This window comes from Sapajus apella, unplaced genomic scaffold, assembly GCF_009761245.1.
Source record: "Sapajus apella isolate SASKATOON/1434 unplaced genomic scaffold, GSC_monkey_1.0 scaffold49, whole genome shotgun sequence".
NCBI lineage: Eukaryota > Metazoa > Chordata > Mammalia > Primates > Cebidae > Sapajus > Sapajus apella.
In genome coordinates, this window is record NW_022436989.1 from 6,822,897 (window position 1) to 6,894,985 (window position 72,089).

The 72,089-nt window shown below is 38.1% G+C and overlaps 1 protein-coding gene and 1 long non-coding RNA gene across 3 annotated transcripts; both read left to right on the forward strand.

Moving 5' to 3' along the window:
• Positions 1-4,794: 4,794 nt before the first annotated feature.
• FH (fumarate hydratase) lies at positions 4,795-27,773 on the forward strand. The gene is made up of 10 exons (XM_032242235.1): positions 4,795-4,983; positions 7,729-7,863; positions 11,347-11,457; positions 12,969-13,145; positions 16,500-16,682; positions 19,377-19,542; positions 21,295-21,498; positions 22,973-23,100; positions 24,946-25,099; positions 27,583-27,773. Exons 1-10 carry the CDS (start codon positions 4,852-4,854, stop codon positions 27,723-27,725), a joined length of 1,533 nt encoding a protein of 510 aa, XP_032098126.1. The 5' UTR covers positions 4,795-4,851; the 3' UTR covers positions 27,726-27,773.
• Positions 27,774-30,605: 2,832 nt separating this feature from the next.
• On the forward strand, positions 30,606-37,310 carry LOC116526004. Of its 2 annotated transcripts, none has more exons than XR_004257914.1 (2): positions 30,606-30,853; positions 33,886-37,310. It is a non-coding gene; the product is annotated as an uncharacterized LOC116526004 (long non-coding RNA). The 2 variants fall into 2 exon arrangements; XR_004257915.1 differs by lacking the exon at positions 30,606-30,853 and adding an exon at positions 33,182-33,539.
• Positions 37,311-72,089: the final 34,779 nt, after the last annotated feature.

Consider the following 72,089-nt stretch of genomic DNA (forward strand, 5'->3'; position numbering starts at 1 on the left):
TACTGAAAATCACGGAAACGAAAATCTCACCTAGGGAAAGACGACTGATTGAGAAGATGGTTAAGAAAGGGAATGGCGTAAATTATTGCCATTTACATGAAAATTTAAACTGCACAAAACACTGTACAAATTTTACAGGAATACATCTAAACAAAAAGATACAAAATAAACACATTATAATAGTTTTCTAGGGGTCTGAAAGGAGAAAGGGTATAGGAGAATAAGAAGCTAAGCAAAGCTAAGCTATGAGGACACAAAGTCATAAAAATCATATAATGGACTTTGGGGACTCAGAGGTAAGGATAGGAGTGGTGAGGGATGAAAAACTACACATTGGGTACAGTGTACACTGCTTAGGTGATGGGTGCACCAAAATCTCAGAAATCACCACTAAAGAACTTATCCATGTAACCAAAAACCACCTGTTCCCCCAAAACTATTGAAATTTTAAAAAAGAGAGTATGAATACAAAATAGGAATAGAAAAGAAATATTTAAATAAAACAAGAATGAACCTTACACTCCATAACATGTCATAAGATTAGTGTATTTATGCAATCCTCTGTACCTGAGGTCCCATTACATTTTTAAAAAGGAATTAAAAAGGAAAGACTATTTAGGAGTGAGCCCTGAGGCCCTTCCCTATTTTTAAGTGAAAATCTGTCAAAGAACAATGTGAAGGAGTAGCTAGTGAAACAAAGTGAGAGTTTGGGAGAGGGAGATAAGGAGGGTTCAGTATTTCAAAGAGCAAGAAAGAGGTATTTCCAAAGGGTGTCAACTGTGTCAAGGCCACTGAAAACATAGGAAATTAGCTGTTCATTGTATTTGCACCTTGTAGGTCACTGGTGACCCTGGCAAGAGTAGTGTCAATGGAGTGACATGTACTGAAGACAGATTGCAATAGGATGAGGAAAGAAGTGAAGATGGTGATCAAATATGTCCTGGAAATGAGGAGGTAATTGAAGTGGGATGCAAAGTCAGGGCAGCTTTCCTTTGTTTTGAATATGAGAGCGGAGACAGCAAAGTTACTGTATTAACTTATGGTGTGGGTCAATTAAGAGAAATAACTGAATGAAGTAAGAAAAAGAGTGGGTGGTGTCTTTGAGGAGGAAGGGAGTCCAGCACATTGAGGAATTGATCTTTTTTTGGAGAATGGAGAGAGAGGTTGGTTAACTTTTTTAGTTGGTAATTTGAGTGTTTTGCAAAGTTTCTGTACATGCACATAGTCTTAGGAATACAAAAGTTCTGCAAGATATCCAACCTGAACAGTCATCATCCTTGCTACCTCTCTGCCATTTATCCTTGCACAGAGGGATCGCTTTCAGCTCCTGAGTATATAATTCCACATTTCTAAATATTACTTCTTGGTTTTTGTTTCTGTCTTTTCAGTTTATGGTTTTAGGTATTAGATCATGACTTCTCATTACTGAAGATGAAGATTAATGTTTTTTCATCATCATGTCCGAATCTCTCCAAACTCCACACTCTTCCCATCTCCCCATCCTTTCAGTATAGTTACATCATCATTTCCGGTAGATCGGCATTCAACGTTTGATTTATTATAACTGTAGCCATTCAAATTTGATGATTATTTTTCCTTTCCTGCAAAATACAACTGTTTAACTGTCATGCTTTCTCCTTTTGGTTACTTTTCTAAGACTTACCATAAATGTAACTCTCAAACTCTCCCCCAATCATCTAAATTCCTTCTCAATATATTCAACGCATTAGGAATTTTATCTCTTTGAGTAAATCTGTTCTGGAGACTGTGTCCTACTTCCATCTGAGATGGTTGCTGTCTATGCTAAGTGCACAGCTGTCATAGCCTGATCCAGGCAATTTGCCACATCTGTCTCTGTGTTGAAGACCCTATTTTCTAAGTCCATAATTTCCTCTTCCTCTGTTTCTTTGTTTACCCCTAGTTATAGTGGAGCACTTATTTGAGGCATGTTCTTAAAACGTATAGAGGAGAAGTAAATTTTTTGAGATCTTGATCATGTGAAAACATTTTAATTCTATCCAAAGACTAGATTTCTCTGGATATAGAGTAAAAAGTTGGAAATTATTTTCCTTCAACAATTTAAAGGTATCATTCAGCTGTTGTCTGGCTTCCAATATTATTGTTGTGAAGTCTAAGGATTTCTAATCCTTTGTATGTGACTGATTTATTTTTCTCTCTGAAAGATTCCAGTCTCTTCTCTTTGCCTTTGGTATTCTAACATTTCTTGTTGACATAACTCATTCTGGCTAGTTCATATCTGCTAGTTCTACAATAGTTTTTGGAATTTATTTTTTTAAGGTTTCTTCCATTTTTCCTAATGTTTCCCTTACATTACTCACATGTTAGACATACTGAACTCTTTCTCTAATTTTATTAACTTCTTTTATTTTCGTTCTCTTTGAATATTTGCTCAACTTTCTGGGAGACTTTAATGGCTGTATGTCCCAAGCTTTCTGTTAAGCTTCCTCTAAGAAACCCTCTGGTAACCTCCCAGGCTGGGAGGTATCCTAAATTAGAATTTGCAAAAGTCTTTATTTTGAATAATGAGAACATTTTGACTGATACAATTTGAACCTTGCTATCAGTTTTGTCAGTCAGGTGTTGAGATTTAGAACAGAGTCAAGAGATAACCTTTGCACTGTTCCCTTGTCCCTCACAGCAGGACACCAATCACATCTCCTACCTTGAACAGAAAGCAAAGTAAAACAAACGAGAACAAACCAGGCAAGTATCAACAAGAAGAAAGCAGGTCAATTATTATCAGACAAGTCCAAAGTTAAAAATACCCCAAACTCTAAGCAATGTAAAAACATTATTTCATAGATAAAATAGTCACTCTAACATGAAGATATCTAGCCTTTATTAATTTAAAGGCTTTAAGTACATTTTATTATTAATTAATAAAAATAAATTAGCTAAGTTAACATTTCCCAAATTTTAGTCATTTATATAGCACCTTCATAATATACTTAATATTTTACTTCAAATAAAATGAATATTTAAATAAAAATGTAAGTTCATATTGCTGCTACAGATAGAAAATCAGTTTCACTAGTAAATCGAAGTAAAACACACAAATAAATACTTGGATGTTCCTGGGCATCAATTTTTCTTTTCCATGTACAGGAATAATAACAGGACCTATCTCATAGGGTTGTTTTTGAGTGTTCAAAGAATTAATACATATAAAGTGCTTTGAAAAATTCTAGAACATAATGTCTCATAAATGATTGTTAAAAGGGATTAAAATAATCTATTAATAAAAAGGCTATTAATTTGGATTTTGAAAAGTTAAACTGTTTGGTAGAAATAGAAGACGTGCTTGAAACAAAAATGAAACAAAAAATGAAATAAAATGAGAAATATACATCAGGCAAATAGCCAATACAAAATTGGTATTGAAATATCAATATTAAAAAAAGTTTAAAATAACAAGCAAAAATAGCAATAAATAGGGGCATTACCCAATGAAGAAAGAGATGATCTATGAAAAAATCATAAACATATGTTCATTAAAGTGTCTAATAGTAAGGACAAATATCCTTAAGAAACTGGATAAATAAAATATTTAATATTCATGTGATGCAATATGATTAATTTTTAAAAGATCATGGCTATATTTTAAAAGCATAGAGTTCAATTATACAACAGTAAAACTTTAAAGTAAAATATTAAAACCATTGTTTGCATATTAGTGTGCGAAGCAAAAACACAGAACTGAAAGGATACATCAAAATAGTGATATACAAAATAATGATACCTGCTGGGAAGATGGAGAACAAAAACAAAATGTCACTCCATTATTAGCAATGTTTTAAAGAATTTGCATTCAGTTTTCTAGTGTGTTTTGATTTTAGTTCAACGTTACAATCTCATTTGAATTATATTTTAAATGTATGTCAAATTTATAAGTCACAAAATAACATAATGTTACCAAACGGTTGGACAAGTTTACAAGTTTGACTCATAAATTTGGCTTTGCACGTTCTGGACTTTTGACTTCAAGGCATCATCCAACCGCTCTCTCTTTACTGTCATCTGGTTGCAAGCAATAAAAAAGAGAAAATATAAAACTGTGGTTCAAATGCAATTTTATATTAGTTCCTGCTTTTCTGTAATCAACTATCCTATTAAAACAAATGGCTTCCTTAATTTGAAAATGTATAAATTAGCTATGCAAAAAACTGGGAATAAAAATTCGGTGGTTACCTATAATTGTGTTCCTCTTCCACACTACATTTAAAAAAAAGAGTTCTGAGGGTTAAGGTTGAGAAGAGAAAGAAAACTGTAGCAAGATCTCAAAATGATAAGTTAAAAGAAATAACTATCTTATTTTTCAATTGTGACATTATGAATAATTACTATTTCATTTTCTACACTTTGCTGCACTTTCCAAAATTTCTACACAGAAGATAGAATCTGGAAGAAATGGAAAAGGATTTCAGCAGCAAGAACATGTAATGAGTGATTACATGACGAATAAAAGAATAAACATTTCTTTCTAGGCTATTTCACCAACCAAACACGACCTGATTCACCGGCTAATACTCCCGCCTTCCAAAGCCTCACGTGAAAATCAAACTGGCTCCAAGAATAACGAGAACCTCCTTTCCCATAATTCCCCTTTCCAGTTTCCCATGAATCCGAGGGCCTTAAACCCGACACTGCTGCTAGAAAGTTAACCCGCCCCCTCATTCTTTACTGGCCATTCACGATTGGTCCCGCCCCACCTGTTGGTGTGAGGCTGTTGATTGGATAAGAACGGGCGCCGGTAGGCGTGACGGTTTCTGACAGCCGCGCGGAGGCGTGGTCATAGCCGCCCAGAAAATCTACCCAAGCTGCCTTAGCACCATGTACCGAGCCCTCCGGCTCCTCGCGCGCTCGCGTCGCCTCGCGCGGGCTCCTGCCTCAGCCTCAGCTTCGGCTTCCGGCTTGGGTGGCGTGGCCCTGCCCTCGTTTTGGCCCCCGAACGCAGCTCGAATGGTGAGCGCAGGCCGCAGTCCCCCGGACTCCCCGCGGTGACCTTCAGCCCTCCTGCCTGCTGGCCCGGACGCCCGCGGCTTGGCGGGAGGGATTCCCCGGGAGTCCGGGTTGCGCGGGACTCTGGGCTCAGCGCCCGTGCCGGCCTCGGAACGCCTCCTCCGGCGCAGGGATGGAGCCGCAGCCCGGGAGGGCGCTTGGGGAGGGATGGCGGCTGGCGGAGACGGTCCTGCCGGGCTGCTCCCGGTGCCTCCTCGGAGCCCTCCCAGGCAAGCCTAGGCCGGGGCGTTTTGGGGTAACTGCACTCCTGCCGGCGCAGAGGCCCCCAGCCCTGGGATGCTGCCCTCAAGGACAGTGCCGGGGCGGGCGGAGGGTGCTGGGAGAGGGGCGGCTCCCGCAGCGTCCGGCCCCTCAGCTGGGCCTTCCCGGCCGACGCCGGCCGCCTGCGCATCCAGTGGTTTCTGAAGTGCGGTTTGTTTCGCTAAGGGCCACTGCACGGCTTTTAGGCCCTCCAGGGGGCCTGGAAGATTCTTCGAACGTTTTACTTCTCTTGAAATTGCCTGTTCAGTTTGTTAGGCTGATTATGGTTTTCCCATAACTTTTAAAAACACTTAAATTCCAAAGACTTTGGGCAGAGTGTGCTGAAGCATGTTGGAGCAGATTGGCCGGGACCTGGCCATCGCTGAGTCAGTACTTTGTATTCAGAAAGACAGCTAAGAAACTTAAAGATCCAGGATCAAGTTATGACATGCTAACCTAAGCCCTTTTGCTCTGTAGAGTGTCACCTTTAGTAACGCAGGCTTTTTAAAAGCTTTAAATTCATGTGTGTTTTGAGAGGAAACGTTTGAGAAATGATAGTTGAGGAAGAGTTCATAGTTCTGCACTCTGGTGTAGCATGAGGTTTGCAATCTGGGTTGTGATTTCAGTCGGCCGGGCGCCGGTGGCTCACCCTTGTCATTCCAGCACTTTGGGAGGCTGAGGCGGGTGGATCACTTGAGGTCAGGAGTTCGAGACCAGCCTGGCCAACATGGTGAAACCCTGCTTCTACTAAAAATACAAAAATTAGCTGGGCGTGGTGGCGCGCCCCCGGAATCCCAGCTACTTAGGAGACTTAGGCAGGAGAATCGCTTGAACTCGGGAGGTAGAGGTTACAGTGAGCCGAGATCGCACCACTGGACTCCAACCTCGGCGACAGAGAGACACTACCTCTCAAAAAAAAAAAAAATATAAAAATAAATATACAAAATGGAAATGTATTTTGTTAGGAAACGTTTGAGGAAGGGTTATACTTCTGCAGTCTGGTGTAGCATGAGGTTTGCAATCTAAGAGATGTGATTTCAAATCTTGCTCTGCTTCTCGTTTGAGACTGGACAAGTTGTCCTTGTGCCTCGGTTTCTGTGTGCAAAATTGAAATACTTACAGCTACTCAGCAAAACTGCAACTGTGAAAATACCACGTAGTGAGTGCTCTTTAAATAAATGCTCCATCTAGGGTATTTCAAAGGGCCAGTATCGTTTCTGGACTATAAACTTGAAGATAATTTGATTCGGTCACTATTCCTACTGTATACCATCATACTACAGAATCAGAGATGCTTTGTATTCCTCGAACTCCCTGGTCTAATAATTTTAGGACATTTTAAAACCTTTACACATTTATAAATTTATTTTTTAAATTATTTGGTATTTTGTAAAGGGAAGAAGACTGGAGAACTTTTGAATCTATCCTGTTGATGCAAATGTCAAAAAATAGCAATGCCTTGCTTTTACGGTTGTGATGTTAGCTAAAATCAGGTGAAGGTAGTTTTTGTTTTTTGTAGTTCTGACATTTTTTGTTCTCTAACCATTCTCAGGTCCAAAATCTTCACTGGTTTTGTTAAAAGTTCTTCCAGTTGCTAATGTTGAGAATTTCACATAACCTTTGATGCCCTGTGGTACTTTTTATTTAAAAGAACACATAAAAATTAATTCACTAGAAACATACTGTTTATTGAGTGCCTTCCATTTATCAGGGCCTCTAAATAAGACAGTCCCTATGGGGATAGAGTTTTACAGACAATGTTTTATTCCTGTCTTTAGGGGAAATTAAGTAAGCAAAGCAGTTAAATAAGCAAGGAAATCACATATGAATAATTAGTGTGATCAGTACTATAGAGGAGAAAAAGTGCATCGAGAATGAGAATATTTAACAGGCAGACCAGCATGATACTGACTTAGTAGCATGGTAGCATATGTATAAAGAGTGTTTATGTGTATACACACACACACACACACACACATACATATAATGTTTATAAATTTCTTATATATGTGAATATACATATGTAATTCATTTATATGAATAACGTTTATATATAAATGTTTATAAATTTCAAATCATCATTCTTAGACCATTTTCAAAAGTTCTAAGTAAAATAAGCATTAAAGTATGTACATTGAATTGGCCAAATCTTGACCAATAATGAGCTTACTCTTGAAATGGAAAAGATTTCAAAGTCTTTATATTTATCACCAGCATAGTATCTGAGCTCAATAATCTGTCTTTAACACCTGCGTTAATCAGTTTGTGTGACAAAGGGTTCTCAAGGAAAGACCTGAAAGTGAGGAAGAGAATGAGAATTCAAATAGTACTTTTTTGTCTTTCTGATACTTAGTAAGATTTCTTTCTCCTTAACAGCTGGTAAGATGCAATTACTTTTAATACTCGGTTCTTTTCAAGTTGTAACAAGTGTTTCATTCTCATCTTTAGGCAAGCCAGAATTCCTTCCGGATAGAATATGATACGTTTGGTGAACTAAAAGTGCCAAATGATAAGTATTATGGTGCCCAGACTGTGAGATCTACCATGAACTTTAAGATTGGAGGTGTGACAGAACGTATGCCAGTAAGTGGCATTTGTGGAAATGTTGGCTTATTTTGGACATAGTAGGCTATCATTCACCAGTCACTTTATAAATAATTATTTTTCAGAGTTAAAATGTAAACTTATTAGAAAAGTGGCTTTATGAGTAATAAGATGTTCTCTTTCACTAAAGTGTTAAAGAACTTTTTGAAGTATTAGCATGCCATTATTTTGAGCCATCACTTTGAATCTTTTGGATTTAAAGAAAAAATTATTTTAAGTTCCGGGATACATGTACAGGATATGCAGGCTTGTTGCATAGGTAAATATGTGCCATTGTGGTTTGCTGCACCTATCAATCCGTCACCTAGGTATTAAGCCCCACATTAGCTATTTATCCTGATGCTACCCCTCCCACCACAGGCCCCACTGTGCATTGTTTCCCTCCTTGTGTCCATGTGTTCTCATTGTTCAGCTCCCACTTATAAGTGAGAACATGCGGTGTTTGATTTTCTGTTCCTCTGTTAGTTTGCTGAGGATAACAGCTTCCATCTCCATCCGTATCCCTGCAAAGGACATGAGCTCATTCTTTTTTATGACTGTATAGTATTCCATGGTATACTATACCATTTTTTCTTTATCCTTTATTGATGGATGTTTGGGTTGATTCCATGTCTTTGTTATTGTCAATAGTTATTTTGGGTTTTTATTTGATAGAACTAAATGATTGTCTTTTCATTCTTGCTAGGTGTTTACAAATTTTTACTAGGATTTTACAGTTTGTAAACATTTTTATTTCAATACTCACTCTTTTTTTCCCCCACTAATTTAAAACTGAAATTTTTTTAAAATTACACTTTGTATTTTGGTTTCAGTTTCAAAAAAAGTGTATAGTACACAACACCAAGTATTACTCTTTACCATGTCTAACATATAATAGATAATATTTATTCAATGCCATATGAATGATTAAATGATGAGAAAACTTTCTACCACATTTCATTAAATTTAAGATGCCATCAATTAGAAGATGCACCAATATATACCACTAAGAAAGAAGAATGCTACCAATTAAGGTTGTGACTTACTATTGATTATAAGATACATCTTGATTTCAGAGATGTTAAAGTGTGAAAAGAATTGAGAAATACATAACATATTCTACTGGAGCCCAACCGGAGTGTGAAAAATAGTCAATGCAGGATAGGCTAGTATGCCTAGAAGTAGCCAGCCTTCATCTGGTGAGATATCGTTTAACAGTTATCTTATAAATATGCTTATATTTTAAATAATTTTAAGTCACTCCTAAGCCTTCAAGGCTGACCCTTGACAGGTTTATAGAACTTAACAACAGGCAGCTGAACCTTTGAAGAAAAATATCTGTGTCATTGCTATCTACAGCCTGCTTGGTGGTAAGGTAAACATAGTTTGACTGCGTGGCTGGGTGACAAAGGATCATGACCAATACTAAAATAATCTCATATTATTCAACTTCAGAGACGAAGGAGGAGGTCAGCCCCAGCCAGTGCTGGTGGGAGTGAGCTTGGCTGCTATTTTAATTGACCTGTTTCATCCGGCATGTTCTGGTGGGGCATGGTTGCTGCTGCTGTTGCTGCTCCAGAGACAGCACAGCCACTGGGGTTGCACATCTGTGACAGGCAGACACCTGGGGTCTCAATTTTGTCACATTTGACTTCAAGTGGATTCGTTTCCTGGACTTATTACATGTAAAACAGATGGTGTGTACTCTAAACGGAGTAGTATGATTAAACTCAACCCTTTTTACCTGAGGTCCAAATGAAAACAAAGCTAAAAATATTATGTCTAATGTGAGTAAATGAAGAATAAGTTGACCTGTCTTTTCTCCCCAGTGATATATTTTGTCTTTTTTTTTTTTTTTTTCTTTTTTTTTGGTGTTCATTGAACCTCCTTGTGCTATGAATGGTCTGTGAATGACCTTTTTTTATTTTGACGGTCCGTAAACACTGGGGGTCATTCGCTCCATTCAGATGGCCAGTGTTGATTGGCACCTACCTTTGCCCTTGGTAGTGATTCAACCCACCACCACAGTGTTTGTTCTTGTGGAAATTTAAATCCCCATTTGTTTTCATGTTTAAAGCTTTTAAGTTTCTAATCCCATATACCGTCTGTCCCCATTTTATTTGAGTAAGACATGTCTAATGTTTTAATTTTAGTTGCTTAAAATTGAATTTAAAATTTTCTGGTTTTCCTTTTCTGTTTGCCCTTCAGCTTATACTTACTCTGGTCCAGGTTTATGTGTTTAATGTGTCTTATTTATTACTTGTCTTTCTTTTTTTTCTACTTTGATTCCTCTCTGAGGGTGATAAGTTCTCTCTTATACATTCATCATTCTCTTCCTTTCCTCCCTTCTGCTCTTTACCTGTTAAAATCTGGTATGGGATCTGTACAACAATCTGTATTATTAATTTTGACAAGAACTCACAATTCACTTGTCTTACAAAAACTAGGTTTTCATTTCAGTTTATCCTTTTCAAGCTTGGTGAGGTGATTTGGGATAGACAATGAAAAGATCAGTACTAACAGGGTTTTAAAATATGTTTATATGTATTGGAAGCTGTCACCTTTAGGTCTGGAAAAGCTTGGTTTTAAAAAAATAATTCTTCTGAGCGAAATGTCCAGGAAGCTATTAGTATTAAGGCTTTACTAGCTAAGTAGAATATATTGCTTTTTGGCCTTGGGTGAAATGATAACCCAGTCGGTAACTGGTAGTCTCATACTGATTGGCAGTTAAATGTGTCATTTTTTTTTTTTAGAGTCTTATCTCATCTTTATATATCCAGGTCTCACCATGATGTTTGGCATATAGTGCATACTCCATCCTTATTTACTGAATTTCACTGAATTCTTTTTCCCAGGTACAAGGTATAGGAGATATTTGACAATTTAAAACAAACCACAACATTATGTTAGCAATTCATGAATTAGTACTAAATTTTTTATGATGTTTGTTTTTGTTTGTTCATAAAAATGCACTGCTCTTACCAAAAAAGACAAACAAACAAACAAAATACAAAAAAAATTCCTTGATCTCCTTAACCAGAAGAGAGGAAGGAAACATTTATAATGTAACATGGGGAAAATAATGGCTCTTGCTGGTGAAAAGATTGAGTACTATTTGTTTTTGTATATAGTGTATGAAATAAACACATATACTTTTGTGTATGTGTGTATAGGATAAGTAGTACATTGTACACATGTGAGTATGTATGTGCATGTATATGTATGTGGGAGGTATACACACACACACATATATGAAGAGTCAATGAATTTGCTTTTATTGGGTTCCTTAAGCAATAGATCTATGATAATGTTGATTCTTGGTTCATGAATTTCTATCTACAGTCTTTCTCTATATCCTAAACATTTTAGAGCTATAGTGTTACTTGTTATTGTTTTATGTATAGCTTTTGCATGTGCCAGAATAGTAAACTTTTATGCTTAAGTAAAATCGCAAATTTGAAATATTTTTCTGATTAATTTTAGACCCCAGTTATTAAAGCTTTTGGCATCTTGAAGCGAGCGGCTGCTGAAGTAAACCAGGATTATGGTCTTGATCCAAAGATTGCCAATGCAATAATGAAGGCAGCAGATGAGGTAGGAGGCGATAAGTGTGTTTACTTAATAGCATCAGACCATGTCATACTCTGTGTGATGATATGCTCTGGCAGAAGGAAAGGGGAACTGTGAATTATTGAATTAATGAATTTTAGGGTAGGGTGGTAGCATTATTTTTAGTGATGTTATTAATATGGTGCTTAAAATATGGCATTGTGACAAAGTTTCTGGATGATTTTATACCTTTTGTTTTTAAGCCTCTTGATAGTCCTTGTTAATTTATATAGTTGTAAGAAAATTTTTTGAAAAGATATTGTTTGAACTTTGATTTCTTATTTTATATATAAATCTTTTTAAAACTAGTGATATTTGATAGTGCATGAGAATGTAATTTTACCCATGTGCTAATAACATTGTCTTAAAGAAGCAATCAGAGGTAACAGAACTATATATATAATGTTGTTAATTACAGCACTATTTATAATAATGAAACAATACCCAAGTGTAACAGCTACTTATATAAATTATATTGTAAATTATAGAAAATTACCTTTTTGAAGATTGGCATGAACAAAGCCTAACCTATGAGAAATAGGGAAGAAAGTTTGCAAAAATATATGTACTTTATGATCCTAATTTTGTTTAGGAAAAAATGAACAGACAATGTGTGTTTTCTCATACACACACACACACACACACACACACACACACACACACACCCTCATTTCATTAGAGACTGGAAATGTCAACATGCTAATAGTCATAATTACTAAGCAGTGGAACTATAGTGACTCTCAGTTCTCAAAATTTTCTTCACTAATCACATATTTTTATGTAACTAGAAAAAGGTTTTATTTTACTGTGGACCACTTGTTCAAGGTAATAGATTTCTCAAGTACAATCTGATTTTTTAAGCTAAAATCATTCCAGAAGGTTAAGAACCCACACTTTACAAAGCACACCATCCAAAAACTAACACAAAAGCTGAAAGTATAAAAATACAACAAAAATAGGGGCAAAGTTGGGTAGTGTTTATTTCTACATTTGGTGATTACTGCTCATTGGACATCTGTGAATGAAGTAACTAGCTATTAGTGAACTCACATTTTCAAGTCACTAGCTCATTATCATGCTGACTCTGGCAGTAACATCTGTTGGATATTCCTGCTGAGCATCAGCAACAAATATATCTAAAGACTAAACGTATTTGCCAGCCTTAACAGGTAGCTCTCTATTAGAGGAGGCACTTGGAGAAAAATAAGAAAGATGGCTTTGGTTTCCTTTTCATTTGAAACCAGTGAATTGTCATACCATTCAGTGCAGATAATATTTAGAGTATCTGTGGTTGGAGCAAGTGATGCTTCAGAAGCTTAGATCTGTGGGTCAACTGTATTCAAACTCTGTGGCATAATCAGCAGGTCATTTAGCATATGAAAACAATGAACATATTTAAAATAGTTCCATAAATGGAACATACTTAATTATGGTTGATTAAAATCATGAAATAAATATTTCCTTTTTTAAAATACTCATTTTTAACTTTTCTGCAGGTAGCTGAAGGTAAATTAAATGATCATTTTCCTCTCGTGGTATGGCAGACTGGATCGGGTACTCAGACAAATATGAATGTAAATGAAGTCATTAGCAATAGAGCAATTGAAATGTTAGGAGGTGAACTTGGCAGCAAGAAACCTGTGCATCCCAATGATCATGTTAATAAAAGCCAGGTCAGTGTGTAAAAAACTTTTCTTTTTTGTTGTTATAAATTGAAAAGCATACCTGAGATTTTTCTTGTAAAACAAGCGTTCATTTTATGACAAAGAGAGTTCATTATTTGAAGGATAAGGCTTCTTATGTTCCTTATTTCTTTTAGGAATCTTGGCTTTATGTCTCAGTCCTTATAAAAATTACTTTTAAGACACCTGAAATTAGTGTATATTTTATTTTATAATTTGGCTTATTTTTAAAAACTCTATTTTGAAATAATTTTAGATTTATAAGGGAATTACAAAGATAGTTCAAATAGTTTCCATATTCCCTTCACTCAGCTTCCCTTGATGTTAACATATAACCATGGGACATTTATCAAAACTAAGAAATTCATTGATACAGTGCTTTTGTTTTTTTTTTTGAGACTGAGTTTCACTCTTGTTACCCAGGCTGGAGTGCAATGACGCGATCTTGGCTCACCGCAACCTCCGCCTCCTGGGTTCAGGCAATTCTCCTGCCTCAGCCTCCTGAGTAGCTGGGATTACAGGCACGCGCCACCATGCCCAGCTAATTTTTGTATTTTTAGTAGAGATGGGGTTTCACCATGTTGACCAGGATGGTCTCGAGCTCTTGACCTCGTGATCCACCCACCTCAGCCTCCCAAAGTGTTGGGATTACAGGCGTGAGCCACCGCGTCCGGCCTGATACAGTGCTTTTAACTAAACAACAGACTTTTTTAAAAAACCTCAGACTTTTTTAAAAAAAAACTTAGTTTTTCCTCTTAGTGGAAAGTTTTTTAAAAACTGAGGATTTCCCCAGTTTTTCCACTCAAGTCCTTTTTCAGGATCCACTCAAGGCTATACATTACATTTAGTTACATGCCCCCTTAGTTTCTTCCAATCTGTGACAGTTTCTTGGTCTTTTGCAATTGTCTCATTCCTTTGGGGCTGCAATAACAAAATACAATAGAATGAGTGGCTTATAAACAATAGAAGTTAATTTGTCACAATTCTGACAGCTAGAAGTCCAAGATCAGGCCACTGGCCAATTCATTGGCCGATGGGGGCCCACTTTCTGGATTGTAGATAGCTGTCTTTTCTGTGTCCTCATGTGGTGGAAGGGACAAGGGGGCTCTCTGGGGTCCCTTTTTTATAAGAGCACTAATTCTGTTCATGACCTAATCACCTTGCAAAGTCCCCATCTCCTAATACCATTACCGTAGGGGTTAGGATTTCATATAGTAGTGACCTTAACACTTTTCAAAGTAGTGGTCAGGTATTTTGTAGAATGTCCCTCAATTTTGGTGTGTCTGATGTTTTCTCATTTGACTGAGACTTTTGAATTTTTGAGAAAACTATCACAGAAATAAAGGGCTCTTCTCATTGCATTATATCAGGGGTTCATGATAGCAACATGACTTGTTACTAGTGATGTTAACATTAATCATTTGGTTAAGCAGGAGCTTGCCAGATTTCTCTAGGGTAGAATTATTATTTTTCCTCTTGTATATCCTATTGTTTAGAGATAGGTCACTAAACCCTGCTTGTGTTCGGACACTATATTTGAGCTTCAGTTTCTGGAGGGAAGAGTATCAAAAAGTTTTCGGACTTTAAAATCACTGTAGTAGTTGATAGTGCTACTTTGAGGCTATGCAATTATCTTCTTTTTTCTTAAACTTTTTCCCACTATTTTTAGCATTCACCAGGGGATCTTGTCTACAGCAATTACTTCAATGGTGTTTTAATAGTGATTTTTTAGTTTCTTTATTCATTCTATATTTGTTAATTGAATTTTTCTGCAAGGAAGATTTGTTCTCCCTGTCCAATTATTTATTTCTTCAGTTATTTGTGTATATCAATATGGATTTATGGTTATTTATTTTATTTGTTAGGCTATAATCCCAAACTTTTGTTTATATTGTTGCTTAAATTTGTTCAGCCTTGGGAACCCAATTCCATTGGCTCTTGTGTCCTTTAGGCATGCCATCATCCTTTTATTTTTTGTAAGCGTGTTCTAACTTTTTGATACCTTAGGATGCTCCAAGCTCACCATCTTGTGTTGTTTCTGCGCCAGCCCTAGAAACAGCCATTTTTCAAGGAACTGTTGGAAAATTTTTATAGGAAAATGATATTTAGAAACTGAGATCTGGATGCTAGGTATAATATATTTTTAAGTAGTGAGGAAGAAGGTTTTTCATATAAATTCATTGTATAAAGGATTTTTCCAGTCTAATACTTTCCTTTAAATATGAATTTATCTTCTATATATACAGAAGTCTGAAATCTGCTTCAGAAAGGTACAGTTATAGATGAAACATAAGTGACTACATGTTGATAATTATTTAAACTATTTGAATTTAGGTGACAGGTACATAAGTGTTTATTATACCATTCATCCTAATTTTGTAAGTACTTTATATTTTGCATAATAAACAGTTAAAATATATAAATAATGTATCTTGTTAAATAACAGTATACTTGTGTGTGTGTGTGTGTGTGTGTGTGTGTGTGTGTGTGTATGTTTAGAGATGGTGTTTCACTCTGTCACCCAGGCTGGAGTGCAGTAGAGTAAGCATAGTTCATTATAGCCTCAAAATGCTGAGTTTAAGCGATCCTCATGCCTTGGCTTCCCAAGCACCTGGAACCACAGGCACAAACCGCCATGCCTGGCTAACTTTTTAAATTTTTTTAGAGATAGGGTATTGCTCTGTTGCCCAGGCTGGTCTTAAACTCCTGGCCTCAATTGATCCCCCTGCCTCAGCCTCCCAGAGTGCTGAGATTATAGGCATGAGCCACTGCACCCAGCTTGATATGTTTTAAAAGTACAGGGTCAACAGTTGAGGGAAGAGCACTGAGTGTGTACTACCTAGTTAGGTCTCAGGTTTGCCAGTTGCTAAGTATTTTGGCTTTTGTACAATCTCTTTGAGGGCTTGGCTTCCCTATTTTTAAAGTGGCGACCTACTTCACAGAATTTTTCTAAACTTAATACATAAAGAGCTGTATGCACTGTATAATTGTAAGATATTGAATATATAATTCAATAATTGATATAATTTGATATAAGATATTCAACTACAAGTATAGTTGTTGACTATACTTCTCTATATTTTGCTGTCATTTATTAGCAGGCAGATTTATAATAAGTATTATATATATTATGCAATACGTTCAGTATACTTAATATATATAATACAATTCTGAGTATATATTAAAAATGAAGATGCTGCTTATTCGATTGTATAACTTACCTTTGACATGCCACATGTAAATGTAAATGAGCTGAGTTTTGAGTAGAGAGTTTTTTAATTGAGAAGTTTATTTTCGTTGCCTCTGATTTAACATTTTATATTTCTTTTAAAAAATTTCCAACAGAGCTCAAATGATACTTTTCCCACAGCAATGCACATTGCTGCTGCAATAGAAGTTCACGAAGTACTGTTACCAGGGCTACAGAAGCTACACGATGCTCTTGAGGCCAAATCCAAAGAGTTTGTGCAGATCATCAAAATTGGACGCACTCATACTCAGGATGCTGTTCCGCTTACTCTTGGGCAGGTATAAGAGTTTGACTAATTTTATTCAATTTAGAGCTTGATACAAATGGCCAATGTGTCATCCTTGAAATCTGACTGGTTTGAAAGGCCAAATTTGTAACCGTTAACTTCAGTGACGGAGATTGTTCTGTACAACCAATCAGTAATTTTTGTTGACATCCAGAACAAAAGCAGAGTGTACTGGCTATAAGCCAGACTTAGCCAGACTGCTGTGTTCAAATCTTAGCTTTGCTGTGTCTAACTATGGGACCACAGGAAAACCATTTAGCCTTTCTCTGCCTCACTTTTCTGAGTTATAAAATGAGGAAAGTAATTTTCATTCATAGGATAGTCGTGAAGTTCTAATAAGTTGATTCATGTAGAGTGCTCAGAAGCATGCCTAGCACATAGTAAGTACCCATTAATGTTAGCTACCATCATCGCCACCATCGTCACTGTCATCTCCAGCAGTATCATCATGGTTTTTAAATTGTCTTTCTTACCTAAATTAGTTAAGTTATTTAAAATTAAATTTTAATGTGATTAAACAAGGTAGATCTCTTTTGTTTTGTTTTGAGATGGAGTCTCGCTCTGTCGCTCAGGCTGGAGTGCAGTGGCGCAATCTTGGCTCACTACAACCTCCACCTCCCCGGTTCCAGTGACTCTCCTGCCTCAGCCTCCTGAGTAGCTGGGTACAGGCATGCACCACCATGCCCAGCTAATTTTTTATTTTTTTATTTTTTTAGTAGAAATGGGGTTTCACCATCTTGGCCAGGCTGGTCTCCAATTTCTGACCTCGTGATCCGCCTGCCTCGGCCTCCCAAAGTGCTGGGATTATAGGTGTGAGCCACCATACCTGGCCAGTAGATCTTTTTAAGATGTTTTTGACGACATGTGAAAGGGATACTACTCTCTTGTCCAAGATACTAGAAAGCATTTTCATGTTTTTTTATCAATGCCTTAAGGAATATCTAGTTGTGTGCATTGTAGCAGAAATGTAAGGAAATACAGAGAACGATTTTTGTGTTAGTAAACTCACACTCCAATTGGAGTAGCTTAATTTCATTATGGAAGGAATGAGGAAAACTTGAAATGAGTAATTGAAAAGCAAATAATGGGACTAAATTGAACTCACTGGATTAAGTTGCTGCTTAAGGCTATGTCTCATTTCTCTTTGCATCATCAGTACTTAGGACCATGCATAATTTTGAAGGATGAACAGTATGTGTGTTTGAAACTTTCAAATATTCCTCAGGTTTCCAATTTTAACCTTTTTTTGGTGTTGAAAACCACAATACTAAATACCGTTTGGGCCATGACACAGCCTCCTGTGTAAAATCATCATTCTTCCTATTATGACTGAAAATTATATTTTTCTGTTTGACTTTATCAGAATCATTTATATTTGCTTTACTTGGGATTGTTTTTTGAGTTTGTGCATTGTTCCCTAGTCAAAGTGTATTTTATAAGTGACTCTAGCTAGGGTGTATGTGTGTGTGAGTGTGTGTATATATACATAGTCATGTGTTGCTTAACAATGGGGATGTGTTCTGAAAACTGCATCCTTAGGCAATTTCATAGTTGTGTGAACATCGCAGAGTATACTCACACAAACCTAGATGGTATAGTCTTCTATACACCTATGCTATGTGGTATAGCCTTTTGCTCCTAGGCTACAAACCTGTGCAGCATGTTATTGCATTGGATACAATAGGCAATCATAACACGTGGTATTTGTGTATCTAAACATATCTAAATGTAGAAAAGGTACAGTAAAAATGTGGTTTTATAATCTTAGGGTACCTCTGTTGTCTATGTGATCTGTCGTTGGCTGAAACATCATTATGTGGTGCATGACTGTATAATCAGATGCATCAGTTCTACCTATAATTCTTTATATCTTTTGAAATGTTTTCTTTAGAACAGCATGAAATCCTAGCACTTACCATGGCTTTTTAGTGTTTTCAAGCAGGAAAAAAGGATCGATTTAGTGTACCCAGTTTATGCCTTTTGTTTCTGCATAACTATTAATAGAGCCTTTTCTGTGTTCAAACCATGATAAATTCTCTGGTTGCCTTAATTAAAGCATGCCATAATTTGGGAGCCAGTGTTGATACTGGCACATAGATGCTATGAGCTGACTCTACTGTTTACCTCCTTTTCTTTTTGGAAGGTCTTTGAATGCAAACTGTTACCTTCCTGTGCTATTCAGTGCGTCATTAGCTTCCCAAGTCTCTGGAGAATGTCCTCATAGTTCCTGTAAGGTTTATACGCTGAAATTATATGGAGAAGATTTCTATGTTTGCATTTTTTGGGGGGAGATGAGTTACTATTTTTTTCTATCAAAGTTGTCTGAGACATCCCAAAAAATAAAATATCACTTCAGTTTCTTTAGTAAACTGCAAGTAAACCAATAATTTAGTAAAGTTTTTCTTTTTAAAGTTTGTTTCCTGTGCTGTTATTCTTTGTTTTCTATAAAAAGACTAAAACATAATAAATGGGCTGCGTGTTATCAGTGGCATTGTCCTACCTTATGGTTCTATAAAGCGTCATCCTTCCCTATGCTTTACTCATCATAAGATTTGAAATAGTATAAATAAGACTTGATTAGGTTATAATTTTGTATTCTGAAAGTTATTTTTAAAAATTTCTATTTAATGCCGTTAATTTGTAAGCTCTTAGGAATTACTTATTCTTACTTTAATTTTCTTTTCAGGAATTTAGTGGTTATGTTCAACAAGTGAAGTATGCAATGTCAAGAATAAAAGCTGCCATGCCAAGAATCTATGAGCTCGCAGCCGGAGGCACTGCTGTTGGTACAGGTTTGAATACCAGAATTGGCTTTGCAGAAAAGGTTGCTGCAAAAGTGGCTGCACTTACAGGTTAGTGGTCACGTGAATGATTTCTCATTTTAATTTCTCATTGTACATGGTCTGTATTTTCTGGGTGTTCTTGTCTTGAATTCTTGTGAATTTAAAGTTAGAAATAATATTTTTCCATCAAATGTGTTTTATATCTTTCTGAAATTGTAATTTTAATTCTTTGGCTTAAAATTTTTTTTTTCCATATAGGAATTTATACAGCATGCCATTAAAATCTAACAGTGTTAGCTTTGTTTACTGGGTAGTTTTCAATTATTTTCCCTTTAAAGTTTTGAATAGCAGTTTTCAAAATAGGCAGAAAAAAACCGACTGTTGAGTTAGTTATTTGAATAGTAAATATATTGTAGACAGACTTAATTTCCTTTTTTTCTTGTGTCATGCTATGATAATTCTTTGAATTATTGACCTTTTTGAATGCTGTCTTTCCTTTAGTAGACAGAGTACTATACTTCAGATAATGATAACTATGATTAGGGCCAAGTTGTCATCTTCAGAAAACTACTAAGATGCAGATATTACCAGAGGGTTAGGGTAGAGATAATCATACACTGCACATGATAGCCTACCAGCTGCTTTGTCTTTAAATCAAATTTTCATAGAAAAGAACTCTACTTTTAGGGTTTGGCAAATGTAGATTTAAAAATTTTTTAACATGAGGAATATTAACTGAGAATATCAAGCTCATTTTAGCACTGTATTTTTACAGGGGGTGTTGTGGGTCCCTGGCTAATGGAGACAATGGAGCACAGTAAAGTGAGGAAAGAAACTTTTCAAAATTGTGTTAGGGGCTGAATGTGGTGGCTCACACCTGTAATCCCAGCACTTTGGGAGGCCAAAGTGGGCAGATCACTTGAGGTCAGGAGTTCGAAGCCAGCCTGCCCAACATGGCAAAACCTCATCTCTACTGAAAATAAAAAAAAGTTAGCTGGGTGTGGTGGCGTGTACCTGTAATCCCAGCTACTTGAGAGGCTGAGGAAGGAGAATTGCTTGAACCCTGATGGAGGAGGTTGCAATGAGCCAAGATCGTACCACTGCACTCCAGCCTGGGTAACAGAGCAAGAATTTGTCTCAAAAATAAAGAAAAGGATAGAAAAAAAAAATTGTATTAGGAAAGGAGTGTGGAATAAACTAGAATGAATTCCCACATACTTTTTATCTTTACTCATAGTCAGGCATCATATACATGTGTTTACAATAGGATTGTTTCAATACATTTATTGTACTTGTTATTTCATCTTTTAAATGTAGCCCTGACTAAGCACAATGGACTTACACACCTGTAATTTCTAGCACTTTGGGAGACCAAGGTGGGTGGATCGCTTGAGCCCAGGAATTTGAGACCAGCCTGGGCAAATGGTGAAACTCCATCTCTACTAAAATCTAAAAAATTAGCTGAGCATGGTGGTATGCACCTGTAGTCTTAGCTACTCTGGAGACTGAGGTGGGAGGATTGCCTGAGCCATGGAGGTTGAGGCTGCAGTGACCCGTGATCAAGCCACACTGTACTCCAGCCTGGGCAACAGAGTGAGACCTTGTCTCAAAAAACTTAAAAAATGTAATACCAGATTCTTTGTACTCCTTTAGGACTTCTTTAAAAAATGTAGACAAAATTTGAGTCTTAAGTAAACACTTTTTTCTGAAGGAAAATTTTTGGTTTTTTATATATTGGAACTTTCTGTTTAACTTGCTGTTAGTAGAAAAATGCTTAATTTAACTTGTTCACCCATTTAGGTTATTTTTTCTTGTCTTTAGGCTTGCCTTTTGTCACTGCTCCAAATAAATTTGAAGCTCTGGCCGCTCATGATGCTCTGGTTGAGCTCAGTGGAGCCATGAACACTACTGCCTGCAGTCTGATGAAGATAGCAAATGATATTCGTTTTCTGGGTTCTGGTCCTCGGTCAGGTCTGGGAGAACTAATCTTGCCTGAAAATGAACCAGGAAGCAGTATCATGCCAGGTAATCACATAGCTAGTAAATTTTGGAGCTAGAACTTGACTAGATCCTAGGCATTCTTAGCTATGGAGCCTGTCTTTTTTGTTTAAAGTTATTCCAAAGCTGGATACGCAAGGCACACTATTTCAGAATGTCTGTGGTCCTCTGATTGGGACTTCTGGGTACATCACCTAACAAGATAGGAAAAAAGAATCTGAGTTAGTAGCAAGTATTTGGAATCCCACATTAGAAAATGTAGAACAGGCTGTTAAAGTGATCAGCATGGGTTGAATAAAAAGAAATTATACCAAACTTCACTTACTTCGTTTTTTGTATTGCATTATGTGCCTGTTAGATACAGCAAGTGACACAACACTGTATGTCTGGATTTCTGTAAGTCATTTGATAGATTCGCATGATAGTCATTGATTCCAGTGGAGAAGCGTGGGCAGTGCTGGCAGATGAGTATAGCTGGATGAACAGTGACATTTAAGGAGTGACTAATGAGGTGATTTTGGTCTAGAAGAATATCTTGGTAACAAGCTGAAGGGCTCTGCCTTTCAACGCTTTACTGGTGACTGAGGGTGAAGGAAGAGAATACATGCTAATCATATTAGCAGGTAACAGAGTTGAGATGGCAATACTAGGGATGATGGAACTGAGATCCATAAAGGCCTTTGTAGCTTGGGCTAAAACTGACAATGTAACTTTTAATAGTGAGAAAGAAAGGCCTGACTCTAGATTTTTTAAAAAACGTATGCATCTGCAGAATAAGAGAAGATGAGATTTTGTTTTAAAGTACTTCATGTTGAAGAATGGCATCACGGTTTAGTTGATTGCAAACCCAAGGTGATTGCCGAAAGAAAGAGAAATGAGGAATCATAGATAAAGGAAATAATCTACCGAATAATCTTTCCAGTGTGTTCACTTGTACTGGTCAGAGGAATCTGGGTTGTTTGATTCAAACTTGAGCTTGTCCAAGGAGTATGAGCAGGGTAGTGGGGTTCCAGAGACTCATGTAATAAATAGGACAATTTTAGCTTAGCATCACTTTCCCCTAGGAAGCCCCCCAAGTGTTAGTGAATGGTCGCTTTTATAAGTGCTCTGATAGCAGCATGCGCTTTTCTGTGTTTACCCCTTATAATTGCCAGCTCTTTCTCCATAGCCTCCAAGTTCTGCAAGGGCAGGGCCTGCATCTTTCTTATTCACCATTGTATATTGAGTGCCTGGCTCCATAAATATTTATAGAATGAATGAAATCATGAAGGTGAAGAACTATATTTAATGTGTAGGTGTGGCTGCTCATTAGCCATTGAATGATTCAGTTTGTGGCTACCCGTCTCACTTTCCTTGGTTGGTTTGTTTCATTAAATTACACTGATGGTTGGTCCTTGCTTTATTGTATATCTTACTTTATTTAATGAAATTAGATTTCTTTATTTTCCTGGTTATTTGCATAAATTCTAATCTTATTCTGTCATTGGTGGTTTTCTTGAAGGCAAGGTGAACCCTACTCAGTGTGAAGCAATGACCATGGTTGCAGCCCAGGTCATGGGGAATCACGTTGCTGTAACCGTGGGAGGCAGCAATGGACATTTTGAGTTGAATGTTTTCAAGCCAATGATGGTAGGCTTTCAGTCTGACTTTTAATGTTTTTTGACCAAAGGCTAATTATCTTGGTTTTCTGTTTCGTAAAGACTTCTAGTGATTCCACTTTGGGTAGTTGGGTGACATAAGTAGCAGTTGGAAATCAAGCATTTATTAAGTTAGCAGAATAATCCTAGATATTAGAAATTAACTGACTTTTACCCTAAGCAATTTGATGGTTTTTTTTTTAATAGCCCCAGTTTAAGAAAAATAAAACGCCTCCCCACAACCCTGTCTCCTCATGCTGCTGCTTTCTTCTTTCAAATTCAGTCTTCTTAAAAGAATGACACATACTCACTTTCGTTTATGCTGGAGTCACCATAGCCCAGCATAGCCCCCTCCACGCATGCTTGAATTATTCTCCCAGTTGGTAACTACCTCAGTCCAACGGGCATTGCACAGTTAGTTCTTCTCTTAGTAAGAGCTATGTTGGCTGTCCCTACTTGAAACATTCTTCTTCCCTGGTTTCTTGAACATTTTTTTCACCAGTTCTCTTTCTGCACCCTGTCAGTCTTTCTTTCATTGTTTGGCTTTACTTTTGCACATACTTGAAAACATTGTGTCCATCAAAACTGTTCATTTTCTTTCACCTTTACCAAGATCGTTAGACGCATTGTGTCATTTCTCATCGAGTTTCCTCAGCTTCAGATAGTGGAGCTGTTGCCATCATTTAGAGTCCTTTACTTTGGTACAAGGTGTTATTAGGGGCTTACTTCCTCTTGGAATCTGTTGTAAATTCTCATTTTAATTTGATAAGAATATGCAAATGATAAATATTAAGTATATTGGATGTATTCACTAAATATTTATTGAGTACCATTTCGTGTCAGGCACTGTACTGGATGCATAAGAGAGACAGAGCAATGAAAAAGACAGGTTTCTTTGCCCTCATGGAATGTATGTTCTAGTGATAAATAAAAACACAGGCCAAAGCAGAATTGAAACTGTTAAAATTTTGCTCTCAGATCAGATTCCAGTTAACATTAGATACCCAGTATATACAGATGCATAACAATAAATGTCTTGTTAATCTTTTTAAAAATTTATTTTAATATAAAATAAATAATGATAATATTTGCCTTATAGTAAGGTTATTACTAGCAAATCAAAACTTAGATTATTGTGTCTTCTATTAAAGTCCATTGTTGGAAGTTTAGTTTTCAGACCCTGGAGTTTTAGACCAGAGGTATTAGGATGTGTATACATCTTAATAAATAATTGGAAATGTTGCTTTAAAAAAAAAAAGCCAAAACAAACTAATTGATTTTTGTACTGTTTTTAAACATTATATGAAAAATTATTTTATAGTGACTCGAGTATTTGTTTTGTTAAAGCATGGAAAACCTGGAAACTTGGTGATTGTTAGATTTTGCCCTAACTTTACTAATTGTCTCACACTGTTGCTGAACTTTGGAACCTCTGCATCTCTGCTCCTCTTTCTTCTGCATGGAAGATTCTTTTTCTTTCTCTGGCTAAGTCCTCTCCATAAAATAGGATTTCACCAGTTCCTACAACTAGAATTAATTTCTCTTTGTCTGTGGTCTCTAACACTTCAAACCTCTGTTTAAAATACTTGCTATGGGATATTTTGTGTATTAGTCATTTGTATTTATGTTTTTTTCACCTTTTTTAGATTTCTGTGCCTTCAACTATTCATGCTTTCTTTCACATTTGTTTCCTTGGGTACACTGCCTTAAAATTTGTAGGAGTTATATATGTTTATTGAACTGTATGTTTGCTATCAACCAACAAATAATAAATAATATGTTATCGGACAAAAAACATGTTGCCTTAGTAATGTCTGTCTCTCTCTCTCTCTTAAAGATTAAAAATGTGTTACACTCAGCCAGGCTGCTAGGGGATGCTTCAGTTTCCTTTACAGAAAACTGTGTGGTAGGAATCCAGGCCAATACAGAAAGGATCAACAAGCTGATGAGTGAGTCTCTAATGTTGGTGACAGCTCTCAATCCTCACATAGGTAAGCATTTAAAGAATAATAGTATCATTTTGAATACAAAATTAAAAAGCTACAACATTTTTAAGAGACAAGTAGATCAGTGTTTGAGAACAGCAAAGTTCTTTTGGATATGGTTTTAGTAAAATCTCAAAATATCTGAAACTGTGTGGAATATTTATACAAGTCACATTTACGATTTGTATGGTGTCATAGTGCTTTCAAAACTTGATGTGTTATGCCACATTTTATTTGAAATGTATTGAGAAGCACTAGTTAAGACTTATTTTAATCTTAATGGACTTCAGATGCTAAATATTCTATGCAGACCATTGGGGAAGTTATTTTTAAGACTGTCAGTGGGTAATGTCACTAGGTGGCACTGCTGAATAGCAACATGGAATGAACTCATTTTTCTACCTTCCTTAGATCTCTACAATGCTTTAATTTTGTTGTTTTATTCAGTTCAGAAAGGGAAAGTTACAATTAAAACAAAAAGGTTATGTATTCATTGCTTCTAGAGAAAGGGAGGGAGGAAAATGCAAATATTTGGTCTAAAACCATGCTATTATAAGCCTTTTTCAAAATTGTAAATATTTTATTATGTAAAATCAAACATAGATTTGGGTTGTGGACTGGCCATAGTGATCCCCATTAAGTAAACCATTTTCACTTTTGTAGATTTTTGAGGCATTATTTTGCATTATATAATGATGTGTTAAAAGCCTTTTTCCCGTTTCTCCCTTCTGCTAAACTGAGGTTAATATATTTTCCGATATTCTATTATAGAATAAGTAATGATTCACCCATTTGGCATAATATGGCTACTGCTTTCAGACATTCTTCTATAATCCTGAACTTTCAAGGGAAATTTTATATTCCTCATTTTATATCAAGCTATAATTTCAATATTTAAAACTTAAAGCTTACTTGACGCTTTTAGATAGCTCTGAGCCCAGTACGATGTCAGTTTTTTGATGTAGTATTGAGATTGGTAATAATGTTTAATGCATTTCAAATTATGGTACATCAGCTACGTCTGGAAAAGTATAAAAGGGAATCCAGGGGCTCGTGTGAGCAGTTTTCATCAGATCTTTACTTCAGAATGTGTTGCCAAAACTTTTAAGTTAGAGGTGTCTCCTAAAGTTGAATGATTGGTAAATCTTTCTTAGAATCAACTTATTGTAACATAAAAAGAATTGTTAGACACCATATAAGAGTGAGATGGGTCAACACTATCTCACTAGTTGACTGCATGTGAGCCTTACAAGCCTCTGAGTCATGGGTTTCCTATATTTTCATTATGTACCAGGCTGGTTGTTGATAATGTCTTACTGGACTTGACAACTGAAAGTGGGAAGCATCAATGGTTAGACTTTAAAGCCATTATTAAAATAAAAGTATTGGATATATTGATCCTAAGAGTTGAACATGCAAATTCTTTCTCAAAGCTTCTCTGCTTTATGAAAGTTGCCCTTTTCAGTAAATGGCATCAGTAAATGCCCTTTCAGATCAGTAAATGCCCTTTTCAACATATTTAGCATTCACAAATTCAGGTAAGTAAAAACATTAACTATGCTCATAATTTCTTTTACAGCTGGTTAGCAATTGCGTACTGACACGTGCCATCTTGTTAAGTTGATGATCTATACTGCCTCAGCAAGCTTCTTCCTTTTGGTTATATTTCTCTGATCTTATTTTTTAATTTTTTTCTCCCTCATTGGTTTCATTTTCACTCCTGCATTTTCCTGTCGACTTAAAAAATATATATGTTAAGACAAGACAACTTGCAGAACTGCCCTGCCACTACTTTTGTTAATTTGAAAAGCAAATAACTCTGAAGTAAACAGTATGCCTGTGATCTTTTGTACAGTCTGTATTTTTGCCAACACTCTCAAACTTATGTCCCTGTAACATCTGGCAGGGGTGAAGGGATAGAAGCCATTGCATGGAGAGCCATGTGGAGAAGAGCCATAGGAAGGAGCTGTGGAGGCGCCTCTCCCCTGGCCCTGCCTGCCCTTGCCTCACTGCCAGGACCTCTCACCTCTCACAGACACTCACCACAGTTGCCAGCCCTGCAGTGCGGTATTTGCTGCAGGACTGGAGCATTTAGCTTGTTAATGCTTCCTTAGAAAGATAATTGTTCCTAGTTACACACGTTGTTTGAAAAATACACCCAGATGTATACTTTTATGTCTTGGTGCTATAATTTCTACTTTTTCCCCTTCAAAATATCCAAGTTAGAGGAAAATGTCAACTTACAAACAAATCTGTTGGAGAAAGTAAGGTATGTTCAAGTCTTTATTTCTTAAGAAAAGTAATTGTTTTATTCTATGTAAGAAATGACAGGTATTCAGTTAATCACTGTTAACGATTTTTAAAAGCAAAAAATGTCATTTAAGAGACCCACGTAGCATCAATATCAAGTAAACAATTATGTTACTTTTTGCTTTAGAAAACAAAATTTTACTACTAACCCATATGTCATCTTTTTTTTTTTTCTTCAGGGTATGACAAGGCAGCAAAGATTGCTAAGACAGCACACAAAAATGGATCCACCTTAAAGGAAACTGCTATTGAACTTGGCTATCTCACAGCAGAGCAGTTTGATGAATGGGTAAAACCTAAGGACATGCTGGGTCCAAAGTGATTTAAATAAGTTTATAATGAAAATAAACATGTATAAAATTTTAAAAAATAGACTTCTATTTCTTAAAACTGGGTAAGTTTGAAAGGAAACTGCTGTTTAACTTAAGTATCTCTAGCAGAGCAATTTGATCAGTGTATAAAACCCTAGGATGTGCTAGGTCCAAGGTGAATTAAAAAATGTAAAATAAAATACCTTTATAAAATAAAAAAGACAGCAGACTTAAATTCTCTCCTATGTTAATTGACTTGTGTTAGAGTTGAATCTGTGCTATTTGTGTGTGTTGTCTTTATTAGTTCGCAAGTTGGCAATTTTTAAAGGGTTTTAGTTTGGGGGGTTATTGGTGGTTTAAAAAATTGCCCTACCATATCTTATTATCTCATTCCCAAACCATGTCCTTACCCATCTTTTATTTTCCTTTGGTTTAGAGACACAGTGGCCAAGCCCTTCTGAGTGGGGATGTATATATATGTGTGTGTGTAATAGGATAGATTAAGAAAATTGGGACATACATATCCTGTGTGTTAAACACACACACCTATCCCTCAACCTATTTCTGTTACCACAAAGAGACCAGATCAAGGCCAGGCATGGTGTCTCAGGGAAACTGACTTTAGGAGACTGGACTTTGGGAGACTGAGGCAGAAAGATCACTTGAGCCTAGGAGTTTGAGACCAGCCTAGGCAACATAGTGAGATCCTTGTCTCTACAAAAAAATTTTAAAAATTAGCCAGGCATGGTGGGGCATACCTGTATTCCCAGCTACTCAAGAGGCTGAGGTGGGAGGATTCCTTGAGCCCAGGAAGTCAAGGCCACAGTGAACCAAGATTATACCACTGCACTCCAGCCTGGGTGACAGAGTAAGACCCTGTCTCAAACAAACAAAAAAAAGACTGGGTTAAAAATTACAGGACAAGGATTAGAAAGATCAAGGGAACAGGCGGGAAGATTGGAAAGAAGTCCTGAAAGTGAGTCTTGTTCATTATCTCAAGTGCCAAGATTTTTTAGTAGAGATTGATTTGAAACAAACTTAGGGGATTTTGCATTAGCAGTTATAGGGAGATGTGGAATAGGGTGACCCAAACCCAAAGCTAAGGAACATATTTAAAATAGAACCAAACTCTACTTAGTAGGGATTTGGAGCAGGCATTTGGTTTATTTTTTCTTCTTCCTCATATAATAAATATCAGGATTATAAAGGAAACTCTCATGAACTAAAACATCTCTAAACTAAAACATTTCTAAGTAGTACTCTATCAGGTACATTTTAAAAAATGGGATATTTACCCCTAATATTCTTGGAAAATCAGTCACATTAACACCAGCTCCTCTGTCATAGTTTGAAGTAGTTGTTTTATATAGAATTTAAAAGTGTAATTTAAAAAATTCTAGAAACATTGTGATGAAAGCTGAAGTTTATATTTTTCTAATTTCTTAAGCCTGAACGTTCACTCTTAAAAGGGGGTTCAAACTTTAAAAACGGAACTATAGAGAGCCTATAGGATCTATGTTTTAGCCCACACAATACTGTTTCTGCCAGTGTTCATCAGATGGTGATGAGATGATGCTTGTATAGCTTGCTTTAAAACAAGGCGTGCTTTCCCTTGGTCCGTTTTTTTTTTTTTTTTTTTTTTTTTTAAAGATTTTTACTGGAAAATAAATTAGATTGCATAGCAGCGTCTGGACCCCAACAACAAAACTGGCAACTGATTTGTAGTTGTGAAATAATCTATCCACTATGATGTTGAATATTTTACCTTAGCAGGCATTCTCAAACTAAATAGGCTGTCATTTGAGGGTCACTAGAGACACAATGACTTATGTAATAAAGATTACAACAGATCAAGTTCCTAGCCTCAGACAGTCTTTGCACAGCTGTCTGATATGCCCCAGCATATTATAGGCCATCATGGAATCCTTTGAGTCAACAATCATCTTTGTGTGATGTTAGTGAAGTAAAGCTGCTTTGTGATGTAGTCCAAATAAGGCTTTTAGAATTCCCTGTTGTACCGAAAGTGAAATTCCGTGTTTTTTCACTAGGGGCAATTTTGTTTCCCAGGGAACATTTGGCAATGTCTGGAGACATGTTTGATTGTCACAGCAGAGGAGGGGGTGCTATTGGCTCTACTTGGGCAGATGCCAGAGATGCCACTAAATGTTAATGTACAGGACAGCCCCCTCCCGCCAACAAAGACTTCTGGCTCAAGATGTCAATAATACCAAGATTGAGAAACTGAAAAACAAAAAAGTATGTCTCTGTAAATGCTCGCCATTCAGTTAGGCTTTACTACTTGTAAGGGGGAGTAAGGACAGGGGGAGTGTCCTGGAGTTGCTGTGACTTTATTCATTGAAATTCTGAGGTGTCTTAGAAATGAGCAAGCACAAGAAAGTGAAACATTAGCTGATCACAGTGCTCATGTCTTAGAATGACTTATTCCCAGCAAAGTGTCCAAAGAGTTGTGCCAGATAAACTCTATGGGGGGTCAAGGCCTTGCAAAAATGTCATGTTAAAGATGGAGACAATAATAATTCATGGATCCCTATAAGCAAACCTGAAGGACCAGGAGCTTTCTTGAGCAGACAGATTTCAAATGGGGAAAGTCCTGGGACTTATGAGTGAACGGGTTGGTCTGGGACTACACCCAACTCAATACACATGCAGCAGGGGAATTCATAGAAAGCCACCAGCCAAATTTACTCTTTCTTTTAATGGTTCAGTTTGGTTTAAAAAAAAAAAATGTGTATATATATATATATATATATATATATATTTATATACACAAAATTTTCTGAGACTAGTTCATGCTCATGATTATGCTCTTGTGCATGACTATGTTATTCTTTCTCTTCTTCACCTGTCCTTTTGGTCTTTGCAGCAGAAAGAAATCTGGGAGAGATAAATGTAATAATAGAAAAAGGGTGGTATTATAAAGATAAGATTAAAACTGATAAAGTGAATTATTTTTCTTTTTGGAGTAAATTCATGGAATTGGCCACTCAGCAATTAATTTTTGAGCAATTGACCTAGAGCTTCCACGTGCAATCTGGGTGAGGAGAAAGAAAGTGCCGATTATCATCTGCCGTTTATGATGTTCAGAAGCAGAGCACTGAGATCATCTGTGTCAAGCCAGGTAGGTGAGAGACTCTTGTATCTTCTGATCATCCTGGAGATACCTGCTGAGATTTCACCTTGCTCTTCAGGGCTTTCTTCAAAAGACTAACACTGGGTTCCCAGCCACAGGCCAGAGTGCTCAGACAGGTACCACAAGAGCTCGTTCCATCCCACCTGTTGTTTCAGGATCAAACATAAGCCTATGGAACCTGAGCATGAGAAGCATTTTTATAAAAAGCTTCCCAATTTTGCGTGGTATAGCCAGGATTGGGAACCAGTAATCTGTGTAACACAATGGTAATTTTTTAAATACATAAATTAGTAATTCACTATATTCAAGATAAAATGGTAACCATTTTTGGTACATCTCATGAGTGTACATTGTATCATTCTTGTTATGAAGCTGTTTAGATAATCTGGGCTGAATTTCACATTATCAGCCTCTTCTGTTCTTTTAAAGTTCTCTAGTTGTTTAATTTCTCCATTATTTCCTTGAAGTCTTAAAAAAACCCTTTGATTATTAAGAAGGAATAACTTGATTGCCATTTTATCCTAATAAACATTTGTTTCAAAAGCGATTTTTCTATATCACTGATAGTCTTGTGGTGAGAACAGCAAGATCATAATTTCCTGGAATTTTGTGTTATTTTCCACAAAATAATAAAGCCCTTCTCTAACATACATACCTTAGCAAGTATTCTCTACTGACATTCTGATTTTAATGTACACAATATTTGACTTTATACTTTCATAATCATTAGATGTAATTTTATTGATTATTCATCCATATCTGTTTCAACATTCACCAATCATAAATGAGCATGCTTTCCAGAAAACGATCCTAACTGTATAAGTTCAAAAACTAAAATACAGTAAATATATAAGATTTCCCATTCTGTATAACTGTCCTTGGCATCGCACTCCCTGCCTATGACCTTAGGATAGACTAGGAACTCTAGGAAGACAACCTAAGCTGAAAACTAGGGTGTGTGTTTGTGTTTGGGTTGCTTTGGTTAAATTATGGAACTTTTCTCTTTCTCAATGTTTTTGAACCAAAAAACGATTAAAAACTACCTTTCACCTAACTTTTAGTTCTTTTTTCCCAGCTATGAGACTAGTACCCTAGTGTTTGCTTCGCTGACCAATCACTTTTTAAATTTTAGTCCATTACATTAAACTTTTCATTTTGACCTATTTTTGGCTTACAGAAAAGGTAGAAAAATTTTACTAAAAATTCCTTTATGTCTCACCCAGCTTACCCTTATATGTACATCTTACATAACCATAACACAATGGTCAAGAACAGAAAATTAACATCAATATAATACTAATTATAGACATTTTCTCAAATTTTACCAATTTTTCCATTATCATCCTTTCTCTGTTTTAAGATCCTACCTGGAGTCCCACATTGCATTTAATTAATTCTCCCTCGTCTCTTCTGGTCTGTAACGGTTTGTCAGCCCTTGGTTATCTTTTATCACTTGACACTTACGAAGACTGTTGATCTGTTGTTTTGTCTTCGAGACGAGGTTTTGCTGTGGTGCCAGGCTGGAGTGCAGTGACTAGTCACAGGCTCACTGCAGCCTCAAACTCCTGGCCTCAAGGCATCTTCCTGCCTCAGCCTCTCAGGTAGCTGGGACTGCAGGAGTGCAACGTGCCCAGCTGGATCAGTTGTTCTAAAGAATGTCTCTGAATTTGAATTATTCTGATACTTTTTCATAGTTGGAATGAGGTTATGGATTTTTGGCAAGACTGCCATAGAAATGATGTTGTAATGTCCTCAGGGCATCATATTGAGGGGTCGATAACCTCTGTGACTTCTCATTGATATTTACCTTGATTGCTTTGGTTAAGTGGGTGTCTGCCTTTTTTTTACTATAAAGTTACCATTTTTCCCCTTGTAGTTAATAAGTATCTTGGGGAAATATGTCGAAACTATGCAAATTCTATTTCTTCTCAAACTTTTGCCCAGAATTTTTGCAGCCATGAGAGTGCCTTGTCTGTGACCATTGCTATGGTAGTTCCTTAATGGTGATTATGTTTTTTTTTTTTTTTTTGAGACGGAGTTTCACTCTCGTTACCCAGGCTGGAGTGCAATGGCATGATCTTGGCTGACTGCAACCTCCGCCTCCTGGGTTCAGGCAATTCTCCTGCCTCAGCCTCCTGAGTAGCTGGGATTACAGGCACGCACCACCATGCCCAGCTAATGTTTTGTATTTTTAGTAGAGACGGGGTTTCACCATGTTGACCAGGATGGTCTCGATCTCTTGACCTCGTGATCCACCCGTCTCGGCCTCCCAAAGTGCTGGGATTACAGGCTTGAGCCACTGCGCCCGGCTATGTTTTGTTTTTCTTCTACATTATTTAAATTCTACTGAGGAAGAGCCATTTCTTTCCCTATTTGCTTATTTTATTATTTATCACAATTTGGAACCATAGATTTTTATTTTATTCTGTGTGTTCAGTGCTACCATTATTTACTTTGTGACTCAATTTGCTCTAACTTTAGCTAGTCAAGTGGGCCCTTTGTGCTTAAACAGCCTTAATTTGTGTGTGTGTGTGTGTGTGTGTGTGTGTGTGTGTGTGTGTGTGTTTCTTTTATTTTCTGGAACTGCAAGATGTTCTTTACTTTCTACTTCTGTGATCTCTAAAGGTTTCCAGAATAGGACCGATCCCATGAGGGCACTCTTAGCTTTGAAGTGGTAAGCTAATGAGTTCATGTGACTGCTAGTATCTACTCTGTGAATTAGTTCACTTCTATGTCACATGCTACACAATTGTCAAATAAGAATCACCTATACCTACTGCTGTTACAAAATACTAGTGGTGACTGAATATTTACCAAATACTATGCATGAATGAAAAGCAATAAACTGACTTCAGGCTTTTGCTTGGGGAATTGTATGTATGTTGTGTGTGTCTTCAAATGGACCTACGAAAATTTTAGATTATTTTAGATGCTTTGAGGGATTTGGGGGCTGATTTTAAAAAGCAATAAATGACCACAAGGTGGCAATAGCACATATAAGCTTTATTTCCCTTTGACAGGTTGGCATGCAGGACAAGTCCCTCATAGCTGGAGAGCTTCCAGAATTTAAAGTACAGGGAGCCACCGCTAAGAAGGATTGGAGGGTAAGGGAACTTCCAGGGAAGAGGGAAATTTGATAGATGGCTATATGTCTAGATCACATCATTTAGCAGCATGGGAGGAGTCTGACTCAGACAACTCCAAAGGGCAGCTGCAGTTTTGGGTCTTTAGGGCCCAGAGCTTATCTTACCTATTGCTAGCAGATGTTTGGTGCAGTTTTACTGAGTGCATAATACAGTCAGGCTCTAAGTGGCTAAAAAATGCTGATCTGGACTGATTTAACAATTGGATGTGTAAAGATTTGAGTTTGGAGCTATCAGACTTTTGAGCTAATGGTCTCTGCCTCTAGTGAAGGAATAATCTAGGGCCCAATATACAGAGGCCATTGTTGACTCAATTATATAACATTTATAAAGTAGCACTATGATTTTTCATGCTACATCAACTCTCAATTTCATGAATGTAATGAATAATTATTAAAGGTGAGCTGCACAGCTGAGCAGCCTGTCAATCTTGATTTACACAGTAAGAATGATATGTTATTAGCATAGGGATATTTCAGTAGTAAGATCTTAAAACCTGCCTTGCAATTCTATTTCTCCCATTATGTGGGCATCCAATGAGAAGCTGAAGATGACATGCAAATCCTGATAATATACTCACTCCATATCCAAGGGGATTTGGGGAGAATCTGAGGTGGCACCTGTGGTGGAGTGGACAATGTTGGACTTGGTGTTCAAAGTCATCATCAGATCCTGATACTGTTATATGCTTGTCCCATGACCCATAGGCAGAGAATTTAATTTTGTAAAGCCAATTTTCTCTGCAAAATGGTAATAGAACTGTCTAATTCACCTGGTTGTTGTTGGTGCTGGAACAACACCAGCAACGTTACATCCTGAGTCCCAGAATATAAATGCTACCCAGAATGAACTTTTACAGATTGTTTGTAGTCCATGTGATGACGTAATATATCTCTCCCTACCTGATGTGATTGGAATGGTGTGGAGACAACCACTCCACAATGTTGACTCAAAGGTCCACATAATGCTCCATATAATGCTCCATGAAGATAAGGACCACATGTATTTTCTCTACTTCTGAATATCCAAGATTTTACAGGGTACCTGACATATAGTAGGTACTATATAAAGACACTATTTGGACCACTTCTTTAAGAAAACCTCAATTGAATGCGTTTACGGAAGATAAGCTCTAGACATCTGTGTACAGCATAGTACCTAGAGTCAACAATGCATGTTGTGCACTTGAAAATTTGTTAAGAGGGTAGATCTCATGTTAAGTGTCCTTATCAAATAATCCCTGATAAATGCAAATATCTCTTAAATCATTAATGCCTTGGTTTATAGTAATCAATCAAATGAACTTCAGTCACTTAGCAGTATCCTTAGGGAATGGGGCATAATTTTGAGGAAAGGAGGTTTAGAGCATGAGATGTTGTTGAGTAAGGAAAGCATGGCTAAGGTGCTGGGGCAGGTGGTCGCTAAACAGCCAGTAGGGAGTCAGAAGAAGTTAAACATGTTGAAAGGGAAACACTCAAACCTAAGAGAGAGCTTATGAATATGGTCATTTAAAACAAACATGGACAACTTCCTAAGGATGAGCTATGTGCCTATACAACTCTCATGTGAATGAATCTCTATCTTGCTGGGCATAAGATATGATGGAATTACTTGTATCTTGGACACGGTTCATGTTACATAGAGGTGCCACAGAAAGGGGTAGACACACATTTTTGCGGACCCCACAACCCAGTTATCTGTGAAGGCTACACAGTCTTCGGACAGCTGCTGTGCACAGACAACAGCACAGGAAAAGGGAGACAGGGGAGAGGGGGTGGAGGAAGGTAAGTGACAGACACATGGATGCAGGGAAGAAGATGAGAAGCAGTGAAAAGACGATCAAGAGAAAAATGAGACACCAGCAGTGCTGAGAGTTGACGTCATTTGTTTCCAGAGCTCCCAATCAACTCAAAAACGTAGCATAGGCCAAAGTCCTCATGTAACTTTTTTTCCCTATCTTTCCCACTCACAAATCTCAACATTTCCCTTTGAAAGGTACTCATCTACTTCTCAAATATTATACCTACAGATAGAAGTCTTTAGAATCTGAATATTATTTTGTGTCTCAGCCACCAAAAAAAAAAAAAAAAAATTATGGAGAGCAATTGGGCAAATTGAGGGTATGAATGCCAGAAGAAACAATGTATTTTGACAAGAAAAATCGGTTGGCAAATGTTAAGGTTTTTATGAGTAATCATGATGATCCTTTAAGTAATTATAATTTGTTCCATACTCTGTCACAGTCGTTTTGATTGTGGCTTTTTATTAGTGAATAAAGTTATTTAGTCGTCCTTATTTTTAGGAAGAGATTCACAGTATTGAAATATTTCAAATACCAATAATGTTAAATTTCTTGAGTATTTTCCCTTTCTGCTGATGAGTCATTGGACTATCATTCTGTCCCGAGAACATTATAATGACACCAGTCTTAGTCACAAAATCATTACTGTCATAAAGTAAGGAGGCAGGATATGGGAAGAAATCTACACAATGAGACAAACCTGGCTTAATCTTAACAGTTGCAATTATTACCCACATTTTTAAAGCAAGTTTATTTTGAAGTAAATTTTCAAACTTCCCAATGCTTTGTTGCCCTGTCATTAGGCTGTCTCCAGATGAAGAAAGTCTTTGGGCTGCAGGGATAAGTAGTTTGGATGCTGTGGCTTCATAAGTAAATTTTCTTTTTATAAGCATGGCGAATAAGGATCAGGAGTATTATTCTACAGGGAGGCTGAGTGCAGCCATTGATATAAGGCCAGATGTGGTCTGTTCTACCACAGAAACTTAAGGATAGAGCACCTTTTCAGGCTGTGTGGTTCAATCCCTAGTTAAAGTATAAAACTCATAGTAATAATGCTCTTACAACCTTTCACATGGTGGAGACAGACACTGAATATTGGTTGATTAGTAAGGCATTTGTATTGGTAAAGCATTGCAGACTGTTGAAAAGTCTAAATAAAAAATCTGTTCTCAGATGTGATAAATAAATCAAATAGTTCATGTGTATGAAGTTATGTAAGAAATACGATAAATCATTAAATAGTTCTTGTGTAAGAATTAAAGCAGGTTGCTTTCCTAGTAAGGTTACAACACATCAAAATATAATATTGTGACTTTCACTTTTCAGTGTGACAAAGTACAAGTAGATCAGCACATAGAACTGTTTTTTTTGTTTTGTTTTGTTTTGTTTTCCACTATTTCACACAACTGGGGTGTCCAAAGATTTGATAATGGGTAAGAAAGATGACCTGAATGGTGAATTCTGTAAACTTGTCTCCTTTATTAATAAACACATTCAAACTCAAAGAAACTGGCGAAGAATATCTAGGCTATCTAACAAACATTCCTTCAGCAATACGTGTTTAACCTTTGCTTTGTCTTTGGCTTTTCATTAGGCCAAAGGTTCAAAAGATAAAAGAGAGTCTTGATCTAAAGACTATATGATTGCTCAGGGAATCATGGGAAAACAGTGATCCGAAAATATTCCTGGCAAAGAATACACTAATAATCATTTTCACATTTCCCTGCAGTGTCTCTATTTACTCATAGGTAAAATTGTTGTTTAAAAAAATCCTCAAATAGGTCATCCTTCTGCTGGACCCACATTTAACTGTTCAAAATAATTGATCTTTGTTGACTTTATTAAACTATCAAGTATCAAAATTCCACAACTTTTCTGCAGAGCCCTCTGCTTTCATCTATTTTGGACAGGGATTTATTGCTTATTTCTCTCTGAATTGTTTGGCAATCTAAGGTCATTTACTCTGACTTTGTCACTAAGCAATATCTTCTGTTGGCACAGAAAGTCATTCTTAAGAAAACTTCTCTTTCTTCTTATCAGTCAAAATTATGCTTCCTTTAATATTTTACTTCAGGCCTATTTTTCATCATGCTGTCTTTCTCTGGAACTTTTCCTTTATTTGAGGGGGGCCGGTGGTAGGCACAGAAGCCAATCATACTTGCTTTAAAATAGATCCCACCGTTGCTAAGAGCATTCATTGATGAACAACTGTTAAATGCCTATTCTGTGACAGGCACTGTGCTAAGTGCTGGGTCTGCACACACGAATTATATGTGATCACTGTTCTTAGGTCTAGTGGTCTAGGAAAGGGAGACCAATAATCAGACAAATGTGCAGAAAATGTGCTAAGGCCTTGTGGGTGTCACAAGAAATATGGAAGTTTGAAGGTAGGCACAAATTAAGGGACCAATTTTGGGTGGTGTTCATCAAGGTTTCATGAGAGTAGTGACCCTTGAGCTTACTGGAGTTTGAAAAGATGGGCAGGAATGGATGGGACAAAGTATCACCTGTCTATATCTCGCTGCCCATTTGTAGAACTTTTTAGATATGCATAGAAGATAAGACAAGGCGAATTCATTTTCCCCTCAATTATTTGATATTTATTGCCTCACCTGTGAGCAATTTGGTGAAATTCCATGTGCACTTGAAAAAAACAAGCAGTGTGGTGATTCCTCAAAGAACAAAAAACAGAATTACTATTTGACCCAGCAATCCCATAGTTGGGTATATATCCCTTAAAATACAAATCATTCTACCAGAAAGCCACATGCATGTGTATGTTCATTGCAGCACTATTCACAATAGCAAAGACATGGAATCAACTCAAATGCCCATCAATGATAGACTGGATAAAGAAAATGTAGTATATAAACACCATGGAATACTATGCAGCTATAAAAAAGAACGAGATAATCCATCTCCATTCTTTGCAATAATGTGAATGGAGCTAGAGGCCATTATCCTAAGTAAACTAATACAGGAACAGAAAACCAAATATTGCATGTTCTCATTTATAAATGGGAGCTAAACGACAAGAATGCATGGACACAGAGGGGAACAACAGATGCTGAGGTCTACTTGAGGTTGGAGGGTGGGAGGAGAAGGAGGGTCAGATAAAATGCCTATTGGGTACTATGCTTAGTACATGGATGAGGAAATATCTATATATCAAACCCCTGTGATACAAGCTTACCTATATAACATACCTAAGATACATGTACCCCTGCACCTTAAGTAAAAGTTAAAAGAAGAAAGCTTTAAAAAATGTATTCTGTTGTAATTGGGTATAGTGTTGTGGAAATGTTGGTCAGGTCAAGTTGGTTGATAACAGTATTCATATCTTTTATAGCCTTACAAATACTTTCATCTATTTGTTCTTGTCTACTTGTCTATTTACTGAATATTTTAGTTTCCAACTTTGATTATGAATTTATTTCTTCCTTTAGTTTTGTCAGTTTTTTTCTCATAAGTTTTTAAACTATATTATTATATGCATTTGAGTTGTTATGTCTTCTTGATGAATTTTTTTCTTTGCTTATTATCACACATCCCATTTATCTCTTGTAGTATTCTTTGCCTTGAAGTCTATTCCAGCTTTCTTATTTTCTGCATGGTATATTTTTTTCCATTCTTATACTTTCAATCTTACTTGTGTTATTTGATTCCAAGAGCATCTCTTAGAGGCAACATATAGGTGCATCCTGCTTTTTAAATTAGATACTTTCTGCCTTTTCATTAGTGTTTTACTTATATGCAGTGTAACTGTTGATATGGCATGGTTTAGTTCTTCCATCTCACTGTTTTTTAAATTTTCTGTTTTTTGGTTCCCCTGTTTTTCATTTCTTGTGTGCTTTTGGATTGTTTGGCTATTTTAGCATCTCATGGTATTTCCTCTGCTGGTACCCGTATCTCTTCCTGTGTTTTTAATGGCTGCTCTGGGGCTAATAATTTGCATCTTTAATCTATCAAATTCTCTTTAGAATCACTATCTACCACTTCACACTTCTCACCTAACACTTCCTACTTCACAATGCTCACTTCTCACCTCCCTTTTGCCACTATGCACTTCCCATTTTTTTACTTTCCAAATAAAGTAACCTTAGAAGTCTATAACTCAATTTAATTTCCCTATGCTTCATGCTATGTCCTAAATTTTACTTCTACATGTATGATAACTCCCACTTTGATTTAAACAGTGAATTGTCTTTCAAGAAATTGTCTTTTAAGAGAATAAGGAAACAATCTTTTGTGATGTTAATCAACTTATTGACTATGACTGGCACTTTTTTTCTTGTAGATTTCATGTTTCATCTTCTATTGTTTCTTTTTAGTCTCGAACATTCTTTAGCATTTCTTGTAAGTGTTGGTGATGAATTTTTTCAACTTTTGTTTATCTGAAAATGTGTTTTTTTTTGTGGTAGACATTGCTTTATATATATTATTGCGTTTTAGGTTCTGGGGTACATGTGAAGAACATGCAGGATTGTTGCATAGGTACATACATGGCAATGTGGTTTGCTGCCTTCCTGCCCATCACCTATATCTAGCATTTCTCCCCATGTTATCCCTCCCCAATTACCCACCCCCTTGCTGTCCCTCCTCTGGTTCCCCCCCACAGACCTCAGTGTGTGATGTTCCCCTCCCTGTGTCCATGTGTTCTCGTTGTTCACCCGCCTATGGGTGAGAACATGCAGTGTTTGATTTTCTGTTCTTGTGTCAGTTTGCTGAGAATGATGGTTTCCAGGTTTATCCATGTCCCTACAAAGGACACGAACTCATCATTTTTTATGGCTGCATAGTATTCCATGGTGTATATGAAAATGTTTTTATTTTATCTTCGATATTTTGTTTTTTTTTTTTTTGAGACAGAGTCTTACTCTGTCACCCAGGCTGGAGTGGAGTGGTGCAATCACAGTTCACTGCAGCCTTGACCTCCCGGGGCTCAAGTGATCCTCCTGCTTCAGCCCCCCAAGTAGCTGGGACTACAGGTGTATATCATGATGCTTGGCTTTTTTTTTTTTTTTTCACTTTTTATAGAGATGAGGTTTCACTGTGTTGCTCAGGCTGGTCCTGAACTCCTGGGCTCAAGAGATCTTCCTTCTCTGCCTCCCAAAGTGCTGGGATTTCAGGCATGGGCTATCACACCTGGCCAATATTTTTGATGGTTACAGAATTCTGAATTAGCATCTATTTCTTCTGGTACCTATTTAAAGTGTACAATTGAATAGCTCCCTCCTTCCTGATGTGTAGCTTATTTTTCATCCTCTTAATATGGCCTTTAGCACAGCAAAAGTTTTCCCTTTTGATGAAGCCCAATTTATAAAGGATTCTTTTTATGCATTGTGCTTGTGTCAAGTCCAAGTACACTTTGCCTAGCCCTAGATCCCCATTCCAATGATATTCTCTTATTTTAAAAATATTTTTGTTATGTTTTACATTTAAATCTATGGTCTGTTCTGAGTTAATTTTTGTACAAGGTGTGAGGTTTAGCTTAAGGTTCTTGTTTTTGCTTACAGATGTTCAATGTTCCATTGCTTTAGCACCATTTATAGGATAGGCTATCCATTTGAACTGCTTTAATACCTTTGTCAAAAATCAGTTGAATTTGTTTTCATGTGTCTATTTATGGATTCCCTATTCTGTTCCATTGATCTATGTGTCTTTCCTTCCATGAATACCATACTGCCTTGTTAGCTGTAGGTATATTGTAAGGCTTAATATTAGATAGAATGGCTCCTCCTGCCTTTTTCTTCTTTGTCTATTTGTTTTTAGCTACTCCAGAGTGTGTGACGTCTCATATAAAAAAATTTTTTTTTTTTTTTGTATTTTTAGTAAAGAAGGAATTTCACCATGTTGGCCAGGCTGGTCTCGAACTCCTGACCTCAGGTGATCCACCTGCCTCGGCCTCCCAAAGTGCTGGGATTACAGACATGAGCCACTGTGCCCAGCCTCATATAAATTTTAGAATAAATTTTTCTCTGTGTACAAAGCACCTTACTGGGATTTTATAAAAATTGCATGAAATCTATAGATAAATTTTGGCAGAATTGATACATTTACTTTATTTACTATATTTATTCTTCCAATGCATGGAATTGGCATATCTCTATGTTTATTAAGGTGTTCTTTGGTTTCTTTCATTAGCATCTTGTAATTTACATCATAAGATCCTGCATATGTTTTGTTAAGTGTATATATAAGTATTTCATTTTCTTTGGAACCAATTATAAATGGTATTATGTTTGTAATTTCAGTTTCTGCATGTTCATTGTTAGCATGTAAAATGTGATTAATATTTGTATGTGCATGTGTTGATCTTGTCTCTTGTAAACTTGCTGAATGTGTTCTATTTTGAACATGATGAGTATAAATGTTTTGCGGAAATTTAGGTGAAGACATTCTACAGAAAATTAGATATGTGTAAGCCTAAGATTTGGTCAGGGTTGGGGATTGAGATTTGTGGATCAGTCATACGTAGGTGGTAACAAAAACAAAGAAAGTGTAAGAGGTTGCCTGGAGATTGCACCAGGAGAAAATGGAAGCATGGAGCTTCCTGGAAGCACAGGCATCAGAGAGGCAGGTGAGAGGAGCCAGCAAAGGAACTGATGGAGACCAGAAAGGAGTGGGGGAACACCGAGAAAAAGTGGCATCTTAGAAAGCAAATGGAAAGAGGGTTTTAAGAGAAAGGAATTTTCAACAGCATTGGATTCCTCAGAAAGTAAAGAGGTTTCATGAACTCACAGTTCTGCATGGCTTGGAAAGCGTCACAGTCAAGGTGGAAGTCAAAGAAGGAGCAAAGTCACATCTTGCATGGCAGCGGGCAGGAGAGAGAGCATGTGCAGGGGAACTGCCCTTTATAAAAACATCAAATCTTGTGAACTTATTCACTATCACAAGAACAGCATGATAAAGACCCGCCCTTGTGATTCAGTTACCTCCTACCAGGTCCCTTCCTTGGCACGTATATATATAGGAACTACAATATGAGATTTGGGTGGAGACACAGTCAAACAATATCATGCAGACTTAAAATGTTAGTGCTTACTAAAGTTTATTGAATTTGACAAATATGACCTTACATGACCCCAGAAAATGCAGTTTCAGTGTGTATGTTAGTGCAGCAGATGTGGGTAGAGTAGAAACAAACTAGTAGCTGAGGACCTTAGTCACCAAAGGAAGGAAAGTGCTATAGGGCAGGAACACAATTTAGCATGGGCTAAAAAAAAGATGGTGAGGCATGAGCATAATGTTCTTACAGGGAAAGAACCAACCAGTGGGTAGTAAATGGTTAGACACAGAAAGATGGGAATCAGATAAGGAGGAAAATGGGAGAAGGAGGAACTTTGTGGCGAGAAAGGCAGGAAATATGAGGGTGAAGATCAGAAAGGAGGAAGGGACAGGAGGAAGAGGAGGAGGAGGTGGAGAAAGTGAGGGTAGGTGCCAGGCAGAGTAACTGATGGTGAATGGAGATACAAGGGTGATTGTTCAAAAGCTCAGTGGAGGAATAACTCTTCCTCTGTGATTAGTGCAAAAGAGGTGGGGCTGGATACAGAATATGCAAATTTGTTTCAATGAGTATGAAAAACTGTGGAATTTCTTACCCGATAAAATGAATGAATTATCTCTGTGAAAGAGGCATCTTTGTCATGAGGCTCTGGGGCTGCACTGGGGAAATTGGTTTGAGAAGAGTGGCAAAATTTTAGAAAACCTGCTGAGGAGGATAGGAAAAGGACAAAATAGGAGATGCCAAATATTCCAGAGGAGTAATGGCAGTCCAACTGAGGTTGACTGCCATGATTCTACTGTGGCACTGTTATGAATGATGAATAGTGCAGTGAAGGAGGTGCTTTTCTTGAGCTGAGGTTGTAAGGTAGGATAACATAATGCATTGTGGGCTGGGACATTCAGCCATGTGAGTGATTGTAGTGGTTGGGGTGGTAGTGGTGGGTTGGTGGTTGGTGGTGGTGATGGTGGTGTTTTTTATTTTTAAAGAAATTTTGTTGGTGGTATTAGACAACTGTTGTTAGTTATTGATAGTAATGATCATAAAGGAGTTGCTGATTATGGAAAATGTGTAAGGTGGTTGAAGTCAACAAGATTAATGAATTCAGTTAGAAAGTAAGGTGACTAAGTAAACCAATTGCATTCATTTTGCACAGCTAAGAAAGAATAGCCAGGCTCTGTCCTCTCAATTTCTAGGCTAACTTTGATCCCGGGGAGCTAAAACAGTCTTTTTGTGGACAAAAGCCTACAAAGAAAAGCAGAGAGGCAGGGCTGAACCATCCCAAAGACTAATCCTATACAGATCCTTGTTTTCCACGATCTAGACCTCTTAAAGAATTAATATGGTTTGTCTCAGAGGAGAGGGGCTTGAGGCTTGCTTCTTAGGGGATTGAAGATGGAAGGACCCCACAAACTCAGAGATTGTCAGATTTGAGGGCTTAAGTCAAAGAGAAGAGTGACAGGACCCAGAAAGTACATAGGCAACTTGGTTCTCTTAGCTATAGTCTCTGGAGCTCTGGTCAGAATCCCAGTGGCTGAGCTTGGCACAGGGAAATGAAGTCAGAGGGGCGAGGAAGAGGCAAACTGCCTTAAGATGAAGGCCAGTGCACGCCATCATTTTTCTGAACTTCACTTAAAAAAAGTAAAATATTTACTATAATTTTGTTTGTTTTACTTTTCTTCCCTGTATACCAAACTTACTTTTAATTACCTTTCATAAATAAATGAAATAATCTCAAACAATATTATTCACATCTTCATATTTGATACATAATATTTTGATTCATGGGTATTTGAAGTTGTCTAAGAAATAAGCCATATGGCCTTAGTTTTACTTTATAACCAAGAAATATGTGTAAAATGAAACCCACCCTCATCCCCGACCTCCATCTGTATCTGCAGGGATGGTGTTGGGAGGGAGGTGGTATATGCCCTTTCACTTTGTTCCATCAAACGGGAGGTCCACATTCCCACCCCCTTATCTGCAGGCTGGTGGTGTCAGATGTCTAAGTTATTACTTTGAGCTTTGAAATAATCTTATTTTTGGTATTATTTTGTTGCAATATTTTAGTTTTAGGTGGACTAAGAAGTATGGCCTCTTATTCAGAAATTTATGTAAATTTTTCTATTTTACTAGAATTAACATTTTAAATTACTAAACAGCTTTCGAAACTATTAAAATAAAAATCCTAATAGAACCTCTATAAAGAACAGTTAGTGCGATTCTACATAAATTGCACATAGAGAGATTAAAAAAGACCGCCAAAGATGGGCTATCTAGAAAAAAACTGGACATTTAATCCAATTAAACAATTAGTTCATTTGATCAGTTTTCAGTATTTGTCAGGAAATTGACTGAACCTGCCAGCTGCTCTGGCCTATTTGTAGATATACCATAATGACATATAAGATGGGACTTTCTACCTGTTTACCTGCATGCACGTCTCAAAATTCTTTCCGTTTTTGTGTATAGATAAATTGTTAATCATCAAATATTGTTTTACTTGGTTCTGATTATTAAGCTTAGCAGATAAAGTTGGAGGGAGGAAAATAATTTATCTGACTGGTTAAGTGTCTACTTAATATTATAAGAAGTTTTTTGGTGCTTGAGAGAATCTTATCTAAAGCAATATTATTTTACAGTAGAGAAAACAGAAATTTTAAAAATTTAGATATTACTTTTATTTTTATTGATAATGGAAATTTCTGATTCTGATGAAAATTATTTACGTATTTTTATCTGCGAATAATGTATGCCATTTTGTTTTTGAATTATTTAAAATGTTTTTACTTACTCTGAAAAATTTGAAAATTAAAATATATAGAACTGTAAACATTCAACCATAAGAAAACAAACAACCTAACTAGAAAGTGGGCAAAAGGCCTGGAGAGACACCTCAACAAAGAAGCTACACAGATGGAATTATGAAAAGATGCTCAACATCATATAGTACCATCATTAGGGAATCACAAATTGAAACAACAATGAGATACTTATTAGAATGGTGGAAGTCCAAAACATTGACACACCAGATGCTGGCAAGGATGTGAAGCAACTAAAACTCTCATTCATTGCTGGTGGCACTGCAGAATGGTACAGTTACTTTGAAAGAGAGTTCAGTAGTTTCTTACAAAGCTAAACATAACTATTTCCATGTGGTCCAGTAATTGCACTCTTTTGTATTTAACCAAATCAATTGAAAACTTATGTCTGCATAAAAGTCTGCACACAGATATTCACAGGAGCTTTATTCATAATTTCCAAAAATTGGAAACAACCAAGAGGTCCCTCAATAGGATAAACAAACTCTGGTACATGTATGCAATGGAATATTATTTAATGACGAAAAGAAATGAGCTATCAAGGCATGCAGAGACTCAGAAGAATCTTAAATGCACATTGCTAAGTAAAAGAAGCCAGTCTGAAAATACAATGTACTATATGAATCCAACTATGTGTTATTCTGGAAAAGGCAAAACTATAAAGACAGTAAAAGGATCAGTAGTTTCCTGGGATTCGTGGGGAAGAAGGGACAAATAGGCTGAGCACAAGTGCATTTTTATGGCAGTGAGACTCCTCTATACGACAGTGTAGTGATGGATACAGGAGATCTTTAAAAACCCATAGAATGTATAGCACCAAGAGTGAACTGTAATGTAAACTATAGACTTTAGTAAACATATCAATATTAGCTCATTAATTTTAACAAATGTACCACACCAATGCACCATGTTAAATAGGGCAAACTATGGGCACTGGAGAGAGGGGTATATGCAAACTCTGTACTTTCTGCTCAATTTTTCTGTAAAACTAAAACTGCTTTAAAAATAGAGCAGTTTAATATTTTAATTAGAAATATAGAAAAGTTCATGGAATATAAATGGATTATACCAATGGATTTTCAAAAGCAAATCCTATAGAATCACTATAGACTAAGCTTAATGTAGAAGACTTACTATAGAATAAGCAACTAATTAAAGGCGGTGATCAAAGCTATTAAGCTTGGCATGGTTCTTGATATCATCTGAGAGTAAGAATAAAATATCTTGCCTGGACTGTTTACAATAGCAAAGACCTGGAACCAACCCAAATGCCCATTGACGATAGACTGGATAAGAAAAATGTGGCACATATACACCATGGAATACTAGGCAGCCATAAAAAATGATGAGTTCATTTCCTTTGTGGGGACATGGATAAATCTGGAAACCATCATTCTCAGCAAACTGACACAAGAACCGAAAATCAAACACCTTCTCACTCATAGGCGGGTGTTGAACAATGAGAACACATGGACACAGGGAGGGGAGCATCACACACAGGGGTCTGTTGAGGGGGTCCAATGGAGGGACAGCGGGGGGTTGGGGAGATTGGGGAAGGATAACTTGGGGAGAAATGCCAGACGTAGGTGACAGGGGGATGGTGGCAGCAAACCACATTGCCGTGTGTGTACCTATGCAACAATCCTGCATGATCTGCACATGTACCCCAGAATCTAAAGTACAATAAAACAAAGCAAAAAAATTAATTTAAAAAAAAAGATTTTGCCTGGATAAGCTTCCAATTTAGTTGGGAACAATAAAAATTTTTATTACTACATTTTCTCAATTCTAAGATTTTTTAAATATACATTTTTAAGATTAAAATTATACATATTTACAATTAAAATGTATTATTTCACATGTCTAAAATTGTATGCATTTTATAATCAATGGCATTTTATAATTGGCAACTCTTTTTTCTTAGTGGTACATAAAATATATGACATCCTGGAATTCAATAAAATATGTCAGCTTCTTGTAGTCTCTTAGAAGTGAGCTTTCTCTTCCAACTTAAAGAGAGCTGTTCAAAGATTTGGGAGAGCAGACTCCTAGCCTTGGCTCTCTCATTAACTGGGTTTTGACCTTGGCCATGGCCATTAACTGTTCTGATTCTGCGTTTCACTGTCTGTAAAATAGTAGAAGTTAAAAAATCCCTTAGATTCCCACTAAGTCAACATTTGAATCTAGGCCATCTTGGTAGAATAGGGCAGGGAAGGTGCTGGGGTAATACAAATGAAATTGAATTTCTCTTATTCCTCTGTGAAGCACCTGGGTTGTTTCCAAATAGAAAATGCAGCCTAGTGATTGTTGTGAGCAAGATGTGTCCCAGCCAAGCTTAGTGAGGAAATAGCAGCAGAATCGCAGGACTTGAGCTATGCGATCGCACATTTTATATATTTGGCACCACCTCGGACTTCCATATGAATAGAAATGAAAGACTTTTTAGTTTCTGAAAGTAAAATGTTTCAGATTTGATTTGCCTCTGAATTTTACTTAGGAATATGGGAAAATTAGCTAAATCTCCAAGACACCCTCCAACCCTCCATCTGCCTGCTCACCCCCATGCCTCCCCAACACCTTCTGTGCGCCTATTCCACCAGCAGTGCCCACTGGCTTTTGTTCCCGTGGGCATCTCCCCAAGGCTCTAGTGTCTGAATACAGGTCTGTAAGCCACAAACTACCTTCACTTCACCACGCAAAGCCACTGTAGACTCCATCCTTCGGAATGCTCCATGTAAGCTTGCGAATTACACTCCAAACACAACACAGTAGCTCATGTCATAAGCCAGTGAGCCACATTTAGGGCTGATTTTGAAAGCCTGGATTTTTATGTCTCCAATAGTTGTGATTTGTGAGCACATTAACAGACCCAGAAGGGCTGCTCATCTTTGCTTCTTGCCTGTATGAGCATGTTGTTAATAAGGTAACTGTATTATTTGTTATTGATAATCATGTATTTTGTTATGGTAATGAACAATTGTTCTTTCAGATGAACTCCACAAGATCATTAGTTTAGCCTTTAATTTTGCCTAAATCTGTTCATTAAGTGGCCAGAGTTATCTCTACAAATCAATTAGTTCACCCATCACTGAAACCTAACAGCTGTCTATATGACACGGAGCTGTTTGCCTTGCTGAGGCACTCTCTCCCCACAGTTCTGGCCAGAAATGAAGATGAGTAACATAATGAATAGGCATCAAAAGAGGAAATTTAGGACAATTTAAATGAAACCATTTTTGCTTTGCTGAATCGCCCATGTATGGTGTGACACAAAAATTAATACATGATTTAAAATACCAAAGACATGAAAGCCTACCATTTGCTTTCTTATCAGAACTGGAGGATAGATATACAGATTTGCCTTCTTCTTCAGCTTATTATTATTTTTACAAATCTCATGCTTATTACTATGTTGGTTTTTGGAGGACAATAGATATTGAGGAAAGCTGTTTATTATTTCTACTTGTAGATCTCCCACACTCCTAGCCCTTGATAGTTTAAAGAGATAAAAAATGATCACTCATTTCTCTCTAATTTTCCTTCTTCCTTTCCTATCATTTGATCCATATCCATAATTACTCCCTTAGATTCAGATAGTTATAGAGATTTCAATTAGCATGTCATGATGTTTGTGCATTCATAACAACCCAAATCAATTTGATAACAGCATTCAATAAATATGTTAAGCATCAACTAGTAAACTGGCTACCAGAATTGTTTCTCAGTGTTGTTGTTTTTTTTCTAGCATGCTTGCTACTGAGTAGATAGAAATTACTTTTCAGCAAGGTGGTGGCATGAGAAAAAAAAAATTTTTTTGTTTCTCTCCTCAAATTTTCCCTTAAATGACCAGTAAAATATGCAAATATGTTTTTTAAACAGCTGAAAACTGGAGATGAATATCATCCCTGCACTATAAATTTTGGTTTGGAGGAAAGCTAATCTGATTGTCTGCTTTTCAGAAATCAGATGGTAAGGAAGTCAGTGTGAAGAAAGCCTTGAAGAGTTCCCTGACAAGTTAGAAAGTCTCAAGAACTGGAGGCAGAATTGGGCCCTAAGGCTTTAGGCTCCCTCTTAACATTTCCCACCAACAATATTCGGACTCCACTAGTAAGCCCATAGGTTTCCCCATCTACTCTTGTTTCATGAGACCTTGGGGACTGTGAGGTGAAAAATGGCAGGGACTTCTCTGTTACCTGACAATATTGGTGGCATAGATGAATGTGCCCTAAGGGAGAATCTATTATTAATGTTCCCTATCCATGCCCCAGGCTGTTAGATAATGAAAATGGTTTGAATCTGTGGACTGTCCAGTAAATAGTTTGGACTGGGACTGAAATAATTCATCCTAATTCCTGCTTGACTCAAAATTTCACCATGAGATGAGTTAGAATGAAATATCATAGAATCTATGAAAATACGCAGTTCACATAAAATGGATCACTGGAAAATAATTATATCCACCGCCTTCTTTTGAAGAAGAGTTTTTGCCTGATTGAGAAAAGAAATTCTGACTCCTAACAAAATGATGAATTCATTGCATGTGTGGTTTTATAATAAGTATTGGTGGAGTGAAGATGTTTTTAGGATAAGAAACATTACATGGAGATGAAAAACATAAATATTGAAAACCAAAAGATGGTTAGAACATAAGCAAAGTAAAACCTACAAATTTATTAATTATACATAGAGAAATCAAGTTAGTCTTTCATCTCTGATGTGAGAATTAGAAAAAAAATTATAGAACCTCTGAGGCAGAAACAGTTTTAAAATCACAGTCTAATAGCAGTATACGAAAAAGACAAGAAGAGTGTAGACATTCCTTTTAAAAAGAAAGGCCAAAAGTATAACCGGTGTAACTGAACTATCATTTTGACAATGTAAGTGGATTACATTCCCTTACTGCAGAAAAGTTTTCAAATTTGTTAAAAACAAAACCTAATAGCCCCAAATCCCATATTATATGGCTTATAAGGAATAAACCTAAAATAAGGAAAATGAGCTGTTAACGTCACATTTATTAGATGAATACAAAATTTTAAACAGTAGGGACATTGATATTAATATGCCTATATTCATCCTTTTTATTACTATTCATTTTCATTATTATATACCTCCTATGTGCTAGGCAATTTTCTAGGTGCTGGGCACCTAGAAATGAATGAAGGCTGGGCACAGTGGCACATGCCTGTAATCCCAGCATTTTGAGAGGCCAAGGTGGGTGGATCACCTAAGGTCAGGAATTTGAGACCAGCCTGGCCAACATGGTGAAACCCTGTCTCTACTAAAAATACAAAAATTAGCTGGGCATGGTGGCAGGCGCCTGTAGTCCCAGCTACTCAGGAGGCTGAGGGAGGAAAATCGCTTGAACCCAGGAGGTAGAGGTTGCAGTGAGCTGAGACCACGCCATTGCACGCCAGCCTGAATGACAAAGCAAGACTCCATCTCAAAAAAAAAAAAAAAAAAAAAAACAACAAAAAGAAAACTGAAACAAAGGAAGTTCCAACTCTAATGGAGCTTGCTTTAATGGAGACATATTTAAAAAATAATTACATAATATAAAGTCAAATAATGATACATGCTACAAAGGAAACTAAGAGACAGAGGGACTGAAGCCAGCTATTTTAGAAGGGAATGCTTCTCAGAGGACATGACATGCGTTCAGGGACCTGAATGGAATGAAGAAGAGCCATGTAGTTATTTGGGGATGCTTCAGTGATGCTCTAGAACTTTACCTCTCAAAGTATGGTCTTTGGAATGTTTGTTCCAATTAGTGATGTGGAGATGCCAGTTTCCCCGAAATGCGAACCAACTCCATCATTAAGAACACTGTTCACTGCAGCTGACATTTTTCTCTTTTATTGAAAGATTTTCTTGATGAAGAAAGCACTGTGTTCATCTGCACTCTGGCTCTTGCTTTGTGTGTGTGTGTGTGTGTATAAAATATACATTAAAATTTCTATTATATATAAATATTTCTATTACTAGAAATCTCCACTTTGATGTGTAATAAGCAGTGTGTGTGTGTGTGTGTGTGTGTGTGTGTGTGTGTGTGTTTTTAGATGGAGTCTCACTCTGTCACCCAGGCTGGAGTGCAGTGGCATGATCTCAGCTCACTGCAACCTTCACCTCCTGGATTCAAGTGATTCTCCTGCCTCCGCCTCCAGAGTAGCTGGGACCACAAGGCATGTGCCACCATGCCTGGCTAATTTTTTTTGTATTTTTAGTAGAGATGAGGTTTCACCATATTGGCCAGGCTGGTCTCGAACTCCTGACCTCATGATCTGCCTGCCTCAGCCTCCCAAAGTGTTGAGATTACAGGTGTGAGCCACTGCACCCAGCCTGGTTCTTACTTTTTATCTGGTTACACTGTAAGTAACTCTGGTAGACAGAGGGAACAAAGTGCAAAAGCTTGAGGACAAAGCATAGTCAGCATATCAGGCAAAACAGATCGAGTAGACAAAGCTAAATCATTGTATTTGGCTTAACAATAGTCAGTCATTAATGAAATAATCATTTGACTTAGTTAATTGTCTTCATTGTATAATTAGAAAGATTCCTGTCAGAGATATTAACATCAAAAATCTGTAAAGATCTCCCTCCCAAAGTCACGACTTCTCTCTCTCTCATCTATCTAATTTCCAACTAGAAATCTCCACTTTGATGTGTAATAAGCATAAAAAGCATAATGTGCTCCAAACTCAAATCTTGATTCTGATCTCGCACATCCTGCCCTCTGCACAGCAATCTGCCCGCACCTTGGTCCTGGTCACCATCTTCCCTTGCTCATGTTGTTGCAGCAGATTCCCAGATGGCTTCTGTGCTTCTGTCCTTGTTCTTTTCCTAGCCTATTCTCCACTTAGAATCAAGATTGGATATTTTAAAATGTTAGTCAGATATAGCACTACTGCTCAAAACGCTTATTAGATTTCTGTCTCATTCAGAGTAAAAGCCGAAGTCTTTACTATAGCCCACAAGCCCTGCATGACTTAGAACACACTGCCTCTCTGATTCTATCTCATTTCCCGTCTTTGCAATCTTCCAGCCACGTCGTCCTCTTTGCTCTTTTGTGAACACCCCAAACACACAGCTCAAGGTCTTTGCACTTTTAGTGCTCTCCATGACTGCTTTTAGGTCTGAAGGGTTTTGGATCTGTGTCCCTGCCCAAATCTCATGTAGAATTGCAGTCTTCAATGTTGGAGGTGGGGCTTGGTGGGAGGTGATTATCCAATCGTGGGGGCAGTTTTTCCTGAATGGTTAACACTTTTCCTCTTGGTGCTGTTCTCATGACAGTGAGTGAGTTCCTGCGAGATCTGGTTGTTTAAAAGTGTGTAGCACCTTCTCCCTCCCTCTTTCTCTTCCTCCTGCTCTGGCCACGTAAGATGTGCCTGCTTCCCCTTTGCTTTCTACCATGATTGTAAGTTTCCTGAGGCTTCCCCAGAAGCAAAAGCCACCATGCTTCCTATACAGTCTGCAGAACCATAAGCCAATTAAACCTCTTTTCCTTATAAATTTCCTAGTCTCAGGTATTTCTTTGTATCAGTGCAAGAACAGACTAATACAAGGTCTATGGTGTTCATGAAATCTTACCTGAGTACCATATATATCATACCAATTCATCCCCAGCCCAGATATCCCTTCTCACAGTGGTGCCCCCTTATCCACCAAGGGTTTTGGTTTCCATGATTTCAGTTACCTGCAGTCACTGTGGTCTGAAAATATTAAATGAAAAATTTTAGAAATAAAGAATTCAGGATCGTGCCTATAATCCTAGCACTTTGGGAGGCCAAGGTAGGTAGATTGCTTGATCTCATGAGTTCGAGACCAACCTGGGCAACCTGGCAAAACCCTGTCTCTACAAAAAATACAAAAATTAGCTTACTGTGATGGTGTGCACCTGTAGTCCCAGCTACTTGGGGGGCTGAAGTGGGAGGATTGCTTGAGCCTGGAAGGTTGACGCTGCAGTGAGCAGAGATTGTGCCACTGTATGCTAGCCTGGGCAACAGAGCAAGACCCTTTTTCAACAAAGAAAGAGAAAATAATACATCAGTTTTAAATTTTGTGCTGTTCTGTGTGGCATGACGAAACTCACACTTTGTGCCTTGACCCCTCAGGATGTGAATCATCCCTTTGTCCAGTGTGTTCACAATGTCTGTGTTACCTGTCCATTAGTCACTTCATAGCTGTCCAGGTTATCAGATTGACTTCCACATTATTTCAGTGACTGTGGTCAAGTTATCTGTATTTTACTTCATGGTGCCAACAAGTGCAACAGTAGTGATGCTGACGATCAGAACATGCCAAAGAGAAGCCATACATTGCTTCCATTAAGTGAAAAAGTGAAAGTCTTTGACTCAAGGAAAGAAAATAAATTGTATGGTGAATCTTATCAAGTTTATCATATGATAAACTTTATCACAGGCACGTATGTTTAGGAAAGAACAGAATATATATAGGGTTTGACACTATCCACAGTTTCAGGCATCTACTGGGGGTCTTGGAATTTATCCACTGTGGATAAGGGGGCACTACTGTACTTTGTGTTATTTTTCTCCAAAGCACTTTATATCATTTGATGCTTATTGTTTCCTTATCTGTCTCCCACCCACTCCCCTAATAGGGTAACGCTCCCTGGAAGAGAAAGCTTGTTCTTATTTTATCTTCAGCACCAAGAGTGAGCTCAACATATACTAATATGTACGTATTTGTTTAATAGATAAATACAAGCATAAATAAAAGCATACTTAGAATTCTGAGACTAAAGATAGACAAAAAACTGTAGCTTTCCTCTATCAAATGAAAAAACAAATCTGGACTTAAGAGACACTCCATTCATAAATTCTATTGCAGAAGGAAGAGGGTACTATTGTCTTAAGGAGAATGCTCTGACTGTAGCATCAGCAAGTGTCTCAAAGCTCAGACAGAAAAGGGCTTCTTTTTTTTTTTGAGATGGAGTCCCACTCTGACACGCAGGCTGGAGTGCAGTGGCACAGTCTTGGTTCACTGCAACCTCAAAATCCTGGGTTCAAGCAATTCTCCTGCCTCAGTCTCCCAAGTAGCTGGGATTACAGGCGCATACCACCACACCTGGCTAAATTTTTTTTGTATTTTTAGTAGAGACAGGGCTTCACCATGTCAGCCAGGCTGGTCTCAAACTCCTAACCTCAGGTGATCCAACCACCTCAGCCTCCCAAAGTGCTGGGATTACAGGTGTGGACCACTACGCCCAGCCAAGGGCTTCTCTTTTTATATGGAGGAGTCAATAATTCTAAAGAGAAGCGGCTGTGCGGGAGTGGGATGAGCAGGTGGTGTGAACAGACAATTTGAACAGGGAAGAACCACTGAAGAGAGGATGTTGTGTGTTTTAGTGCTTGCTTAAGCACAGGGGCAAGCCAAAGTTCAGTGGCCTGTGGGGGAGGAGAGAAGCCTCATTAAGTTTAAACAAGTTAAGTTGATGGGCAGTTTGTTCAGATTAGTCAGTGAGGACCAAAGAATGAAAATTTAGACTGTTGGCTTTGTCTGTTCAAGTTGCCATAACAAAATACCATAGACTAGGTGGCTTATAAACAACAAAAACTTACTGCTCACGGTGCCAGAGACTGTGAAATCCGAGATCAAGACACCTGTAGGACTGGTGTCTGGTGAGGGCCAGCTTTCTCGTGAACAGCACCTTCTTGCTGTATCTTTACATGGCTTAAGGAGCAAGGCAGCTCTCTGGGGCCTTTTAAAAAATATAAGACCACTAATTCCACAGGTAAGAGCTCCAATCTTATGACCTAACCACCTCCCAAAGGCCCCACTTCCTGATACCATCACCTTGGGAGTTAGGATTTCAACATATGAATTTTAAAGGATATAAACATTCAGACCCTAGCAAGGGATGTGTCTGGCTTTGTCATAGGCTCTCAAGGGGCCCATCCATGAGTCTTCTCTAAGTCACATGGGGAAGGGTGGCTCTCTGCCTGGAACACAAAAGGACAGGGAGGATTTCTTGACCCTTACTGTTTTCCACATTGTTAGCCCATAGGGGTTGGTCACAGTGAGGTCATACACAAACTTCAAGACTGGAGAATGGCAGCTTTGGGAACCATCACTGAGCTGTTTCTTCCACCACATTGTATTGCCAACAACAGGCTTCACAAAGAGATCATTCCCCATCAGCCCATTCACATATCTCTTTACTGTCAGTGTTAGTCCCAGTGTGCCTCCTGCTGTCCAGGTCACAGATTCTTGAATCTCATGTTGTCACTGTTCCTCTGGGTCATTGAGATTAAAGGTGATTCGATAGGGAAAGTCTGCATGTATGATTCTTATTTTATTCATCATTCTGCCAGCCAATGTAGTATGATATTACTAGAGATAAAACAGGGATGACTTCAGTTCTAAATAATTTACAATCCCCAAAGTAGGTTAGAATTAAGTTGGTTATGTTTTCTTTCACTTAAATAACTTGCTCTGGGAGCCTGTTATGTTTCCTAGACCTAGTCTAGTACTGAACTTCAGTATTCTGTAGATCTTATTAAATACATAAATCTTGTGTACTCTAAAGCACTGCTTTATAAGAACAAACCACCTCAAGTTCTTACTCTAGTTTTAAAGGACAAGAACTTTGGGGAATACTAGAATATATTGGTCTTAGCTAGAAAATGCTAACATTTGTAGCAGAAGGGCCTCAGAGAGCCCACACTCAGCAACTCAGATAATGTCCAAGTTCTCTGTCTACAGAGAAAAATCTCCAGGTACTAGCCCTAGGAACATTTTTTCCCAGGTGCCCCTAAGATAATCCTAAGGTATTAAGAAAAGTAAGGTAGTCCTATAAAACTACCTGACTTTTTGGCTAAATTGAAATTGTCTCATACCCTAGCACTGAAAATAATCATGTTTTTCAACAAGCAGAAAAAAATAGTGCCTTACATTTATCTGGAATTTATATTTTACAAAATGCTTTTAAATATACGATATCATTAAATTTCATAAGAATTTGGCAAAAAAGAAATGATAATCTCCATTTTGTTGATGAGTAATAAAAGCTATTATCTATTTCACACTTACTTCTTGCCAGGCACCGTGGTAAGCACTCATTTGATCCTTGCAACACTCTTATGACGTATGTGCTATTATTATCCTTGTAATACATACACTGAAAGTGAGGCTTATGAAAATTGAAGATTTTGCCTAGGGTTAGGCAATAAGTAACAGAGTGGAAATCTGAACAGGTTTTTCCAATTCATAATGCTCTAAACCAGTGGTCTTTACCCTATTTTGGCCACACAATTTTAAAATTATCTATGTACCACTGTATTACCATGTACATTAACATATATACAAAAACAGACATTAAAAAATAGAACAAGATAAAAATACAAATAGAAATATAAATTATTTCTTCTCACACTCTAATGGAATATCTTCTACATCCCATAAACTTAATCTTGCTGATGATTCTTCTAGGTTCTTATCCTCTCTGGACTGTGCAAATGGCAACCAAATTTCAGCTTGAGTTTTGGAGGGAACCTTCAAACCATAGCACTCTTCACAGCCTGAGGATGATACTACTGTTGAGAGGGGTAGGTCTTTGCAACCAGGCTTGGGATTCTCGCCAAGAGCATGACATGGAACTGATAAAGAATGTGGTGGTTAGAGGCTGACCAAGAGGCAGCAGAATGGCACCGGAAAGGACCTGTAGTTAGCAGAGGAAAGCAGAAGGTCTCATTGAATCCTTTACTGATCGTGTGATTATGGACAAGTTGCCAAGACACAATGGGCTTTGGTGTCCTACTCTGCATGATATTAAGAGGTGGGCCCATAAAAAGGTGGTTAGGAAGATTCCTCAGGAATCATTATTATGGGAGCGGGTTAATTATCATGGAAGTGGGTTCCCCATAAATGGGTGAGTTGGCCCAATTTTCTCTCTCTTGCAAGTTTTGCAAGCTTGCTTCTTCCTTCCATTCTTCTGGTATAGGATGACACTCGCCAGATGCCAGTATCATGCTCTTGGACTTCCCAGACTCCGGAACTGTGAGCCAAATAACCTTTTTTTAAAAAAATTACTCAGACTGTGGTATTCTGTTATAGCAGTAGAAAATGGATTAAGACAGAGTATGAGAAATCAGTGCTCTAGCTATTGTAATTGTTCGAATGAATCAGGCCCAAATCTTCTTTAATCCTAATTTTTCTTGACAGAGAACATCTGCTTTTATTTGACAATTGTTACCATCCCACACTCACTTGATGCCATAGAAGGCTGCCTATTTAGCACAGTTCAACATAAAGGCATTTTCTTTTCTTTGGTTTTTTTGTTTGTTTGTTTTTTGTTTTTGAGATAGATAGAGTTTCACTCTTGTCACCCATGCTGGAGTGCAATGGTGCGATCTTGGCTCATTGCAACCTCCACTTCCCAGGTCTAAGTCATTCTCCTGCCTCAGCCTCCTGAGTAGCTGTGATTGCCAGCACCTGCCAACATGCTTGGCTAATTTTTGTATTTTTGGTAGAGACAGGGTTTCACCACTTTGACCAGGCTGGTCTTGTACTCCTGACCTCAGGTGATCTGCCCACCTCACCTCCCAAAGTGTCGGGATTACAGGGATGACCCACCATGTCCCGCCTATTTTATTTACTAGAGTTTGCATTTGACTGTACTCACAGTTAGTGTCTAGACACTCCAAAATTTAATATTTATCACTTTACTTGTTGCTAACTTCTAATGATTCTGTGAGTTCACTTTAATATGGACAATATAGACTGTTGCTCTAAGCATTTATAAATTCAAGTAATGTGATTGTGCCAAACATTGTAGATATCCTCAGCATACAAGATTTGTTATGTCTGACCCTGAGTGCTTACTTGTTTTGTGCTTCAAAGCACAGTCAGGTTTCCAGGATGGTGAAGCCTCTGGGTGTGGGATGAGATGGAGTTGGAAGCCTGGTACAGTGTTTCTCCCAGAGGGAAGTATGAGCCTGAACAAGCAATGTCTCATCACTAAGTGTCCTCAGCAAGAGCCCTCCAGGGACCACTGTGCAAACACAGGAAAGGGAAAGTGAATCCCAAAGGTTCAGGACTCTGGAAAGCCACAAAGGGGAGTAATTGCTTTACTGAGCATTTCATTCCAGGGACTCAAAACCTTTACCTTTAAGAGTTATTTTAAAACTTCCCAGCCCTAGCCATTTATTTTATAAAAAGCAGTTCACTTTCACCAAATATAGTACAAGAGAGATACTAACAGAAATTATATCATCATTTCTTCCTTTTTGTTTGCTTCGAAGGGAAGTCTATCAAGGACAAGGAAGTCAGTGCTGTTACAAATAATTTTATTTGATTTGATCTTACTTACTCAGCAGACAGGTATGAACTACCACTAGATGCCAAGTATGGTGCTATGAGCTGGAGGATAAAATAATGAGCAAGACAAGGTCTCCGTCCTTCTGGAGCTTATGGTCTAGAAGAGGAGAGAAGGCGTGCATGAAATTAGCTGCATTACAACCCCAGAAGTGGTTTTGTGTTTGTTGTGTTGAAGTTCACACAAAGCACAGCATTTAACTCCCTTATCTCATCTTCTCATCTACTTGAGACTGATACTGAGACTTCTGGTGGACTGGAGACATCATACAAGGATAAAAAGAAATATTTGTCATCAATCTGGAATAGGGCTGGGGTCTCCGGGTAGCTAGACTGATGCTCTCCCCATTTGGTACCACTGCCCTCCTGTAGGGCATCATGATTGGATCACTTTAGAAAGATGTGTCCGGGGTCCTTCAGTGATGGAATCCTTCATCTAATAGGAATGGCAAAGACAAGATACCTCCCGTGGCTTCTTTAAGTGATCTCTGAGGGAAGCTAGAGAAAAGGCTCTTAAAAGCCGGCACACCTCTGTAGCTCAGAAAGGAAATTTTCATATTTACTTCTTTAGAGCATCCAACTCCAGTCATCTACAGTGCTTTCTTTCTTTCTGACCCTTGGGAAAATGTTATTTGCCACATTTTAGTTCATACTACTGGTCTAAGTGATAGTGAACACGAGATAATATGGGATCTCCCTGAACACTGTCTGAGATAGCATCTACTTTCCCTTGCTTTATTTCTCCCTGAACTTTGCAGCTGATATATTATGTCTTTATATGCCTCTGCCTGTTTTCTATCTCCCAGTGAGATGTAAGAGCCTCAACAGCAGGGCCCTAGTCTGGCTTATCAGCTGTTGTGTTCTCAGTTCATAGAACCCTGCATGGTCTGGTAATTGTTGGTTGGTTGAACAAATAAGCAAAGCAACAGATGAACAGATGAATATCTTACTCTGTGAATATCTTGCGCAAAGACTAATTCTATTAAATTCTTACCAAGGAGGGCTTACCAACAACAAATAGCCAAGGTCATCACATGTCATTTTGCTTAAAGTTGCAGATTCCAAGAATCTTACAAAACAAACAACAACAAAAAAACCCTTTGTTTAAGAAAATCAAAGACTGCCTTTCACAAACCAGAGCTACTATACTTGTGATCTTTCATTCACCTGAGAACACTTATTTGCATGGATGTAACACTGTGTAAGCCCTTTCTAGTGTTGTCAGGGTGACCCTGAATCCACAGAATAACCTTTCCATGTTCCAGATGTCAAGGCTCCCCAGGAAGAGTCAATTTTATCTGGATGACGGTGTGTTCAGCACAGTAGCATCCCAGGTTTTCCAGAGAGCCCTCCAGGAAAAACTTTCCATCATGTTTTAAGCAAGCACTATTTTAGCCATGAAATGAAGACCCCCCTCATACTACTTCAAGTAACAGTGTGTATATGGGGGAAGGGAGTGGCGGTGGTTGTAATAATTTATATACAGAGGAGCTCAGGGAAATCTGGACAGCCAAGCCCGGATAGTGGTGGTTCTGTATTAAAGGCAACTGCAGCAGCAAAGTGATGGATTTGCTCAGATAGTCTCAGTTGCAAGCTACATGCCTGCTTCTCATCTCTATTACCACTCTCTCAATTTTAGATTTTTATATGGATCTTGAGAGAGGTGTCTTTTATTTACCTTAAAATTTCTGCTTATTTGTTGTTTCTGTTACCACATAACTCCAGTCACACATGCTTATCGTGACCCCTCCGGCCTCTACAACAGAACCTTTCCAAGAAAATACAGCAGGTCCTAGCATAACATTGTTTCATTTTAACATTGGGGGAAAAATAGATTCCCATCTGGGGTTGCTGCCTATGTGGAGTTTGCACATTCTCCCCATGTCTGTATGGGTTTTCTCTGGGTACTCGGGTTTCCTCTCACATTCCAAAGCTGTGCATGTGGAGTGAAATGGTGTATCTATGTGGTCCCAGTGTGAGTGAGAGTGAGTGTGTGTGTGAGTGCACCCTGCAAGGGGATGGCATCCTGTCCTGGGATGGTTCTGGCCTTGAGTCCTCGCTGCTGGGGCAGGCTCCACAGTCACCCATGATCCTGAACTGGAATAAGTGGGCTGGAAAATGAGTGAATGAGTGAATATAAATCATTGTCAAACAAAAATTTGTAAAGTATACAATAATCATACAAACGCACAACAATAAAAGATGAAGCAAGAAAGCACTCGCTGAGCTACCATATGTGTGATGGTTGGTTTTTTAAGCCACGTGGTGGTTGGGGGTGCTCCTTATGATTTTAGTGTGGAAACATTTATTCCTTGGTTGAAGCTACCTATGGCTTTCTTCACTCACTGATTCCAGACATTGGGTAAGTAATTATCTTACTTTTTTTAAATTAATCTTTCTTAAATATATGTGCAGCTCACATTTATTCCAAGGTTTAATATTAGAAGTATTTTCAGTCTTTGTTTAGAAGTTTGGTAATGTTTTTGTGACCAGAAATATCAAAGAAACTTAACTCTTTTTTTATATTAATTAGCCTAAGGTAAGATTGGTTTCATTATCATTTTGCTTAAAGTCAGTTTCCAATAATCTATCCACTATGTTAATTGAGAACTTACTATGTACAAATTAAAATTAAAAGGCTTAATTATTCCTCTTGAAAATAAGAAAAGAGATTTTCCTCTCTCCCTTTTTCTTTGAGAAAACTTCTAGTTGTAAGTACTTTCTTCTCTCTTTGAACTGTATTTAAATCCTTTCGAAGATTAGGTAGGACTTTCCTCAGCTTTGTGACCCTGGAGTGTCTTTCCCAAGGACCTGGCAGCCATCTCTTTGAAATGTAAATATCAAAGGACATAGCACCCCCATCTCCTAGTTTCTGTGTCAGGATAGAAGTCTGACTTCAGAGTATCTTGCTCCAAATTGCAAAACTACCTCCCAGTATAAGATATGAGGAGTTTTTCTTTGAATAAAGCCTGTTAGCTAATACAGGTGGCCAGCCCCATGCCTAGGTAAAGTTAGGATGAACTTTGTGTGACACGTGGTGCTGTCAAGTCCTCTTATTTGAGGACTAGTTATTGCTATCTTAAAAACACGTATGTAATGGATTGTGGCTGCTTGGCTATATAAAAAGGTGAGATTTCTTTCTGTCTTTGCAATCTCCTAGTGAATTGCCTGTGGTGCTTATTACATTCTGGTTTAATGCTATTTAATAAAATTTATGGAAGGCTGTGGGTTTGGATTGAGCTCCTGCACTGGGCCCCAACAGACCAAAATGGTGTCATTCATGGTAAGTGCTGCATAATCAAACAAGAGATTCACAGCAACCAATCAGAAAGGGCCCAGCCAACCTAAGCCAGCCTTATAGGAAAGAATGAAGGTAACCTAAAGTAACATGATGTTAACCAATCCACTTTTTTATATTATTCTGTTTCCTTATTCTGTAAGATAGCACCTTACAAAAAACCAGCTGTTCCACCTTACCCAACAGAGCTCCTTCTATTTTTAGATAGGATGCTGCCTGATTCATGAATTGCTAATATAAGCCAAGTCAATCTTTAAACTAAATGTGTTGAAGTTCTGTTTTTGCCAATGCTTATTCAATAATAAAAGCGCTGTTTTTCCCCCTTCTACTATCTTCAGGGAGAAGATCTCCGGGTAAGGAGAAAGTTTTCTAACTATATTTTCCCAATACCTGTCGTATTTATTTCCTGTGGCTATCTGACTGTTTTCTTTTTCTTCATTCTGATTCTGTGGAGAAAGACTCTTATTGGGCAGCTCTCCTTGAGCAAGGTTGTCAGTCTGTAAACTGGATGCCAGTGGATGAAGTACCCTCTCCCTGTCCAATGTGTGAGGCCCAGAGGTGAAGCAGATCTTCTGTACTGCACATAGTGCTAAAGACTGCTTATTAGTAGGCACTGTGTTGTGAGCTAAGTGACTCTCTGTATGATACTTTTGAACATTTTTAGAAAAATAAGGAATATAATGATGCTGGTTGGTTGCTCCTAATGTTACTGGATGTGTGGTGGGAAAAAAAAATGAGTTCATGGAGTTGAATTCCCAGGTGAAGAATCACAAATGACCTAAGAGCTATGTGTGCCCTTAAGGAGAGCCTTATTTCCAATAGTTACAGGCTAAACAGGCTAAAAATCAAATGCAGAACCTCATCTGACGATTGGCTAAATTACAGCACAAGTTGAAAACGCAACCTCCCAGGGGGTTTTCTGTTAAAGTGAGGGCATTGATTGGGAAAAAATGGGATCCTGTAATTTGAGATGGGGCCATGTGGGAAGACCCTGATCAACCTAGAGACACTAAGCCCCTAAATTCTGATGAACCTTCTTTGCCAGAGGGAGATACCTTCCCATCCCCAGTAGAAGAGACCTCCCCAACCCTACTGGAAGCAGCCTCCCCAATGCCAGTGGTGTTGGCCTGTCCACCTCTGTCTGAGGGTTTTAACCCCCATTGCTTGAGGAAATGGTAATGGCCTCCCCTGAGAGAACTGCCATGCGAGGCAATTCCGATTATCCTCAGGACTCACCATGACCACCTTTGCTTCTAGACCTATGACTGGATTCAAGTCCCAGAAAGACGCTAAAGGTGAAGTACAAAGTGTGACCCTTAACAGAGTGCACTGAATTCCAAAAGAACTACTTAGGGTTATTAGTTAATACAAGCAGAAATTCAGGAAACATGTGTAGGAATTATGGAGGTGGAACATGTGTGGGAATTGAGGGTGTAGAATAGTGGTAGAAGGAACATAAAATTGGATCAGGCTGAATTTATTGATATGGGCTCAGTAAGCAGAGATTCTGCATTTAATGTTGTGGCTTGGCAGAAAGGGCTCTAACTGGTTGGGTGAAAAGAAGATGAAAAGACAGCTCACCATAAATGAATTAGAAATGCTTGACTTCCCTTAGTTTAATAGAGAGAAAGAAATTCAGAGGCTTAAGGAGATTGGAAGGTTAGAGTAGATTTGTTATTTATCTTACTCATCTACCTTGGAAGGGTCCAGAAGACATAGCTTTCACCAATATTTTGAGAAATACTTTGAATAAATAAATGTTGAGGGGATCCCCAGCATCAAACCATGGTACCAAAGGCAAAGTGGGCATGGTTATAGTAGTGGACAGCAGAGTCAAAGCAGCAATTAGAATAGTCTGAATCCAGGAGACATGTGGTGTTGGCTAGTTAATCATGAAGTTTCTCAAAGTGAAATAGATAGAAAGCCTACCAAATTCTTAGTTTATCTGTATAAGCAAAACATTTCTAGGCCCAAAACCAAAAGTCTAACTGAAATCACAAAAACAGAGATGTGGCCCCTCAATCAATTCCAGACGAGCCAGTTTACAGACACAGAACCCCATGAGTGAAGGGGAGGTCAGGTCCCCTGGAAGAACCACAGTATAATACTAAAAATTTATACTGTTAAATCTTTCTCCTATCCTTCTCCAAAGGGACCTATGGCCTTTTACCAGGATAATTGTACACTGGGGAATAGCAAACAATCAGACCTTTTGGGTCTACTAGACACTGGCTTTGAATGGACACTGATTACAGGAGACCTAAAGCACCACAGTGGTCTCATTAGAGTAGGGGTTTGTGGAAGCCAGATGATCTATAAAATTTTAGCTCAAGTTTGTCTCACAGTGAGTCCAATGGGTCCTTGGACCTATTCTGTGTTTTTTTCCCGCCAATCCTGGAATGCATAATTAAAATAGGCACATTTAGCAGCAGGCAGAATTCCTCCATTCATTCCCTGACCTGTGGAGTGAGGGCTATTATGATATAAAAGGCCAAATAGAAATCATTAGAACTGCCTCTACTTAGAAAAATAGCAAATCAAAAGCAATTCTACATGCAGAATAAGTGCCACCCTCAGAACACAAAAGATGAAAGCAGAGTGATTCCCACCATATCTCCAATCAACTACCCTGTTTGACCTGTGATAGACAGGTCTTAGAGAAAGACAGTGGATTATTATAAATTTAACCAAGTGGCCACTCCAATTGCAGATTCTGTACCTGATATGGTTCCATTTATTGAGAAAATCAACTATCTCCTGGCACTGGTATGTAGCTATTGACTTGGGAAATGGCTTTTTCATAATCTCTGTCCATAGGGACCATCAGAAGCAGTTTGGTTTTTGTTGGCAAGACCAGCAATATACTTTCACTCTCCTACCTCAAGTGTATGTCAACTCTCCAGTTCTATGTCATAACTTAGTTTTCATGGATCTTGATCACCTTTCTCTTCCACAAGATATCACATTGGCCCATTACATTAATCATATTTTGCTGATTGGACCTGGTGAGTGAAAATTAGCAACGACTCTAGACTTATTGATAAAACCTCTAAGTGTCAGAGGGTGGGAATTAAATCTGACTAAAATCCAAGGGCTTTTTAACTCGATGCAATTTCTACGTTTCCAATGGTGTGGGGCATATAGAGATATTCCTTCTAAAAGTGAAGGTTAAATTGTTGCAGCTTGCACCACCTACAACCAAGGAAGAGACACAGCACATATTGGGCCTCTTTGGAATTTGGAGGCAACATATTCCACATTTGGGTGTGTTATGCTGGGCTATTTACAAAGCGACCTGAAAAGCTTCTAGTTTTGACTGCAGCTTAGAACAAAGCAAGGCTCTGCAATAGGTCCAGGTTACTGTGCAAGCTGCTCGGGTACTTGAGCTGTAAGATCTAACATATCCAATGGTTCCTGATATGTTAGTGGTGAATAGAGATGCTGTTTGAAGCCTTTGGCAGGCCCATATAAGTGTATTGAAGTGCAGGCTGTTGGGGATTTTGGAGCAAGTCTCTGCCATCTTCTGCAAATAACTACTCTCCTTTTGAGAGACAGTCCTTGGCCTGCTCCTGGGCATCAGTAGAGACTGAATGCTCAACCATTTGGCACCAAGTTACCATGTGACCTGAGCTGCTCATAATAAACTGGGCAGTATCTGACCACCAAGCCATAAAGTTGGGCATGCACGCAGCACTTCATCATCAATGGAAGTGGTATATATGTGATCCAGCTCTAACAGTCTCTGAAGGCATAAGTAACTTACATGAAGAAGTTGCCCAATTGCCCATGGTCCTCCCTTTGACTACACTGTACCTATGGCTTCATGGGGAGTTCCCTATGATCGGTTGGCAGAGGAAGAGAAGAATTAGGCCTGGTTTACTGTTGTTTCTGCATGAAATGCAGCACCACCCAGAAGTAGCCAGCTGTAGCACTACAACCATTCTCTGGGACATCCCTGAAGGACAGTCATGAAGGGAACTCCTTCCAGTGGGAAAAAAGTCAGGCAGTTCACCTGATTGTACACCTTGCTTAGAAGGAGAAATGACAAGATGTGTGATTATATACTTGTGTATAGGTTGTAGCCAACGGTGGTTTGACTGGATGGTCAGGAACTTTTAAGGAGCATAATTGGAAAACTGGTGACAAAGAAATTTAGGAAAGAGAAATATGGATATACATCTCCAAATAAGGAAAACTTGTGAAGATATTTGTGATTCATGTGAATGATCACCAAAAGGTGACCGCAGCAGAGGAGAACTTTAATAATCAAGTAGATTGAATGACCTTTTCTGTGAATGCCATTCAGCCCCTTTCCCCAGCCATCCCTGTCATTGGCCAATGGGCTCATGACAAAAGTGTCCATGGTGACAGAAATGGAGGTTACTCACAGGATCAGCAACATGGACTGACCAAGGCTCACTCACCCAGGCTGACCTAGCTCTGGCCACTGCCGAAGGTCCAATCTGCCAGTAGCAGAGACCAACACTGAGCCTCCAATGTGGCACCATTCCCTAGGTGATCAGCCAGCTACCTGGAGTCATGTTTATTACATTGGACTGCTTCCATTATGAAAGGGGCAGTGTTTTGTTTGGAACAGACACTTCTCTTTGCCTTCCCTGTACACAGTGCTTTCGCCAAAACTATCATCTGTGGACTTACAGAATGCTTTAGCCACCATCATGGCATTCCACATAGCATTGCGTATGATTAAGGAACTCACTCCACAGCAAAAGTAGTGCAGCAATGAATTCATCCTCATGTAATTCACTGGTTTAACCATGTTTCCCACTATTCTGAAGCAGATGTCTTGATAAAATGGTGCAATGGCTTTTTGAAGAGTCAGTTATAGTGCCAGTTATGTGACAATGATTTGCAGTGCTGGGGCAAAGTTTTCTGCACTCCAAATCAGTGTCTAATATATGGTGTCATCTCCTCCATAGACGGGATTCATGGGTCGAAGAATCAAAGGGTGGAAATGGAAGGGGAGCCACTCACCATGACCCCTAGTGACCAACTAGCAACACTTTTGCTTCCCATTCCTATGACCTTATACTCTGCCAGCCTAAAGGTCTTTAGTTCTGAGGGAGAAATGCTTTCACCAGGAGACACAATGATGTTTCCATTGAACTGAAAGTTGACTGCTGCCCAGTTACTTTGGGCTCCTTCTGGTCTTGAGTCAACAGGTAAAGGATGGAAGTATGGTGTTGACTGAGGTGATTGATTCAGACCCACCAAGAGGAATTGGACTTCTTGTCCATAATGGAGAGAGAGAGGAGTATGTCCAGAAAACAGGAGATCCTTCAGGCATCTTTTAGTGTCACCATGCCCTGTGATTATGGTCAATATAAAACTATAACAACTCAATGACCAGGACTGAAGGACTGCTAATGACCAGGCCCTTCAGATTTGGATCACCCTGCCAGGTGAAAAACCATGACCAGCTGAGGTGTTTGCTGAAGGCAAAGGTAATACAGAATGAATAGTAGAAGAAGGTATTTATAAATACTAGCTAAGAATAAGTGACCAGTTACCGAAATGAGAGCTGTAATTGCCATGAGTCTTTTCTCCTTATTTTTTAATGAACATATTTGTGTTTATGTATACATATATATAAATTAAGCACATATTTTTCACTCTCTCATTCACTTATCATGTAACATAAGATGCATTGACTTTGTATCATAGTATTTAAGTATTACTAATCTTACAAAGATGTAAAGTTATAAGATATCAAGGGGAAGAGTTAACATCACTCAAATATTTTACCTTCTCTTCTGTGGAAGGGATTATTGGTGTGTTTTCAGTTGTATGCAGAACAGTTGTATCATGATAGGCAGAATTATGACCTTGGTAGTGTCTTAAATTGAAGATTAAGTATAGTTTTAAAAGATGTATATGGGTTGATTGATAAGAGGTGAAATCCTGGTGGTCATTTTATGTGTCAGCTTAACTGGACTAGGGGATGCCCAGGTAGCAGGAAAAACAGAATAGCATTTGAATCGACTGGGTACAGAAGATCATCCTCACCATTGTGAGTGGGTACCATCCAATTTATTGAGAACCCAAATAGAACAAAACTTCAGAAGGATAAAATTTCTGTTTCCTTATAGAGCTGAGACATTCGTCTTCTCTCTTTTTTTTTTTTTTTCCTTCTCACTCTGTCGCCCAGGCTGGAGTGCGGTGGCACGATCTCAGCTCACTGAAACCTCTGTCTTCTGAGTTCGTTCTCGTGCCTCAGACCCCCAAGTAGCTGGGACTACAGGCACACAAAACCATGCCCTGCTAATTTTTGTATTTTTAGTAGAGACAGGGTTTTGACATGTTGGCCAGGCTGGTCTCAAACTCCTGACCTCAAGTGATCCGCCTGCCTCAGCCCCCCAAAGAGCTTGGATTACAGGTATGAACCACTGCACCTGGCCCATTCATCTTCTGTTAACATGAGTGTTGCTGGTTCTTGGGCCTTTAGACTCAGATCAGGACTTATACCATCAGTACCTCCATTCTTGGGCCTTTGAACTCAGACTAAATTACATCATTGGCTTTCTTTGTTTGCTGGCTTGCAGACATTAGATTCTAGAACTTCTTGGCTTCCATAGTCCCATGAGCCAATTAACTCTCTCTCTCTCTCTCTCTCTCTCTCTCTCTCAACTCTAGAGAGAGGGTCTGTTTCTGTGGAGAATTCTTGCTAATGCAGCATTTTAAGAATTTAAACACGATCATGCTTCTTTAGCAGAAAGTCCTGAGAGTTTTTTTCCTTTGATAGCACAGATTCAAAGTAGTTCAGCTCCACTGCACAGCTGTGACCAGTGGGCTTTGTGAAATCTCTCTCTCTAGAGAAACTTCATGCAGTTTCATAAAATTACTTTTGTCTTCAGGATGGAGGTTTATTGGTTCTCTGCACAACTGGGAAATCATCCCTTTTGGACTATGTAGAGTCTTGATTAGCCCTTCAAAATTAGTTTTTTCTTCCTCTGTTGGAACTTTTATCAGTACAGTTTGCCAGACATATCCAGAAAGTAGAATGCCACAAAGCTTTGCCGATACTAATTTCCCAGGGAACATGTACTTTCTCACTTCATCTTATAAAGGAAATTGGTGGAGGAATGGAGGCAAACACGTATTCAGATTATGTTCCCAGTCCTTTATGAGGGGTTTCATATGGAATATTTTTGATGTAGATAACTTTTTTGAAAGGCCACCTGAAGCCCAAAGAGATTGAATAACTTGCCCAAAGGTAACATTGTATGAAGTGGTGGGACTTGAATTTGAATCCAGCTCTGACTCCAAATGGTTGCTTTTTGCATTATAGCTGGTTGCTATCTACTCTCCTCCAATTAGACTTTAGCTAAAAACAGGGCTGAAATGATGCTAAATTTATGAGATTAATGTCAATGCAGTAGAACCACTCCTATGCTAATAGAGATATACCTGAGACTAGGTAATTTATACAGGAAAGAGGTTTAATTGACTCACAGTTCCATATGACTGGAGAAGCCTCACAATCATGGTGGAAGGTGAATGAGAAGCCACCTCTTACATGGTGGCAGGCAAGAGAGTGTGCAGGGGAACTCCCATTTATAAAACTATCAGATCTCATGAGATGTATTCATTACCACAAGAACAGTACAGGGAAAACTGCCCCCATGATTCAGTTATTTCCACCTGGTCCCCACTTGACACATGGGAATTATTACAATTCAAGGTGATTTTTGGGTGAGGATACAGCCAAACCATACCACCCAGTACAAGCCACTCAGCTCTAATTTTGCTTCTGTAATGGAGAAACTATTTTTAAAAATTCCTTGGGGTGTATTTTCCCCCCATATTAATGCATTTTAAAATTTTCACTCTGTGTCTCTGTATAGTCTTTTCTACCATTAAAGCAAATCAGTGACATTTATTGCCACAGTGAAAGGCAGAGAGATATATCTGAAGTCCATAGGGCAGGAGAGAGAAAGGTGATTCCTGGGAATATTACTTTTGGATAGAAAGGGGAAGTAGACGTTCTCCCTGGGTTATGGGGCAAAGACTGGATCCTTCAGCAACCTGGTGTCCAGCCCTCAAGAGTTATATACCAAGTTGAGAAGAATCGGAACCCGTGAGAAGAAACAAGAGGCTCTTCTACAATGCTAAGAGACTCCATAAATCTCCATGTGCACTCACATCTATGGGGAAAGATAAGGAAGGCAGACGCTTTAAAGGAAAAAACACTATAGATAGGAAGTTAAAACTTAGGTTGTGAGATATGAAATGCTATTTACCAGAAAAAATTAAACTACTTTATACCAGAAAATTCCAGGATTTCTTACCAGATGCTGTAAGTGAGGATAGGGCCTCCAGATTAGGATGAGACAAATTATAGAAAGAGGAAAAGTCTACATTTGTTGCACATCCTTCATTTGTAGTGTATTAATTTTAGATACTGCAGCGCTTTCATAACTCATTCTTTTGGGTGATGATAATGGCTCCTCTTAAAATACAAAGAGATTTTCTGGGAGGCGTTGAATGTCAAGCCATGCTAAGTGTCAATACCATAACATGAATTAGGTTATTGTGGCTCATCTCATGTACCTAGAGAGACCTGTGAGGATACAGAAGAGACTGATATGATTGTGTCATGGTCTGTGGGGTAAGTCCATGGAGAGAGAAGGCAGAATGAGGAAAAACTCCATTTTGCAGAAACCTAAGTCAAGGGCCAAAAAGTGGACATCTGGGCCTTAGGTACTTGGGAAAGGCTGGAGAGAGGTCAGGGAAAGGTGTGCCAGGAGGTGGGATTGGGGGAGGGATTTGAGCGCAAAATTCTCCTTAGCTAAGCTTGGTGTGGCAAAAGTGTGTGAATTCTGGCTCCAGACAAATCTGAGATTAGATTCTCCCTGGTTGCTGGTGCCCTATGCCTTTGGATAAACTCATCTGCATAAAGGGAGAGCATTACTTGAGGATGTTGTGAGAATTAAATGAGAAAATGTTTGTCAAATGCCCAACCCTATGCTTGTCACATGGCAGCTACTGTGCCCGTAACTGTAGATTTTAATGTCTGAAAGTGAGGGCTACACTAATTTGCTCTGGAGGTTTCCCTGAGCAGATGGCAAATAAGAAGTGTCAGAAAATGAATGATACACTCTGTGTCACGGGTGGCCCAGAAGCATGTGGTGGCACGTGTGGTTTATATCTCTTTATGAGTGTTCTGAGTCCCTCTGAACCCAAATGACAGCTGTGTGTAAGCAATTACTGCTGGCAGGCTCACTGGTCTAGAAAACCAAATCGCAACAACAATGCCCACCCACCCGCAACTAAAAAAAATTCCCCAAACCTCATTACCTTTTGTATTTGTTAGCTTTCTACCTTTCTGTAAGGATGATTTGATTTGTGGCTCCCCTAATGGATTTAACTATGGCTTTGCCAGTCTGTCCTATCTATTAAGTTAGAGCAAAAATCTTTTCAAGTGTCAGCCAAGGGAATCCATTTGGAGCTCTGTTGGTCCTGGCAGCACTAATTGGGAGCAAGGAGGAATGCACACTTTCTTCCTGAGACTATGTGATTAGTCCATTGGAGCTGCAGTAACATAATACCTGAGACTGGGGGTAACTTATAAAGAACAGACATTTATTTCTCACAGGTCTGGAGGCTGGGAAGTTCCAAGGTCGTGGTGCCTGCATTCAGTTCTGGTGAGGGTGGCTCTCTGCTTCCAAGATGGTACTTTGTTGCTGCGTATGGCAGAAGGGCAAAAAGGGCCTAAGTTAGTTTCCCCCATTGCTATTACAAGGTACTAATCCATTCATGAGGGCAGAACCCTCATGAATCAGTCACTTACCCGTAGGTCCGTCT

Bases quoted from the DNA above. Each gene is read 5' to 3' on its own strand.
- FH (XM_032242235.1), top strand. From the start codon at position 4,852: ATGTACCGAGCCCTCCGGCTCCTCGCGCGCTCGCGTCGCCTCGCGCGG. The intron at 21,499-22,972 runs GTAATCACATAG...GTTTTCTTGAAG, and splicing joins AGGAAGCAGTATCATGCCAG to GCAAGGTGAACCCTACTCAG. The intron at 23,101-24,945 runs GTAGGCTTTCAG...TCTCTCTTAAAG, and splicing joins ATGTTTTCAAGCCAATGATG to ATTAAAAATGTGTTACACTC.